Genomic DNA, 72,089 nt, shown 5'->3' with positions numbered 1-72,089 from the left:
TATATAGTTGTTTCTGGTTTCCATGCTATTTAAGTATCTATACCCTTTTAACGCGTGATCTAGTTTCTTTTTCATCGCTTTACACTTCCCGTTGTACCACCCTGTCTTTACTGGTCTGTCCCCCTTCCCCCCTCCCTTTACCATATTTCTTCCTGCGCGTTCGAAGATATGATATCCCAGCTGGACCGCTTCGTCTATATTGGATTCGTCTAAGGCTGCGCACATGCGTTCACGCATCATTTTTGTTATGTCATCCCCCATAAAACCCACGTATCGTTCCTCCCCCTCCTTTGTCCATATGTATTTACGTATATTTTTCCCCGGCTCTGTCTTGAGTTTCGTATTACTGTTATTGAAAACTGCCTTCCCGTTTATTTTGTACTGGAGGGAGAATTCGAGAGGCATATGATGGGATTGCGTTTTGGCATGCACACGAAAATCCCTGATTTCTTTCAGCATATCGAGTGAGCATATGGTATAGTCAATTGTGCTGCTTCCCCCCTCCCCCACGTATGTAAAGTGTCCTGGTTGATCATCGAAAAATTTGCCGTTTAATATCTGCATCTTGTGTATCGCACAGAGATCCAACAGCGCCCTCCCCCCAGCGTTTAAAGTTTTGTCCCTGCTTTCGCTCCTATGTCCCAAATACATTCTGTCATCCGTCATTTGGTCCCCATCGATCTCTCGGTAAGTTTCCCATGGAACTTCCTCCCCCCCTATGCGAGCATTCAGGTCGCCCGTGACTACGATGCTGATTCCCGGGTGATCCTCCCCCAAACGCAACAGACAGGTTCCAAAGTTATCGAAAAACTGTTCTGAGTAGAATTTTGATCCCGGTGGTTGCCTGTATACTGCTATTAGCATGAAGTTCAAAGACCCCCCCGAAAATTGAATCCCCAGCATCCCCTCATGATTAATATCTAGTGGTTTTATGAACTTTTTCCATTTTTGTTTAAATATGATTGCTATCCCACCCGGATGCCTGCCCCTATTAGCCCTCCTACACGTGACTTTCGAGAACCCCTCCCCCAGTGACTCTGGGACACTATTAGACCTTCCCCAAGTTTCAATATAACACTGAATGTCAAATTGCTGAACAAATTCCATAAAACTCTCATCACGCACCCTCTTCTCCAGACCCTCGATATTCCAGGTTAGGATACGCAATCTGGGGTCGTTGAGCGAGCGTTCCACATTTTGGACAAAAGAGAAAGTTCCCTCACCTGCATCTTGGAAGTGTCCAGAATCATCCTTGTCTCCCTCCGGCGGTTGCACTGATTTCGGCTGCAGCTCCGAAGGCCTCTCTTCTCTCTCGCTCTGGTCACCCCCTCCTGCCGCCTGCAAGTGCGATTCACGCCCTGGGCGCCGAAATCTCCGTAGCTGCAACTCTGATGTCCCCTGAGCCTCCCCCTCCTTGTCTCCGTGTGGCTCCACGCGTCAATCGGTGTCCCTTCTGGAACGCAGCCTCGGGTCTCTCCTTCCGCGGTCGACTGATTCCTGCCCCAGGGGGGGAAGTTCGAAACACACATTGTCCACCAGCTTAGCTACACTCGCCTTCGGCATGGCGCCGTCCATGGTCTTCTTTCCAGACGTGAAATCTCCGTTGTTATTTCTTGGTCCAGTGGTGGAATGTGCTGCCGTGTTGCCAAATCTCCCATCTTCCTTCTCGGATCTGCGGGTCTCGCATCCGTCCCGACGTTGTCCCACGCAGACGATGTCCGAGCATTCGTCGTTAGTCATATATACTTTGCCGTCTACGATTAACTTGTTGTAGGCCAGGAAAGCTCGATGCCCCTCCTTCCTGGCATCCCTCATGTGGTCGGTCAGGAGCTGCCTCTGCCGCGCGATATAGGGAGAGTAATCTTCCCTCACGTATATCTCCGTTCCCTTGAGCTTTCCTCTGTTGGCTAGTATGTGCTATGGGGTTATTCATATGCCTGTTAAGGGGTCCTGTTGGCGTTCAGACCTACCGGATCAGCCAGTGTTGTCACATCGGATTGGCAGAAAATAGATAAATCCCGCCTGAAATAGGAATACCATTTCTGTGAAGCAACAAGAGGTAGACTGCAAAGCCAAGGCTGGATTGAACTACAACTAAGACCAGTTAGGTACTAGACGAAAATATAGTTCCTTGGTGTTATTCGTGATTTGGACAAACCTTGCTCCAAAATACTAAGTTGGCAACAGTAGTACGTACAGCTGGGCTTCCCTTCCACAAAGGAGCAGAGTTCTGTCGTCTGCTCAGTGCTCACCACACAAACGTCAAACTGACCCGAGAAAAGTGTGGTTCTTCTTCTTCCCCTTCGCACCTCATTGCAAAGAAACGGAGACAGATGAAGAATTGACAAGGATCTACCACTATTTACTGGATTTTCGTGGTAACTGTCTCATGAGTGGTAATTCTTTCTAAGAGTGTTTGTGGCTAAATCACTGTGCTGATTGCAAAACAAGAACGAAATGAACAAATATCTAGCTCGAATACATGTTTTCTTTACCGGGGTGGGGGGGGGGGTGATAACGTCTAGCAGGCATAATTGTCGTACTGATAGCCAGTAACACTTTTGAAAAAGTCACGCCACGCCACTGTATTGTGGCCATAACACCGATGAACAGCCCACCTGAAAATATCTTGCCCACCCTTGACCACGTTCACCAATTCTATTCCTTCTCTACATGGTTCTGGACTCAATCTCGTCACATCGACAAGACTTGTCTCGCCTCGACACCAACGTTGTAGTGGAGGTAATAGCAAATTTGTTACAACAGGCCTATATTCAAGTCTGAGCGAAGTTATCAAGTCTTCTTCTGCGGGCAGTGGGTGCGAGTGGGTGTTCCTACTCGGACCAAGTTTCCACGAAAAATGTGAAACATTATTTAAAGTGAGATCCATCAGTTCTGCGTGCATTCACAGAATAGGAAGTTAGCCCCTGAGGTTCAGAGGGGGCGCCACGCCACAGTTTCTTACGACGTTCCAATTCAGCAACTAATCTGACATTTCCTGAATTAATGCATTGTTTTGACACACTTTAAAATATCGAAAATTACTAAAATCACATTCTAAACACAAAAAAATACATAAAAACCGTATTCAAATACTACAATCAATAACAGTTAACATGCACTATTCGTTTAATTACAGAATTATATCACGATATAACAATAATTAAAAATACATATCAATTATAACGAAGTGAACATATTATTTCATGGGGCCTCCCGATGGCGTAGTAGTAACATCGTCATATTGTAATCAAGGGGTCCGGTTCAATACCCGATGGAGGCACATAGTGGTTCCAGTCCCACTTTAAACTGTAGGTCCAGCCCAATTAGCCTTACTGTGCATAAAGTGGACTTAAACCACAAAATCAATCAATCAATATTATTTCATATATAGCAATAAATTCAACATAGCATCAAAATTCAATGGAAATTTAGCAAAACAGAATTATAATAATGTTACTGGATATGACTGAAAATTGCCACTTCGATATAATAATAGTTTAATATTGAACACACCCAGTTTTGCAACTAAATGAACCTTTCACCAGTGGCTCATCCGAAATAGAAAGAAATGATAATTTACAAACGTTTAGTAGCCTCCATAAATATTGGCTTAAACCTTCATCATGAACTGCTTGTTAATTAATTGTTTATTAATTGTGTGATTGTCCTCACTTTAAAATAATAAGTAAAATCTCTGATGTTTTTAGACCTCTGAAAAAATTTTCTTTAGAGGCCCGACGCATATTGTATGCCCAGGTCCCGCACCCATAAGACAGGTCCTGCTTCTAGCATATGAATAAGGAGGGCATCAGATGCACACAGAACAATCACCCCTCACCTGCGAAAGTGTACTCCACTGTCTACGGACTGTTAAAAAATATCGACTGTCACGCTTCGACTATAGATTGGGCCATTGGCGGATTTTCAGGAATGTGTATGGGGGCAAGTGTCTTTCCTACAAAGGAGGAGTGCTTAATTTATGCTTCGTATTGAAAGACCAGCGGGCTACATACTCTGGTGGGGTTGATGAGGAATTCGAGACGAGAACGAGACCGACCTCTGTAAAATCTAGACGAGATCGAGACTTAGTATCCGAGACTCCTGTCCCGCTCAAGACTTTGGTACGATTTTGAAAATTTTACGTAAACGAAATTTTATTTTACTACGCGGCACCTGGTTAGCATACATTTCATGATTAAAAAAATCCCGTCAAACAGTTAAGAACATTCAGAAAATTTGTTTGCCTTAATGACCCTTTATGCTGCCATGTACAGTCACACACTGTATGTGCTGTTTACTAGCGTTGGGCGATATATCGTCCAGACGTTATATCGATATATTGAAAAAATATCGTAGAGGCGGCATCAAGTAGACGATATATCGTCACGATATTTTGGCGATATATATCGTGTAGGCAATATATCGTCACGATATTTGGCCATATATATCGTGTTAGCGACATATCGTCACAATATTTGGCGATATATATCGTGTTGGTGATATATCGTTACAACTCACAAACGAAATCTTTGAGCAATCCTTCTCCACATGGTAAAAGAAAACAAAGTCATACATGCATTAATAGGGACTAGATTTACTACGCGTAGAGTGAACACCGGAAATTAAACACGGAACCTTTTAATTACAAAGCAATAACTTTAACTTTTTAACTGATGAGACTAAGAGAAAGTATTGTGTGTCAAATTTTTCGGAAGTTTGCCACAGTTTTCCCAGAGAAAATGAAATCTCAAGCTCATATTTTTCAGTAAATCATTGTTAATGCAGAACTACTTCTATTTCACAAAATCTACTAATGCAATTATGTTATGATCAAAGGGTTCTTGGTTCGTCTCCTGGTGGAGGTATGCATTGTACAGTGGTTCGACTACTTTGAAGGTCCAGTTTCTGTTAGAACAGGGGTTCTCAACCTTTTTGGGCCCCCCTTTGCGTCCTCAAATTAGTCCACGCCCCCAACTCTATAGGCGTAATGAATTATTGATGTACAAAACTGTGCTGTTAGTGTTAATAAATCTAACAAAGAATATTTTACAATGCTTTTATTATTACAGATATTAAAAAAATACTAATACTTGTTTTGTTGATAGAACATTTTCATTAATTAATAAAAGTGCTTAATAGGCCTACATTACAAAGCATTCTGCCCTCACTGCAGTTTCAAGCTACATCATTTGGCTTTATTTCTTAAGAACACAATTAATGAGTGACAGGGAGAACTATTTGCAGAAGTTTCTTTTCTGAGACCTAAACAAGGGGTTTGTGTTTGCCACAACTTTTTTTTTATGGGGGGGGGGGCGGTAATTCATGCATACATTTTTCATTGCTCACCACGCCTCCCCCGAAATTCTCCAACGCCTCCTCAAGGGGGCGCGCCCACCAGGTTGAGAACCCCTGTGTTAGATGATCTGACCATGAACGAACCGTTGTAATTATTCTGATGTGAACACACACACACACACACACACACACACACACACACACACAGAGAGAGAGAGAGAGAGAGAGACTTTTTTTTAATATCTAGTCAAATATACACATCATATTTCTGATGTTGCGTCCTATAAATTTGCAGCAAAATATTCTGTAGTGGCGGTGATTGGGTTCCAAAACCGGAGGGGCAAAGACAGTATATTTCCCTTTGTAGATAAGATTTGGCATAGTGCGGGGACAAAAGTGGCGAAAAGTTGGGGGCAACTGCCCCCCTTAATCACCGCCACTGTAGTACCCGTACCAAGAAAAAATCTAGATCCGCCTATGAATTGGGCTATTCGATTGCGAGGAGCTTCTGTTTTTCATCTTACATTGTCATTGTTCTTTTAGAGGAGTTGCACACAAGCTAAATGTGTTGAAAAGAATAGCAGAAGACATATTGTCACTGCGCCCCACATTAGGGCAATGCAGTTCGCTCTGAAAAGAATCGTACAGCACGGAAGCAGTCTCGCTTCCTCGGCTTGCGGTTTAAATTTAGCCAGTCCAATATGTTCCCAGCGAAGCTCTATTACCCCGTCTCCCACCCCAGGCGGGCGAGCTACTTACACACCAATCTCAGCTCGGCCAATGAGATTCCGCGCGCCAGAGCGGGGCCCGACCAATCACAGCTAATATAATTTGGCTCGTCGCCGAGTTGATCAAGGCGAATAGCGATAAAGCAGGGCTGCCGGGTAATAGCGAGGGACGTATGTAACGACTGGGGGAAATCCTATTATTGTGGATGATAGTAGGAAGGCTCTGCTGATAAGAACCCGTTGCAGAATGTCTGTTTAAAAGGCAATTTATTGCGGCAATCCATTTCATAAGCCCCATTAAACGTGGACAGGGGGAAACTGCAACAACATCGTTTCCGGGAGACTCAATAAAGAAGCGGAACCAACTCTGGAACTTTTCCCGGTTTTATGGTACCGGGAGAATGGGGCAGGGAGATATTTATTCCTATTCTTGCCTTGATACGATATAATTCTTGTCATGCGAAACGAACGCCCGGCGGAATAATGTTATATTTCACCGCTCGTGATTCTGTTCTGTCTGTAGCTTGCGAGATAACCAACAGATGTCGCCCAATTCCCGGAGAATAACAATAACGAATCGCATTAATATAAACAAGGACGAGCTTCGTTTTTTTTTTTTTGGTCTTCTTCTTCTCTTTCTTTTCGTCTTGCTGATAATATTCGCAAGTTGTTATTTCTGATTTCTCTTGGAAAAAAATTGACTGCCTTTTCGAGGTTTCTTCCGAGAAACAAATGATATACGTTATGCGACATTGTGATTCAAGCGAATGAATGGTTCCTCCTCTTCTCTTCTTGCTTTCATTTTCGTTAAAAATATCTGTTGGTTTTGAGATTTTTTTCTTCCCAAGCAAATAGACGGACATAAGAAAGTCACAGAACTGAAAATGCATCATAATTAATGTTGATGCACTTTTGATTCATTAATTAACACAGTTTAATGCAGTGCAAATTAATGGGGGAATGACAGGATTTCCCCTCCAAAAGAAAAATGTATACCCGGCAAAGGATAATTATTTTTATCTATTCCAAGGATGTTTTCATCCTCTTCAAAGAAAATGGAATTAACAGCATAGTACAGTATACCATTTCATAACTGTAACAAATATTATTTATATGTACAGAATAACAGTGGTTTAATATCTTATTTATTAAGTAAATTGTCATAGTGGCGTAATTGGAGCCTAACATCATCATCAATCAAACAAAATCATTCGTGTCCATTAATGCTCCAGTCATGAAAAATTCCCCTGCCAAAAAGCCCTTTGGATTATAGACGGGCACTATTCTGAAACTGACTATAACCTTCCCGAGCCGAGGCAAAAGCAGGCTAATCTTCATTCAAGTTTTGATGGAATAGTGCTGAAAACTTATAAGTATTAAAGTGTTCACAAGAAACTTGTATGTAGATTAGATGAACATTTAAGTTTGAACTTGACAATAGAAATTTGGTCAAGTTTTCGGTGTTGTTAGTTCGATATCTCTTTTTGTGTGAGTTTGGGTTATCTTAAAATGTACTCTCACCAAAAAACGCATACATTTTACTTTACAAACACTTACACTATAATGATGGCTCGCCTGGAGCATGATCACTCATTTCGCTGCCTTCTCTAATAGATTCCCCCCCCCCCCGCCGTTCTCTTACTTCTCCCAGGTATTTCCCCACTTGCTGCCCCGCTTCCTTTATCTTTATTCTGTCGTCTACCACTTCTATCACCTCCCTCCCTGTTAAGTTTTTCATACATTTGTCCCTTAAATGTTATCATAAGATCTAATGATCTAGGTTAGAACCAATTTTCTAAGGTATCTCAAGGTAATACATTAGTTTACTGAATGGGAACACGTATAAATTTGTATACGCAAAAAAAAAAAAAAAAACTACCTCCCGAAATAAAATCATGAATTCGCCATTAAGTGGGCATCCCCCTCCCAAAAGCTTAAGGCGAGGAGATACAGTTACGCACCATGTGTGCATTTATTTGAATATCGTCGGAATGGGCAATGCCACTGAAGAAATACGTAGGGGGTACAAGAGAGTATGCATTTCTCCACATGTGGCAGGTCGAAGGGTTTTTCAAAGTTGATTATTAAGCTAGATACAACCTGTAAAAAATATGACGAATAAGAATTTTCGGAATCCCGTGCATTCCTTATGGGGAATGAACCTCAACATCAAGTTATGGCTAATCAAATTAGAGTGCCGACTTTTCTGCTGGGCAATCACTTCTTCAAACTGCCCTCTTCCCGTTGATATCATTTTCTATTCCATCGGAAGTTTGATATTCCCAAGATAACAAATAAAAAAATACTCCCATATGCCCAAAGCATTTCTCCTTGCATCCTGGCAGTGTTGCCAAACCTGGTGCGCATAAAAGAGCTAAATTTCACCTTAAATGGAGTTAAAACGGACTTTCAAGGAGCTAGATTTACGAAGTGCTTCCTATAGAGTAATGTTTGTTGTCGAAGGGGTGGGGCGCTGCTATAACCGTTAACTCTAAAGTGATGACAATTTATTCTTAGTTTTCACCATCTAGATCCGGCGGCATCACCCATCTCACGGTCGTACGAAATCGAAAATAAAGGATTCCCTGATAACAATATTATGCCAATTTCACGTCAACACGGCGCTATAGAAAAAAAGTAGCTGGGGATATAAGAGGGGATGTGGCGACGCAGCCAATATAACAATATCACGTCACGTGAAAAATGTATAATCGTGGCAAACGTTGGTCTATGTGGGCCGGAACCAGTGATGTTATCATAGTGAGGCACGAGGGCGGGCGCCCCAGTTCAAACGAGTGCACGAAAGAGCCAGATCTGGCTCCAAGAGAGCTAAGTTGGCAACACTGACTCGGAGGGAAAAGCCAGGCGGAGACTGTCTCGCATGCCCTTAATTCGTACAGTGGTTTAACGTCTAATTTTGGTTTCTTTGAAGTGGTCGTGGTCTGATCTCAAATTATGCATTTTAGTGCATCACACGAAACTGCAGCTCATAAAAGTACCCTCTTTGACGTATTTCTCTATGCATTTTGATGCTTTTTAATGTGCTACTGGAGTCAACATATTTGTACCAATTGACACATTTTGTTTTCTGTTATGCAGATAAAACGAATGAAGACAATTTGTTAAAATGAATCTATACGTACCTGTAACTCCTGGTAGTATTTTTCCAAACATTGAAAACAATTTGAACGACTTTTTTATTGTGTATGTGCATTAATTTAGTGAACAATTACTGCTCTCAATATTATTTGTGTACATACACACACGAACAACAAAAAACATAGCGGTCTTCAAGAGGAGAAGGGGGTGTTATCGAGTCCAACCCCCTTCTATTGTACATATTGTACGAGATCTATATAACTAAATAAACAAGATCACATACAAATGAACAGTGTAATGAGATTGAAATGTTTTTGAAAATATTATACTTTTTTCCCTCCAAGTCATTTATCCACATCCTTTCAACACCTGACTCCCATTTTGCTACGAAACTTCCAGATAATATTGCGCAAAGCCATTTTGTTACTAAATGTATATTCTAAAGCCAGAAACTCTAAATTCGGGATAAACAATTCTAACTTCTTCTCTTGTGGTAGAGTCAGTGGCGTGGCAAGGAAAAAAATCTCGGTTCTGACATAATTTTCACACGTATATGCAATATGTGTGGTGTGTGTGTGTGTGTGGGGGGGGGTTGGTGTTTGAATTGCTTGGGTTCTCTATCTCGTTCACTTTTTGTGATTTGGAAGTGATGGGACATCGTTATTGAAAATACATACCTCACAAATAATTATGAAAATATATCACTAAAAGAACAACAGTAAAGAAAGGATTTCAAGTATTTCATGTTTATTTATATATATAAAAAATAGCTGCCGCCTATATACGAGTATAAAATGTAATATATAATAAACTACTTACCTTGAATTTTATGGTCGCCAGGGGCGTAGATTGTAGGCTATCTAGTTTGTCTGCGACGCCCGAGGCTTACAATAAGAAGAAAAGTCGATTAGAAAATGTGCATTAAATTGTTCATTTCAAAAAGATGACGATGGTGCTTCACGAGTAGGCAAGCAGATTTTTATAGGATTTAGCAACCTTACTTTTTAGGAGTTGGCAATCTTGCACGCTTTCTTTGATGAACTCAAGAGGCGAGGTAACCCACGGAAGAGGGCACAGTGTTGAGAACTCATTGTCCCCAGCATGGAACTTTTTAAGGAATGGCGCACTTTGGAATCAAAAATTTGCAGGAAAGGGGAAAACGGTGGCATATTACAGGAACAATACCGTCTGGGCTAAGAACATCAGTGGATCTAATGAACACTTTTACAGAGTGTAGAATGAGGGTGTTGACAACCAGACGGTGAGGTGAAATTTTTGTTTCCAATTTGCTGAAAGACACTGGCTCAGCTTGTAGACATTAGTATGAGATATGGCTGTTTCCGCATAAAACCAATGCATGACTGTGACATCTCATAGAATTTATTCGTTTATTATAAAATGTATCGGTATTGAAAGTTTGACTTTTACGGCACATTATCAGTCTTGATTTCTTTCTAATAGCTGTAACGCTCAGAATCACCACAGTTTGAAAATCATTGATGTTCCCGCAGTCAACTGCAAGACAGTCTTGAGATGTTACGATCTTCAGCACGAATATTTTTACCGCTCGATTGTTTGGATCTGATTGGCCTAAATCTGGCAGTTCACCAATCAGAGCAGGATAAATAGGAAAGGACACGACAAATTCCGAAGAAAGTAGAAGCTCTTTATTTGAAGATACTGCAGTGTTTACGGAACTGGCTAATCTCTGGAAGTTGCTAGACCACGGATGAAAGTTCCTAGGTAACAGGGGCCGGCCGCCGTGGCGGAGTGGTTAGCACATCGCACTACGACGCCAGAGATTCCGACCTGGACGTTTGTGAGTGTCCATTCATCAATTTCATCATGTCATCATTCATCCACATCTTCGCAAATTAGACAAAAGTGGCACAAAAAGCAAAGTTAAATAAAGCGAAACCTAGGTAACAGGGGTTGGTGATTTTTCCTACAATATTCCTGTCAACAGAGGTATTTTTTGCCCTGACAGGGATACGTTTGCCCCCTTCAACTAATTAGCATATGTGAAGCAATTGAATCTTCTTTGTGAAGCGAGTATTATTTTGTTTCTAACAACAACAACACCAAAACTGCAAACTAGGATCATGGGATTATTATCAAGAAATAACTCACTATTTTATTTAAGAGCATATAATTGTATGCATGAAGTGCACCATATGGAAAGCTTTTCATTGTGTCATGGACACATTAAAAATCAATTGTCCAGAAAACAAAGTTGGTAAATTGTTCTTGTCAATTCATACATAAAGATACAATTATTATTTTAATTTAAATGTTGGTTACATAAACGAAGTTTTTCTAGAACAAAAGCATGGGCAAGATATGTAGTAACAATTCGTTAAAAATAAAAGATTCAGAAAAGACAGTGAAAGTTCAGGAAAATTGTTGGCAAATATTGTTTTCTAAAAAAGAAACAAATAAAACTCTTTTAATGTTTTAAACATGTTATAAATGTTATAAACAAAACCAGGACTTTAAGCATGAACAAAAACACGTTTAAAACAAATAAAACGTTTCTAAGCAGAATGGTTGATAAGGAATGTCTTAATCGCTCAAGGAAGTATACTGTGTTCTAGCTATAAAGTAAGTACTTGACAAACGTCTTTATTATATTACTTACAAATCTCGAGGCTGTTCGAGAAGGTTCAATTATTCCACTGTTGCCAGACCCCACATTGATGAATATCCAACACAACTGTTATTAACCTTCTCGTTCAAGGAAAAGTTCAAAAGTTAGGGAGAAGCTTAGGCGTTGTGTGACCTCTCATATAAAGCTCTAATTTTTGGAATTTTGAAAACTATGAAACCATTTATCTGTTGATGTAGCTAAATGAAAGAAAATGATATAAACTGGTTGCTGTATTACATATATACTTTTTTTTTCATTTAAGCGCATATTACTTCGTTATTCTGTTCGAATACCAACTAAGTGAACTTTATTTCTGTTAGTAACAATAAAAATAATAAGCTTTCTGGGTTTTTTTAAGTAACATTGCAAATTTTCAGGAGGGTCGACGGACCGTTCAATCCCACCCCCCTCGAGACCCATGCATGCGTGCTATTTGCGAGTGGTCCATCAATTTCATGCAAATCATTCACCTTCATCATCACAATTAACCAACATGGAAGAAAAACAACTTCAAATAGGAATAACACAAATACAAAATAACGTTTACATGATGGGATGGGGAGAGGGGTGCAAGGGGGACCTTTTGAGGAGACACCAAAAAGTCAACCTCATATAGGTAACTGTAGTCGTGTAGGCTAACGAGGCTCTGGCGTCTGGAGCTACGGCCAGTATAATTCTCTGTAGGATTGTATGTTGTCCATAGGCGTGCGCACGCGGCGAGGGCAATTGCCCCACCTAATCATGGACGTCCGCAGATTTTTTTCCACAGGGGACAAGCAAGGTAATTTTCCATGGGGCATATTACCCCGATAATAGTGTTGCCCCCTCAAAATACACTACTTGAATTTGAAGCTATCGCATTAGTAAATTACTGTGACTGAAATCAAATTAAACGTGTGAAATATATACTTTTTAGGTTGACATTCGATTTCTAAGGGGGAGGTATGGCCATCCTTACCCCACCCCCTTCCAGACGTCCATGTTTCTACATTATTATACTTTCACCTAGAAATTGAGTGTAGAGTAATCTTATCGCTGTTATTAAACGATATTATAATATACTCTTAAAGAAAATTAAGAATTTTCAAGCCGATTAAAGTTTAAAGCAACAACGGGGGGAAGGGGTAAAGTAAAGTAAGGAAGACAAGTAGAATCTAAGCTAAGAGTAGCAGAACAAAAGGATACTCAAGATGGAATTAGTTTTCACGTTTTTCTTGCATTATTTCTTCCAGGCGGTCAAGAGCACCTGCAGGGGGATAATTGTCCCCCTCGATATCAAAATCTTATACAAATAAAAATACATTTCGTAAAATTTTCGTGCTCGCTTCGCTCGCAGTCTCTGCTTTTCTTGCAGTCTTGTCAAGTTCAGAGCCGTAGGTAGGGGGCGGAGGAGGTTGCCCCTGGGTGCCGAAAGATTTAAATGAAAGAAATTGAAAAAAGAATGCCATGGCGCCCCATGATATTTGTTGTGCCATGTTAAATCAAAATTATTTTCAGTTTGCAAAAATTTGGATCTAACTTTTCCCCCCCTCGCTTCCTTCGCAATTTTATTGTTTTCTATAGTGCATTGTAAATTACCAAAGAGGGAAGTTTACTTCAGACTCTTGCTACTAAACAGTTTTGTGTTAAATGCATGAACACAATTGATTGGAGGAAAATGAGCGCGGCACATTTCAGGGACAATTTATTTATTCGTTACGGTGCGCCTATGTTGCTGCATATACAGAAATGAGACTAATAACAGTGAGATAAAGTGAGGTTTTTTTTTCGACTGAACTTTTATCAAGGATTTTGCCCCCTAATCAGAGGGTCTGCGCACGCCTATGGTGGTATCCTGTGTTTTGTCCATACATTGAGTGCTCCTTTACAGCATCGGCTTTTAACTTGGGTAAGGAGGTTTAAGTCCTCAAGAGACGTACGAGGTGTGGCTAGAAAAAAACCGGACTGTTGCTACAAAATCTTTTATTGGTTAGTTTGTACAATACGAACATTATTCCTTTCAAAGTACTCCCCTGCACTATTGATACGCCGCTCCATACGAATCTTTCATTTCTGGAAGCAGTGCTGGAAATCATTTTCTGAAACCATGTTCATGACCTCCGTCGCTTTTGTTTTCACAGATTCTACGGTCGTAAATCTGGTTCCTTTCAGTGCTGATTTGACCTTTGGGAATTAAAAAAAGTCGCATGGAGTGATATTCGGCGAATATGTTCTAACACTGGGATCCCATGCTTGGCCAAAAAAGCCTTGACTGAGAATGCCGTGTGGACAGAAGCATTGCCCTGATGAAGAATCCATGACTTGCTTTTCCACAAATCAGGTCGTCGTGTTCTTACTCGCTCACGAAGGGTCGTCAGCACCGTAATTTAATAATGTTGGTTATTTTGCAATAGCTCGAATACTCAAGGACGATCTTTTCGAATCAATTCACCGACATTTGCAATGTTTGATTCCTTTGTGCAAGGCCTTCCAGGACGCGAGTCGTCCGCGATCACTTCTCGTCCCTCTTTAAATCTTTGAAACCAGTCAAACACTTGCGTGCGTGATAAACACTTATCTCCGTATACTTCTTTCAACAAACCATAAGTTTCTGTTGCAGATTTTCCGAGTTTCATAAGAAACTTCAAATTGATATGCTGTTCCACTTTCACACTTAGCATTTTTCCGACGGAGCAAAGATGTACGGTTCACTTCGTCCACAAGCTACAGCTGAACTGAGCGCCGCGCACCCTGGAAAATCACACAGTCGATAGGTAGGATATCACGTTATACACTCATGCACCGCTTGACCTTGACGCGCTTGTCGTTTGTCGACAGCAACATCAATCCAGTTTCTAGCCACACCTCGTATATTGATTCTAGTTACGGTAATGGGCTGGGTCTCGTGTAATGTGATGGGTGCAAATGACCCCCAAAATATTTCAATCAATGAACATGATGGGGTGGTAAGCAGCGCTTGAAGTGCAAATTCTTAGCTGCGGGAATGCTTGATTGAGCCTTGGGGCTGGTGCTGGTGCTCCTGTGGTTTAACATGGTGACGGCGAGACAGCTGGAAGGGATACTTTGCAAAACATCATCCCCCCATCCCCTCTCACTTCGAACACTGGTGGTAAAAAGTAATAGCTAAGTGTCTGAAGATTTTCTAGTGGCTACTGTATTAAGCTCATCTGTTGCTAATTATGTGTAGGATATCATCGACGTTAATTTGTTCCGCGTCTGCTTCCTTCGTGGTCAATTTTCTTAACACATTTTATCTGCTTCCCATGACGTCATTTCCGGGTTATTTCGGTACTTCATATTCTTGGCATTGCCTTCACCACAAAAGTGACATTGGAAAATTGACTATCATATTTAGTTTCTAAGAATCCAAGCAACATGATAAATATCTTCGCATAAGGACCAAGAATATGAACACACACACATTATGTATAGATTTTCACACAAAAGGCAGGAAAGCAATTCTTTGTTAGGGCTACTTAGGTTTTTTAAATCTATGTACGTTATTATTCTTGGGCAATATTTCGGTACCTTCACGAAAGAGAAAGAACATCATGTCTGGACGATATACCAGGAGCACTAAGCTGTCCGTGAGTTAATACACGTTTTTCATTATTTGTTAAAATAACGTCAAGCCATGATTTCTTATTTCCACTATGGTAAATAGAATTAATTGTCAAAATGTTCAAATTTATGGCTGTCATAAGGTCACGAAATTCATTTAAATGTGGTCTATCAGCGAGCAAATTGTAATTGGTATCCCACATAAGCAAAACATTATCATATTGTGAAATTAAATTAATGATATTGTCATCAAAATTCTTAAAATTACAAACGAATGGTCGATAGTTATATCGTTGCTAATAACATATTTTGTCCGTTCATGCATACTATGTCTAAAATTACAGTGCATTCGTTTTGGCTCTGGGCCGAGATAGCGCGTGACATGGCGCAGATGCCGACATTTTCGTCCCGTAACGTCTTGCTTATTTACGCACATATCTTCAGCACGTAGACAATTATATTTATATTGCATAACGAGTACTAACCTGTGTTATAAAAGTTGTTCAAAGTTGTTCACGCGCTATCTTGGCCCAGTGCCAAAACAACTCACTTTATATATTCAGTTTGTGCCATAAATTGCGAAGGAAGGCATTGATAAGGTTTTGACCTTCAGATCGTTGATAACATAATATGATTATTCCGCCACCACGTTTTCCCACTTTATCATTTCTATATAATTTTAAATTTGGTAAATTATTCACCTTAGTCGATATTGAGTCAACCAAGCTTCACATAAAGAAATCACGTGTATATGAACTCCAAGAAAGTGTCGTACTCGTATAAAGCCTGAATCACACGGAACTGGATTTCCAGTAGGAATGTCCTAGTTGGCGCTGGACTGGCTACCCATTTGCTAGTTTTCGCCTCACACCATACTTGTTACCGCGTACTTGTCGATCGACTTTTGTTCCCATAAGACATTGCGCAGAGCAGACAATGTGTACTGTAAAGATGGACGAGCAATTTGAAGAATGTTGTACGAGAATTACTGCCTTGTGCTTTTATTAAGAATTAAAAAAGAAAATTGGCTCGAAAAAATTATAGTAATCATTGCGTACCGAACAAGCTTTTTAATTAACTCGGGTATGCATATTCAATATTCCCCAAAACCTCCATTTGGAATGAATGAACCAGAAACAAATGCTCGGTGGACCTTTGGCAGCCGAATGGGCGATTTTTTTCAAATTTTCCTCTCCATTCGAAAACCTCCTGGATATTTCAAAATATGAAAAATTAGAATTCCTTCTAGAGCACTGACGTGAATTTTCGTGTAGTTTTCTTTCACTGTTATGGTTATCTAGATATTATCAAAAGTTTAATAACTTTCGTAATCGCGAAACTTTTGATAATATCTAGACAACAGTAAAAGCAAGCTACATGAAAATTCACGACAATGCTCTAGAAGGAATTCTAAGCGTATATAATTTTTCATATTTTGGAATATCACAGCGGTTTTTCGAATAGAGAGGAAAATTATTAAAAATTCATCCATTCGGCTGCCAAAGGTCCAGTTGAGCCTTAACTACCAAGTGACCAAGTACAATATTATATTTTATGAAGTAACGTGCGTTAGAAAACGTGGAAAAACTGAACATGCAATTTTCTTAATGATAGGGGCTCAGCTGTTACCACCTGTAGAGATATAGCCTTGTATTGTATTACATTTGTTAGAGTTGAAGATTTTGTACTAATATTGATTTTCAATATCGTCACAATGACAAGGAAAACAAATACTCATAGAGTTTAATGTTAAAATTTCATCTTCATATATCTAACCAGTTTCTTTGAAAAAGGAACATGAAGTTATGACCATTACGTTTAAACTGTCCAGATAGGCAATTGAAACTCTCCTTAAGACAACCCAAAAAAAATTAACCTTCGCAAGCTATGATTATGTCGCAAGTTATAATTGTTGGTTGAGATTTTGTCCGAGGGTTAGTGTTTATTTTATTTCTTTCCTTCTTTTCAGTACATTCCAGTATCTCTCCAGGTTATTTTTTCATGTGATCCTTTGTTGTCTCGTCACATCCTGAGTGCCTTGACTTAGAATTGAGATGCTTTTGGAAGTATATTCCTGAGGTAATTGTTTTTTTTTAATTAGTTGGTTTACCATTATTCGCAATTTATGCAAATGACCGAGCGCGTTCAATGTTCAACTTGTGATCTCGCTAAAGGTTCGAACTTCTACTTTCTTACTGGGCATCCGTATTCCATTGTGTAAATCTTTTCGTCTAAATTATTTATCCTCAGCATTGCGTTTAACCTGAAGAGGATGCCAGTACATATACGAGTAATATACTTGTAAATTTATATTTTTGGTGCGAGTTGTGTTTTAAATCAACTTTATGCACACACAAGCTAATCGGGACTAGACCTAAAGTTCAAAGTGGATCCGAGCCACTATATCATCGGGGAGGCATTTAAATTTATATTTTTGTTAGATGTTAGATTCTTGTTATTGGTATATAAATTTTGTGCAAGACAGGCCCGTAGCTAGTATTGATTTCCAGGAGGGACTTTGTAGGCCAAGCCAATCTTCGAAAGTTTAACAGTATTAAATTAAGGTAAATTATGTGGGTGTGTGTGGGGGGAGGTCCTCAAGTTAATGTAAATTTAAAATTTAGAAATATCATGCAAATACTAGTTTTTTTCTGTATATTGTAATAAAACATCTCTTGAAGTGTCAATTGGCTGCTACTGACATCATACCTTACTACAAACTCCATACTACTTTTGATGATACAGATATATCATGCAAGAAAAAAAAAACAATATTCAATCATAGTGTCTACAGTACATTCCACCCCTGCCCGAAGTAATAAAACTCCCCTTCGTTCCAAAAAATTGGGAGCTGTTGACCTTTGACCCAGATGGGGAAGGGACAGCGAAGGTACAGATAAAAAAGAACTTTGTCAAGTCTAGAGAATCTTCTACCTAGACTTCGGCTCATAAACAAGATGAATGAATGTAATAGCTGCTGTCTGCATTTTCACTTTTCACTGCAAACAAATTATACAAAAAATAGTTTTACCTAATGTCAAAGGGGCTGACGGCAGTGCCAGGGGGAGGGTTGAGCCTCCCCTGGCGCAAGGGTGTTCTTTGTGAGTGTCTCTTCCTCATATCATCACTCATTCTCATCTTCGCGATTAGCCAATGCTGCATTATGTTTAATTATCACAAATTCAAGGTTAAGGAACATAAAAACGACAGTTATATACCAACATATGTATTTTCTTTTCTATGAACAAATCTGGTTCACAATTTTCTCCAGTTAGCTTAAATTTCGCACAATTTGTTGGAAGAACGGATCGGGCCAGTGAATAGCACACATTAGACAACTTAAAGTTGGGTGCAAAATTTAAACCAACCGTGAAAACACAGGGAAAATAAGTCAACTTAACAAATCCAGTTATCATGGGTACAAGTACATTTTGATTCATGTTAAGCCCAACACAAAGGCAAATGGTATTACTGGTATTCTATTTACAACTATGGCATTCGAACAATAGCATCTATACATACACTTTTCTCCTCACACATTCACGTTTTTCTCTATTTACAACGACTTACACTCGGGCGTAATTATATTCACAATTAATACAAAATATCAACAAAAAACAATAATTGTCTTTTCTTATGCATCAGTCACTGTATTTGTTTGGCACACTTTGCAAGTATAAGTAGCAACCTTACACATTTAAGAGTAGTTTTTAAATTGGCGTTACTTCAATGTAAACATGAGTAGACAAACTTTTACTACATGAAAATAACAATGGAGTATTCTTGAACAAAATGAGTTAAATAAATATTAGACAAATCATACTGCATATCGCACCCCTATTCTCTATTCAAATAAATTGTACATTAACTTGATAATTATTACATACTATTTCACACTCTTTTCAACTCCAGGCTTTAGAAATTAACTAAAATATCTGAACATATTTCCTCTTAACCGTTTTCCTGTATGAAGTACTTTTATATAGCAGTAACAAGTGCATCTATATCTCAGACTGAAGATTGACTATAATATATCTTACTTAAATGAAGCCAATTCCATGAACACAATTTCAAGATCAATCGGGCATAAAGGACATTCTCTACAAAAGAGAACAAAAAAATGAAATGTTATTTTTGTTCTTAACTCAAGTACAAGTTGTATAGAAGACATTATTTGTGGCATTTCTTGAGTCGTTAAACAATACAAATTTGGGAGGTATAAATGAAAAACCTAAAACAAAGATGTCGCGATAAAGTTGGGTAATTTTAGTGCAGAAATTCTACGATTTTCTTTACACTGAACGAAAGATTTGATTCAAACGAAAAGTTTGGATCTACTGCACTTTACATTTTTCTTGTTTTGTTTTACGATAATGAGTATTATCGATTTATTTTGTTTAATTTACAGGTATGATGATTGTCAGTATTCAATCGGGAGTTTAACAAATATTAAAAAGAAGAAAGTATCGTAATGTAACACATATTTCTATTGAAAGTGAATCTTGTAATTCTGTTCATTAGATTGGTTCAAGTTACTACTATCTTTTAGCCAGTTTTTTTACCACAAATCTTCCCACGGTCATAAGGAGTGAATGTTTTGATTTATTGTCATGAATGTGAAAAAAATCTATTAAAACTTCTGCTAAAAGGTGATACAAAATACATACTGGAAATGGATAAAAATGTAACATCGAATGACAATGAAGCGCCATATGCATTTCCTAAATGAAGTTTGATGTACAATTAACTATCAGATATCTCATGGTCTCCTCTCAAGTGTTTTGTACAGGTTTTCTCATGTTGCATTATTATCACTAAAGCTAACCATTTCGTTGCTCAACGGCTACGTTGATGTTGAGATGACATTTTACTTGGCAGTTCCAAATTGAATCAAAAGTTGTATCACTGCGTTTGGCACTGCGTGGTCTTTGATTTCTCCTGATTTTTTCCTTTGGCAAATTAAAGAACGTTGTGTGTTTTCCTTCATCTTTTCACGGACGAGGGTTAGCACTACAATTGCACGAGCGTAGTTGAGTTTGTTTCGCGCGAGCTGCCTTAGCTCGCTTGCAAGTTGAAGGTTCCAACCGGACAATCTTGTCTTTTGAACGAACGGAGCTACTTACTTCCTGCCGAAATGCACTCTGGGACTTCGCTTCCGGCCGACAGACATTTTGGAACTTTGGGAGCTTGCGAGATGAGGCTTTCCGAACGTGGGAGAATGCCCTCTTTGGGGAACGCTATCGAGTACCCGCTGAAATTGTTTGTGCACTCTCTTTGCGCCCTTTCCGACACGTCGTTCTGGTACGGTTTGAAGAGTCCCGTCGCCGCAGGCCGGGTAGCGTCGGGGCTCGGTTGCCGCGTCGCGACGAGGCTAGACGGTTGAGGATAGTAGAGACCGCAGCGCCAACTAGCGTCCGTCGACGTAACCGGGCACGCGGTGAAATGCCCGCTGAGCGCCGTGCTCGGTGACGTCGGAGCGACCGTCGTGCTGGCGGCGTCGGACAGCGACACTCCCTTCAGCGCCAGAGGGTCCGTAGCGGCCGGCGGGTGAAGGTACGGAGGGGCGAGGAAGCTTGGCTGAGGCCGCAGAGGGTACGGTGAGTATCTGTTGTTGAGGCTGAGGGCGTGGTAGTAGCTGGTGGCTGCAGGTAGCGAGTACGGGTGGTAGGCGCTGGTTGCTGCGGCCTGCAGGATGGTTGCGGCGACTGCAGGATCGGCGTAGAATGCGTAGGGCCAGCTCATCGTCAGTCTGTTCCTTTTGTCCTTCATTCGCCTGTTCTGAAACCACACCTGCAAGAAGAAGAATAAATATTGAGTACTTTGTATTTAGAAAACGCCAGAAGTTTGAATTAAACCGTTTATTTGAGTTTTATTTATAAGACCTCTTAGAGCACAGCAAGGCTAATCGGGACTGGACATAGAGCCTAAAGTGGGATCCGAACCACTGTGCAATGTGCCTCTACCGATAAACTCCGGACACCTTGATTACAAGACGAAGACATTACCACTATGTCATCGAGGAAGCAAGCTTGAATTAAAGGCTCATGAATAATTGAGTTCAGTCTCTGACATTTTGTGTCCCACCACATTCAGTTAATTCTGTCAAGAGATATTTCAGAAAACTTTACAGAGTTATAAGTACAAGAGCTTCATAGTAAAATTGTAGGTCTAATAGTATGAATATCTTTGATGAAGTAATTTCGAAGCTAGCTGTACATGAAGTTATGTGTTCACGTGACATTCTCGAAAGACGTATAAATTTTACAGAAAACATTATATTTTTCCCCATTACAAGGAAATTTCACAACGAGGTGTATTTTTGCTAGCGATGGTACAGAGACAGACATGGTATAGTCTCATATGCGGTCTCGTCTCGAACATCAGATACAGATCTCGTTCTCGCTCTCGTATTGAAAGATACATACAAAATATAAAACAGAACTATTTCAATACCTCAATAATATCCACCTGCCCCTTCCCCCTTCCTCTTCTGAACTCGTAGCGAGTCTAGATAGACATCAGACACGTACATTTGCTGTGCAACCCTAATATTAACACCTACCCACATTTCTTCTTTTGAATTGATTCATGGTTCCCTTTAATTTCTTAAAAGAGCTGAATACTATTGACGCAATTCTAAAAATTAGCAGATGTTATTTTTCTAGGACAAACCTGGTAAATAAAAGATACTGCAAGGAGAAGTACGTTATGAATGGTTCTGTTAGTTGCTTTTGAATTAGCACAAGGATAACGTGGATTCGCATTTAAGTTGTCGAACACGAAACAAATTCGCCTCGGCGGCGAATAAAAGAAGACTCGGTAATCTTGTTATTTATAATGCGTTTTATTTTCCATTTTCACGAGCACGTGATAAATTCTGAAATTTCTCTCGGCCTAAAATGCAGAGGCAAGATTAAAAGCGTGTTTGTTTAAGAAATTAGCGAGCTTAAAGCCCGACAAAAAAGTGCCTGAAGAGCCGCCTGGCGGACGCTTTGAGCGTTAATTAGCGATATACTGTCAGCGTGTGTGGCTAATGGAAGGCGCCTCCTTTCTTTTAGACTGAGAACAATGACAAAAGACACGTCATTTCGACATGTCTTTCAGTCGAAGCAACGTTTTATGCTCACTGAATGTTTATTATGCGCCCTTCGTTCCTAGAAGTATATGCTTACACTCAAGTGTGTCATCTACACAATAAGAGGCAGGTCATCCGCCTAGTATTATGTGCTGTGGAACTTTCTACCTTCCAAATTTAGCTTTAGTAAGTCAATTGTGACCATTTACAGAAATCATTACCAAGGTGGGTCTTTGGGATGTCGACATCTTCTACTTCAAAAGGAGACAAGACAGGAAGTGAAACTACATTAATTTGATCCCTCCATCTGTATTGTCCTGTGCATGTGCGCGATTTTTCCTAGACTTAACCGAAATAGGAACACCTGATCATAAAATATATGGATCTGGATACTATGGCCTGAAAACACAAGTATCTAATTTGGAACGTTTCGCCAGATGGCAGGGCCGTCGGTCAAATCATCATAACAGTTGTTTAATTCTAATTTTCAGTAATATATCCAAATGGAATTAGTTTTTGTATCGAATTATAAATGTGTTGTGGTTGTTTTTTTATATACTAAATAGCATGTTAAAAGAAAAATGTTAGTTCATTATTAATGAGAAAGTGATTCGTTGTCTTACGTCCCTAATGTAACAACACTCAACAGAGTAGTTTGGAACTATCCGGTAGGTGGCTCTATAGTCAAAATCGCCTGCGCTCAAAATAAATGCATTACATAGCAAGTTTTCCATCCACTTGATCAATGAGGTGATTGTGAAAGAAAGCTGCCAGGAACCGAACATGAACCGGAAGTTGGAGTTCAGAGGAATAACAACAGAGAACATAGCAAGCTTATGCACGAGCTTCAAATACACTTTACTTTATTAAAAGTTTACATTCGTAAACATGGACATATTAACCTTGCATCAAATTTGTTAACAGGTAAAATAACACGCTTTCATGCTGTAAAAATTACTACGCAGAAATGCTTTTGATAATGCTACGATAACTTAACGATATCTTAGTTTTAATGTGCGAATTTAAAATTGTTAACTGACAAATAGAAAACTGTAAAAATGTAGTAAAACACAAAAGATGTGAGTTTCTATTACGATTTCGTACGATTCATTTCTTATAAGATTCATAAAGGAATGAATTAAACATTTTTTCAGTGTTATTTTATGTCGGTATCTTGGCTGTAAAAAAAAAAATCTGCATTTGCTAACAATAATTTACAGCTTGATTCATCAACTTACATTTGTAAGAGGGAATACAAACAAAATGGCTTACGTAAGCATAGCTTTCACAACATTATTTACGCATGAAGGGAATTCTCATAATTTTGCTTAATTATTCTCGCTTCTAGGTTTTTTTTTTCCACGTTGTGTCGAGGTTCATCTGAAAATCTGTCATTAAAATTTGTTCTCGTACAAAAGTTGCAAACATTTGAAACGCGTTGTGATTTTTGTAATAAATTTCATGTTCGTGGCGCGCACTCGTTAATATCTGCACAGTTGCACAACTTCAAGCTTCAATCCAGTAGTAAACGTAACGTGCTGTAAAACTAAAGAGATCTGGGTTCAAATCCAGGTTTAGGCATCGATATTTGTGTTTGTCTTTCCTATCTATCTTTTCCTATTGCATCTTTGAAATTATTTGCAATTGTCCGTCTTATAACAAAGTTCATTTTATGAGCTTCGATTTGTAGGCTAGTATATATGAAAAAACGTTTTGTATTCTCGGCCTTTAGATTCTAAGAACGTGAATTTTCCCAAGATATAAATTCCTTACACATTTCAACAATACAGGCTTATTGCATATAATTTTAAATTTTCTTCTTCTCTGTCTTTCTTCTTACTTACATCTTCTATTTATCCTACTTATGCACAGGTTTAATATCCTATAGGTGTGGGAAATATATATATCATCCTTCGGTTGTTTCTTTGTTTATTTAATCCATACAAGTTTCGGTAAGTTCTATTCCCTTTCTTCTTTCTACTACCTATGTTTCCAAACTCTTCTTCATTATTATTTTAATAAATATGCCCTAAGGTATGGGTTTGCAGGTATCAGTAAACATGAAGTATCTATAGCTACAAAAATGGCCAGAAAAGCATTCCCGCGATTTCCTACATTTTAAAAAAAGAACCCTTGTATCATCCGAGCAGATGTACAGAACTTTTGTGTAAATTTCCAAAAGGTCGTCCCACTTCACACAGCGGCAATAAAACTCCGCATTCCTCCTTCTCCTTTTACAATTCCTTGCAGCATTCTGTGGACTGTCTCCCCACCACATAGGTGGCGCTGCCACACTCCTTCCATTAGCGACCGCCATTAAATGAATGCCCCAGCACATGATATCGTGACCTCATAGTTGGAGCGAAGTGTGTTACGGGATACTTTCCGAAAGGATGAACCGCAAGTTTCTGCTCCCAGTCGCCGCTTCAAAAGATCCCATTTGTGCTTTCATTTAATTGTGCACGTCTAGCAACTAGAGAGAGAGAGAGAGAGAGAGAGAGAGAGAGAGAGAGAGAGAATGGAGATTCTATTCACAACCCAACAATTAGCGTCATATGTGATTGACTTTCAACTCAGTGGTCTCTACACCTCAAGGAGGAGCAGAGTGCCATTTTGTCAGTGAGTGCGGGGCATTTCCGGTTAGGCAAATGAAGAAATAAAGTTCCGTTTCACACACACATGTAGTAGCAATAATAATGCAGGCATTAATAATAATAACAATTGCGCAGTGTTTCTTGAGTGCACGCTATTGCCATGATCGTATATATACAGAAAGAATGGTTTGATTTCAACGTACAGCACCCCAAGGATGATACAAATCTCATAACAATGTAATTGTACTTTTTATTTATTATGAATAATAACTTTTAAATTATAATCAACAAGGTTTTCTACGCACAATTTGGATGCAGATAGGTGATTCATGACATTAATTAGATTAACTATAAGAAGATAATTTTTGTATTTAAACTTTGTTTGATCACCTTGTAATCAAAGGTTCCTGAGTTTGATATCCCGTTTGGTCACATAGTGGTGGCTAGGATTACACTTTAATCTGTAGGCTCGGTTCTGATTACCCTATTTGTGCATAAAATAGACTAAAAGCTCAATAATATTATTTAAACCAAATTAATATATAATATTCTTTAAACCACATTATTTAAAATATTTTGTCTATCAAACAAAAAAAAGATAAACAAAAATTAATGAGAACATCACTGTGCATTGAAAAATGTTAACGTACTCAGAGTATAAATTGAAGTGCAACTTAAAAAAATACGTTTTCCTAAAAAAAAATTGTCAATTTTGTCTCCCTTCCCCAAAAGTCATGTGAACTCGACACTATTGCGTCTGCAGGCGATTTCATAAAAGAAAATGGATCAGATTTCATTTAGTTAATTCAAATGCATGAATTAATACAATCGTACATGTGATCGATCGCTTAATTTTAAACGTCAAGGAAGGGAACGATCTCTACTCATATTAATTGACGATTTGTTTTACATTTCTCGGTGGGGATAGCCCCTTCGTACCCCCTTAATTCGAGCGTGATGCAGTGCCCTTACATGTACTGAATGGCATACCTTAGCTCAAGTACGCTTCAGAGATGGATGGTCCCAGATGAGGAATTCCTAATTGATTTCTCGAGTGTCATTCATTGTACAAACATTCCTGTGGTGCCAGAAGGAAAATGTGGGAGTGGTATCCCCGCAAAAGATCCCTGAGCAGAGGTGGAAATAGTTTTGGGGAGCGCAGGAATTTCCTGAGGCAGTGTGGAATTGGTTATGATGCAGAAAAGAAATGAGCAAACATCGGCATTTAGGCTTTGGTAAGAACTCCGCCGCTGATTGCCATGCCGCCCCCCATAAACGACGACGCCGCCTTTGAGGTGGGCAAAGTGAGAATTACTCAGATAATCCAACGAGCACTTAGCGGCTCACAGTTGAAACTCGCACCTTCCGACATGGCTGCCAACCTGAGCGTTTCACCTCAACGCCTGCCAACATTCCAACTAATCAACTCTTTCAACAGTAGGCAGTGGCAAAATATGATTGTCCCTTCATGGCAAGGTCTCTTCGGCGGCGGAAGTCAATGAAGAAGAAAGAAGACTACCATTCACGAACAATGCAAGTAAGAAAAAAAAACAGGCTTGGAAAGTCCCAGAACATACAACTGAAATAATAGATCTTCAGAAAGAATAATAAAAAAAAAGTACGAGCATGTGCGCACGCTTCTTTTCACTATATATCAGATGAGCAATGTTGCCAACACGTACATCAAATATGCCTTCTAATGACCTTTTAAAAATTTTCTTCACATTTTTTCTTCCGAGAAAATAGTGCTAAAATTGCACTCTGAAAATTCTGTCTTTTTTTCGTATAAAACTAGTTTGTTGACCACTCTTGAATGACTGCTTTACAATGGCTTTGCATGATGATACATCCTAATCGAGAAATGTGCAAATCTAAACGAAACATCTAAATCTTTCGTATTTTTAACCTCATAGTCGTTCAATTTAACGGCGTAAACCTTACAAGAGAACAAACTGCCGATATAAACTAAATATTATATAAATATTCGAAAATTTATTTAAAATATTAGGAAGGAGAACTGAGGTCCAGACGAATGCACTTGAAAGCCGCTTATCAGCGCCGCCCGTGCATGTTTCGCGAAACTGTTATTCTCTGCGTGCCGAGGCAGCAGTCGAAATTCGATGCATGTGTTATTCTGTGTTTTCACGTGCGAATGACCGTGGGAGAGGCTGCTTCAATTCTGGCTTCCTCTACTTTTATTGCACAATTGTCGCAGGAATTATTATTCCCAGATCATAAACGAGCCATTGTGAGCGAGGAAGAGGACAAGCGAGATTTTTATCTGTGACAAGACCCGCGCCTCGGAACACAGGCTGCTTAAGCCAACGAGAGAATTATTAAGGAACGGTAACAAGATATTCATTCAGCTGACACTATTTGCAACTTCGTAGCGGGTTGCTCTTGTCCTTGCACTGATTTCATTCAAACGTTGTTTTCAACAACAGTGCTCGAAGTGAAAAATAACAGTATGTGAGTGCATGTGTATGCAAATACTCTAGTTTACATTATCTCTGCTGTATGTACGGTCACCAACAAAGGTATATGGAAGACTTGACAGAGGAACTGTGATTCTCATTAGTCCGTGAGTATAACGTCACACGTGTTGTTTGATGAACTATCAGTGTAGCACATCATGCTCATTCCAGGGCATCATTCACGATATTCTGTCGTTTTATCATGATCCAAAGTTAATATATGCCAGGGACCCCCATACAAATGTCAACCTCTCTTCCACATCCACGTAGTACACCCTGGGCTGCACTTTGAGGACTAAGGAGGCTCTTGTGTCTCGATTCGCAGCCAATATAATCATCTGTGGAACTGCTGTTGTGCCTGGCCAGTGGCCATGTTTGTGATTGTTCTTTCACCATCATCTTATCACCTTTCATCCTCATCTTCGCGATTAGCCAAGGCAGAAAAGCGAAGTAAAATAAAACAACCAATCAAATCAACAAACGTTCGTCCATACTAATCAAACATCGGGTTTTCCTATTTAGTACATGTAAGGTACATATGCACCTTGGCGGCAATTGCAAGTAATAACAATCTTGTTAATATTGAGCATTTCTAAACTTTATGCAACTAATAATAACCACTAATCTCCGCAAACGAACTAAAGAATGGGGAATTTGAAATAATTGTAATTATAATATTACGGAATCAGCTCGTAAAGTTTATTACATAAAACAACTAAAAAACTATAAGCTTTGGCTAAAATCTGATTTCCGGTTCTGAAAGCTCATGACAAGTTGTGTGTTTATCTACTACCTATTCTTCATGATTTGAGAATGGAAATCTGTCAAGAATGTATCATAACCGCATGTTTATGTTAAATTTGTAACAGTACGTAAGACATACTACTTCTTACAATGAAATAAGCTACATGCATTTGGAGTCCTTAAATTGCTCTTTTATTTGCGTACAATGTTGCATACCGTACCACTTAAATGTTATGATCTATTAGCGTTTGAAACTGTTAGCACTTTTCGAGGCAACTTGCCCATCGCTATCTTCGTTTACTTTGTTTTATGCAACGCAAGTGTCAAGAAGTAAAACAAAATCTCAATGAATCAATGAAAATACCAAATTTGCCTGATAATATTTGTGTACCCAAATGTACTTGTAGTAGTTTTCAAAGTAAAACAGTTTTTTAGGTATTTTCACGGTTTCAAAATCCGATTAGATTTTGTGCACATAAGACATACTAAAAACGAATAAGAATGCATGTTAAATTGAATCTACAATTCTGCAATTCGTGTTATGTCAATCTACAGCCGACCCCCGTGGCGGAGTTGTTATCACATTGCGTTACGACGCCAGGGATCCCGGGTTCATCATATCATCACTCATCCCCATCTTCGCAAATTAGCCAAAAGTGGCACAAAAAGCGAAGTAAAATAAAGCAAATCAATCAGGTTTTGATTAGACAAGAGCTAGAGCCACAGATGTAAAATGGCAGATGTAGACTCACCTTAATGGTTGCTTCCGGTAGCTTTAACTGTGCCGCCAACTCACATCGCCTGGGTCTCGACACGTAGCTCTCTTTGAAGAATTCGCTTTCAAGCCTGTTGAGCTGTTCCTTGGTGAACTGGGTTCGATATCTTCTCTGGTTCTGTTCCTGAGGGGTAGGGTTCGTGTTGCAATCTGCAAGAACAGATAAACAGCTAGGTTAGTCTACATTGCGGTTTCAGTTTTAAGCATGCAACCATGTTCTTGAAAAACGCAAATAATTAAAGATCGACAAGAAGTAATGCTTTATACGATTTCTTTGCTAGGGTTGCACATTAATACTGACGGAATATCACCCACATTTTGACGGAAGTACGGCTGATGTTAGGATTTGTGACCTCTTTTGAACCTGACTGACCAAACTGTTTAGTTTTCAGCTGGGAGTCTCATCACGTCACATTCTTGGTATTGTTTTGATATCGAAACTCCTGTATCTTATAAAGTTGCGTCGTTTATGGGCTAAGAAAACCATGAATCCAACTAAGATAAAGCTACACCTTTTGAAACGTGACCTTAAAACATCTAATTTATTGATTAATACAAGATTGGATTAAAAGTTATGAATTCTTGAGCAGGAGTGGCCTCCGTCAAGAACCCTCTATAAGCAGCTCTATTGGTAACACAATGATTAACTATGCAATACAATCTAATTCGTATATTGCCGACTGTACAATATCGCTGCAGATTTTAAAATTCGGCTAGCAACAGTGAAAAAATTTATGACACGTTCATCATTCTGATTTAATGATAGGCGTGATGCTGAAAACACACAAATAAAAACATATACTGTACCCATTTTTATATTATAAAAGTTAATGGAAAATTACACAAGGTAACTCGAAATATTAAAAAATATATATATTTCTTTAAAACTAAATTTGAAACTTGATGTGCCAGGAGAAAATTTTCAGGTGCCCTGTATTTTTCTACCCTTGGTTTTCTCCCCTTTGGAATAATAGCGGCGTTCATGATCAATGATGACAAAATCAAAGTGATACAACGCGGCTCATAAGCCCGGTATTTCGAGCAGACAACTTTGTGAGTAGGCCAATCAACGCGCATCTCGTCTCGAAATAACACAAATATATTTAAAAAACACCTTAAAATGTTAAGTTTTTACATAGTCGCGTTTGGTAATGTTTCACTAAGTCTCATCGTGAAGAAATTTTGATTTGGCGAATGACGTGACTCAGTGAAGGCCTTAGTCTCGGTTTTAAAACAATCCGGCCATCTTCATCTTGCTACTGTCCCTATTAAATCTATCGCAGTCAGTGAAAACACTATTTAAAGAAACTGATGTGTTTATGTTCAATATGTGCATCGCTGCGTTAAGAAAAGAGCAAACTTAACTTTTTCTTAAACGCAGGGAACTGAAGGGCAATCCTCAAGCATGAAGGTACCACCTCACACTTTTAAGATAAGCATCGAGCCTAAAGGATCGCTCCCACGCCTAATGGAATTTCTTGCTGGCCGCGTTCAAAAAAGCTGCGACGAAGGCGTGGCGCTTATAATTGCAAGAACAAAAGGTCGTTTCCATCGCGTGCGTTCACTAAACACTTCCCTCGCTCACAGATCCATTCCAGTCTTAATTACCGATAGGCGAGGCATCCCACAGACAGTTATTTCTCGTCCGGCTCCTAAACGCTTCTAAATCTAGCTCGAATTATCGTCCTGGATAGACTTTGGTTTGTGAATTTGTCCATTAGTGCAACGGCGTCCGGAAGAAAGACAAGGGGCATGTGTGTCGTAAGTATAGAAGTGTGCAAGGGCACTGGCCGTGTCAGACAAGCATGTCGCTATTCTTGACGCAGACTTGTGGTTCCATTGGTCAATCTGCAGCCACAAAATTATAAGCAATGTGAGCGCGCTAGTCGGTTAAATCCGGTCTGGTAGTACTGTTAGATGTATGAGATAGTTTTGCAAATTGTCCATGACTATTTTCAATTAAATATAGCCTATGTTCTATTGCAATCCTACGTGTTTTTAAGGAATATCTTTTTACGTATGCTGGTGGAGATGTTGTCGTTGGTTATGCACAATTTACTTCATATGTACTTATGCCTTACACTCAACTACAAATGGTTGAGATTCTTGAAATGTACGGACAACGAAGTTAGTAACAAGGTGTGTTTTATACAGCGTATATTGATACACTTGTAGGTTTAATTGTATCTTCTGCAAATATGCTGTATAAAGAAACGTACTAAGTGATATGAGTGTACATATTTCCCCATTTGTGCACGTAAATGTCCAAAACATTCGTGTAATGAGTCAGTCAGTTTAAAAAAAAAGTTAAATTAAAATGACACACTTATTGTTGGGAAGATTGATTAATTGACTAGTTTATTTTACTTCGCGTTTTGTGCCTCTTGGCTAATTTGCGAAGATGGGGATGAGTGATGAAAATGATGAATGGACATTCACAAACAACCAAGCCCGAGAGGGATTCGAACCCGGGACCCTTGGTGTCGCAGCGCGATGTGCTAACCACTTTTTTTTTTCTTTTTTTTAAAAGGAAATACCCCCTATACGGAGGTATCCCCCACCATTCACTCTTTTCTCACTTTTACACTTTTCAATTGTTACATTTTTCTTTGTTTCTAATCAACTGGACGAACACAAATACCCATGCCTTACCCGGGACTCGAACCCAGAACCCCTGGCGTTGTAGCGCGCTCTGCTAACCACTCCGCCACGGAGGTCAACACCACTCGGCCACAGCGTCTGGCTTATTGTTGGGAAGAGAATGGAAGAAAAAAAGTTGTTTATCTATCACCCTTGTACTGTAGGATAAGTAATTAAACGTTTTGTGTAAAAGCTTATACAAATCTTATTTTAATTTGAAAATCCTTGTGTTATTTTACGTTGCATATTCGCCATTTTGGCTAATCGCGACGATGTTGAGAAGATGATGAAATTGATGAAGGAACATAGACAAAGCAAAACCCATGCTCATGCCTGAAGTCGAACCCGGAACTTCAATAACCAGTTCAGCCAGAGTCTCAATGAATAAGAAAACTAATAACAATCACAGTAATTAATAAAAAATACATCCAACAGGAACAATAATGTACCCGTGTTTTAGATCCATTGCCACGAGAAAGGAACTCTTCGTGGCTAGGACTTGTGGCTGAGGCCTTGAAGGGTCCCACTGAAGGCGCGTGGAAACAGTTCTCCTCTGTTACGGTTAGTTGATATCATGTGTTTCCCTCATCATGCGCGCTCACTGCTCAAACAGAAGCCGCTTGTATCGCTTTCACATTAGGTTGCGTCACTCGGCTGGCGAGAGTGGCCACAGCGGAAGTGGATTCATCGCCTAATCAGCGTTCGTTATGGATTCCTGGAAGCGGTGATTTGGTCCTTTCAAGGGAACCGGTTCGTGGAAACGATTCAAAGTAACAGTCTACCCAGTTCATACGATTCGATTCAGAGAGAAAAAGGGTGGAAACGGTATGAAAATCTGATATAAAGAAATTTTTCCTGTTCGCTTAGAAAAAAAAAAAAACAGTTATCAGATCTATATCAGGGTGTCTACCAGTAAAGAAAGTCAAGAAATTACGCTTGTGGTCTTGGATTTGATAAAACTGAATATTTGGAAATCTCAAATTGCATTGAGTTGTGGTAATTTTTGATTTATTTTGATTTTTGATTTTACTTCGCTTTTTGTGCCACAGTTTGGCTAATTTGCGAAGATGGGGATGAGTGATGATGTGATGAAATTGATGAATGAACACTCACAAACATCCATGCCCAGGCCAGGATTCGAACCCGGGAACCCTGGCGTCGTAGCCGGATGTGCTAACCAGTCCGCCACGGGGTCTACAAAAGTTGTGGTTAAGATTTGTCATCCTCTGTATGATTTTTTTAATGATGATTTGATTATGTTTAGTATTAATTAAAAATCTCACTTCTTAATACAAGTAAGACGCACACATACGCAATAGTCCACACACTTTAAAGGATTAAAGCATGTGTCGCCCCTGTCAACACATGATTTTTCAAGCAAAAAACTATTCAATCTGTATTATGTTAATCTATGTTGGAACCTTTTCTTTAAAAATGTGTTATTGTTAATGGGTAATGAATTGTTTAACTTAAATGTTGAAACTATAGAAATATTAAACAACTATGTAATAACCATGGTAAATTGTAAACAACAATATGATATAAAAGAGCTAGACTTTTGTGAGTCTGCGGGACATTCTCCTGGTTGCCGAAAGGTTGATGGTTCAGGGGACGTTGGGGAATATCTTGCTTCAATCTTCGGATTGGCTGGAGTACTTGTACACCATTTGGCGGATATTCACAAACCCAACTCTGAATAAGGTGTTCTCCTGCATCATCAAAAGACCAGGGTTATAAACTTCGGTATAACTAATAGGTTTAGGCCTACAAGTTATACCGGGTGAATTGTCTGTTTGAAAAAGTGTTTGTATAACATCGGAAGTTAAATAAATCTTCGAGTAAAAGATCTTAAGGATCTTTCATTTCAACCTTGCATAGGTGATAATTAAAAATAAATCCTGCACCACAGACCACGCAAGGGCTTGGTCCTACTAACCCTTAGAAGCCATTGAGAAGTCCGATAAAAGGGTTGTAACCGGACTAACATAAAGCCCTAAAGGCAGAAGGTGCGTGTCAGTGATTTTTGGCGACCGTGACCAGGACCATCGAAGCAACCACCTGTGGATCTTCGTGGCCCAGCAGAAGAAGAAGAAGGCCGTTCCAGAAACAGAAGAAGAAGCCTGTTCCAGAAACTGAAGCAGAAGCCTGTTCCTGAAACAGAAGAAGCAAAGATGATAGGTTCCCAGAGACCTTTGACCAGGCAGCAAAAGGAGAGGCTCGTTTGCTGTACGAATGAAGAAAAGAAGGAGGAAACCTTATTACCATGCTCCGGCTGCAACAGATACGTTCATGAATGTTGCGCACATAAAACCCCAGGATCTGACGTAGCAGCGGAGGTAGACGTTAAGTGTAGACAGTGTGTGGAAAAACAAGTTACGCCAACCCCAACAGGTGATAGTTGGAGGGAAATGATGATCTCCTTTATGACTGATTTTAAGAAAGAAAAAGAAGCAGAAAAAAGAGCAGAGATTAAAAGAAAAGGAAGAAGAAAAAGAGCAAAGATTAAAAGAAAAAGAAGCAGAAAAAGAGCAGAGATTAAAAGACAAAAAAGAAGATGATCAGAAATTCTCACGTTGGATCGAGAAGCTAGAAGAACGTGAAGCTGAACAGGGGATGCGAAGACAGATGGAGAAAGAAGCAGAGAAAGAGCAAAGATTAAAAGAAAAGGAAGAAGAAAAAGAGCAAAGATTAAAGGACAAGGAAGAAAATAACCAAAAGTTTGCACGTTTGGTTGAAACCTTGGGTGAAAGAGATGCTGAACAGAAAGCAGAACGGGAAATGAGTGACCAAAAGTTCGCACGTTTGGTTGAAACCTTGGGTGAAAGAGATGCTGAACAGAAAGCAGAAAGAGAAAGAGAACGAGAAATGAGTGACCAAAAGTTCGCACGTTTGATTGAAACCTTGGGTGAAAGAGATGCTGAACAGAAAGCAGAAAGAGAAAGGGAACGAGAAATGAGTAAGAAAATGTTTGAAGATTTTAAAATTAATTTAGGAAAAGAAATATCCGAAGCGATAGCTGAAATCAGAAAAGAGAGAGACGAAAAATATGAAGAACTGGTGGAAAGAAGGAGAGAAGATCGGCAGATAGATGATGACCGTTTTAAACAGCTACAAGAAAGTCTGAACCAAGAAATAAAGAATCGAGAGGACAAGAATAATGAAAACTGCAGTTTACTAACCGAGCTGAAGGAAAGTCAGAGGGAAATATCCGTAAATTTGGAAAGTGAAATAAAAAAAACGAATGAGGTCCAAACGCAACAAGTGGAAATTATAAAAACGATAAACTCAAAGTTGGAGACCTTACAGCTAGGCAAAGAGAATAGGAATGAAGAGATGGAAACTCTGCCAAAGAAGATATGTGTAAGAACCTCTTGCTCCTCTCATTCTTCCAGTTCCGAATCTCCCGAACATTCTGAACCATGCCAAAGAAAGAAACGAAAAAGGAGTGGCGGAATAAGACGAACTAGAGACTGCTCTACGGAAAAAATGGTAGAAGATAATTCCTACTTAAACCATTCATCCAATCGGATTCTCCGAATGTCTGACGTCAATTCCCTCACCAAGTTTAATGGAGAAATCAATTCAGTATCTGCTGAAAGGTACCTGGAGGAGATAAATACTTATATGGATTTAATGAAAATGCCCATGATGTATCGACTAAAGGTCCTTCCTTCGCTAATGGTGGGTAAAGCCAAGGCTTGGTTTATGGCAAACGAAAAGAGATGGAAAACTTTTGAACATTTCCGCTCTGCATTTAGGAAGCAATACGCATCACCTGAAGCAAAACAAAGGGAAATGAATACCCTGAGGAATAAACATTATAGCAAAGGTGCAGGGTTATCATTGGAAGAATATTGCTGGGAGGTATATGCAGCATACTGCAATCTGACGGAAACCATCAACCAATCAGAAGTGCTGAACTTAATCATTGGCCAGTTACCTTCACGAGTGCGACAACTGGTACTAACTCGAGATCCCGCCAACATAGACCAACTCACGAATTTCCTGGGAAAGTTCGAAGCGTCTGAACAAATGGAAGGATGGAAAGCCGATCACCAACGAACTGATGAACGGAGAAATCCTCAACCTCGAGTCAGGAATCTAGAGCTATCCCGGAGGAATAGAGGAGAAGAAGATAAGAGGCCCACACCGATCAACCAGAGGTTTAATGGAAATCTAAGATTCCAAAGGAAGGATTCCTATAGAAGGACATTCTGGAATAAGAACCAGAATCAAGGGAACTGGAACCAGTCTCGAAAGAAAGAATGTGGAATACAGACTGACGAAATTCCAGAAGACTGTGCTTTGAACCCTAGAGCACCTGTATGGGAAATTCCCTCCGCTATTAAAGCTCCTTCTTGGGATATTCCCTCTACCAGTCGAGCAAATTTAAACCAGAGGTCGTTGTAGATGAAGCTCTCCCCTCTACAACGCGACACAATCTTGATGTTTGTGAGAGCGAAGAAGACAAACTAATTACTAATGAAAATTTAGATGTTTTATATTTAGATATAAATTCTTATCCAAATTCAGAAGAAGAGAAATTGTTTAATGTTTTCGAAGTAACTGGGAATTGCAGCAAGAAGCCAGAAATTCTAATAGAAGTTTTAGGATTAAACATAAGATGTACTTTGGATACAGGAAGCGAGTGCACCGTCATGAATTATAATGTTTGGGAAAAGCTCCGAGAGAGATTACCAGGCTTGAAATTGCAAAGATGTCCAGGAATAAGGTTAAAAGATTTTGTTGGACATGAGAGGTCCCGAATTGTGGGATACCGAACCATTCTTTTTGAGATTGCAGGGCACACTTTTGAGGACCAAGTCTATGTGGTAAAGAATTTAGAAGCCGATTTGTTATTCGGATATCCTTTCTTCAAAAGATACAAAGTCAATTTAGATGCAGGTGCGAACAAATTATATCTAACGGTAAAGGGACAAGTCGTGGAAGAAACTTTGATTCCAGATAGTCAAGGAAATAGTGTTGAAGCAATAAATGATAAGACTTCGTATGTAAAACTATTAGTGACGGAAAAGGAATCTCAGTTAGACAAGTGGTCCGCATCCGAGGAAGATATGAAGAAGAAAGCATTTGCTCCAGAATTGTTAGATCAAAGGGAGAAAGAGAAGCTATTTCGAATATTAACTGAGTATCGCCCTATATTCTCCGACAAACCAGGACTTGCAAAAAACCATACCTGTGAAATTTTGTTAAGCACCAACCAACCAGTGTTTTCATTACCTTATCCCGTTCCGATGTCGAAACGTGAAAAATTAGAAGAAGAGTTAAATAAATGGAATGAATGGGGAGTAATTCGAAATTGTAACTCTCCTTACATGAATCCAATGCTAGTGGTGGACAAACCCGACGGATCAGTAAGACCCTGCATTGACTTCAGGAAATTAAATAAAACAATTATAGTTCCTAAAAGTACGGTGCCGCGACTTCAAGAAGCTCTACAAAAGTTTCAGGGTAAAAAATATTTTTCGTGCTTTGACCTGGCTTCAGGTTACCTTCAAGTTCCTATTAAACCAGAGCACCAGAAGTTCACCGCCTTCTCCTACAAAGGCCGAGCGTGGTGTTTTACCAGGATGCCATTCGGATTATCGAACGCTGTAGCCATTTTTATGCACACGATGCATAGCCTTTTCGAGCCTTGGACAGAAGATTTTCTCACTGTCTATATAGACGACCTTCTCATTTTTGACGAAACTCTAGAAGAACATTTTCGGCACATAAAATTCGTATTAGAAAAGTTGCAGAGTGAAGGATTCACTATAAAGTTAAAAAAATGTGACTTTATCAAACCAGAGATAAAATACTTAGGCCATCTTGTGTCAGGAAAGTGCATCAGAGTAGATCCCAAAAGGGATGAAGCCATCTTAAAATTTCCACGTCCAAAAACGAGGAAACACCTGCAACAATTTTTGGGTTTAGTTAACTGGCGACGTAGGTTTGTAAGAGACCTAGCATCAAAAACTGCCGTTCTAGAAGAACTACTAGAAAAGGGTAGCCAATGGGAATGGGACAACCTAAAAGAAAGAGCTTTTCAGTCACTAAAGCATGAGTTAGTAAAACTTCCTGCATTAGCTCAACCAGACTTCCAACAGCCATTCCAGCTGATGTGCGATGCCTCTGGCATTGGTCTAGGTTCAATATTGTTCCAAGAACAAACTAAACAAAAGGGAAATTTAGAAGAAATTAGTATAATTCAATATGCCAGCAGAAAGTTAAAACCAGCTGAGAAAAATTACACAACCCAAGAGATAGAATGCCTAGCCATTATATTTGGGATTGAACATTTTAAAGTATACCTTTACGGCACAAAGTTTAGGATCTATTCTGCCCACAAAAATCTGGTATGGCTGGAGAACAGTAGAAACTGGAATGCTCGATTAACACGGTGGGCTTTAAAATTGCAGCAATATGAATATGAGATAATCTACATCCAGGGGCGGAACAATGGGATAGCAGATGTTCTTAGCCGATATCCTGTTCCTGAAGATCAGCCTACCGAACTAACTCGAGAGAGCCAGACTTATAATGTATGGAATCTTATAAAACCTTTGGAGGAACTAGAACTAGACAAATGGAAAAGGGAACAACAGGAAGATCCATTTTGTAAACTTAAGCTGGAAGAAGTCCGAAGTGATGATGGAAACTCAACCAAGTATAACTTACATTACGACTTACTGTTCTTCCAAGGAAAAAGTGGACGAAAGTTTAAAAGATTAGTAGTGCCTGCACAGCTAAAAGGAGAAGTCCTAAGGTCCGAACATGATGATACTGGACATTTTGGTTTCAACAAAACTTACAAGAAAATAAGAGACAGGTTCTTTTGGGAAAACATGAAAACGGAAATAGCCCAGTATATACGAGAATGCTTAACTTGTTCTAAAAACAAACCTGATAAAAAAGGCCTATCCAAACAAAAATTAACCACCACAAATCGAAAGCCTCATGAAGTATTATCCATTGATTTGATCGGAAAACTACCAAAATCGTCTTACTATTACTATCTGCTCACTATGATAGATGTCGGAAGTAGGTTCATGATGGCATATCCACTACGTACAGCTAGCACCAGGGAGATAATAAGTAAATTAGAAAGCGGATACTTACTTCATTGTCCTAAGCCGGAGTATATACTGTCAGATCGAGGAAGTCAATTCACCTCGAAGAAATGGTATGAGTTTGCAAAAAAACACTCACTTGTAGCAGTTCACACCACTCCTTATCACCCTGCGGGCAACATTGTGGAAAGAACGAATCAGGAGATAGTTAGGTTAATTAGGACCTTTTGTCATAATTCACATCAGGATTGGCACAAATTTATATCGAAAATCTGTTGGATATTGAATTGCTCTGTGTGAGGAGAAACTGGGTATGCTCCCTTAGAGCTTTTCTACAATAAACCGGTGCAAATTAGTATTTTGAAACAAATAAATTGGCCACAAAACGATGGTTTTCAAGATCTACCGTGGAAGGATAAACTTTTCCATGCTCAGTCTAATAATCTTCGAAGAAAGGAACAAAGACTACAAAAGAGCAATCTTAGGGCCTACGAGCTACTTAAAGGGGACTTGGTGCTAAAAAAGTCACACAAGCTAAGTTCCGCTAAAGATAATGTCATTTCCAAATTTTTCGAATGTTTTACTGGACCATTTATAGTAAAAGAGATCAGAAACAATGCCGCGGAATTGCTAAACCCATGGACTCAAGAAGATTCTGGAAAGGAAAATTTCCAAAATTTAAAAAAGATAAATTGCACTCCTGAGAGAAAATCGGAATTACTGAAATTATGGAAACCATAGTGGTCATTATACCTACCTGTATTCACAATCTTGGAAAAGATTCAAGACTAATTTGACAGTTGTTTACGTTGAGATGTTTAAAAAAACAAAAATTAAATAACGTTAGCTTGTATTTCTTTTTGTTTTTCTTTTTGGGGAACGCTATGTGTCGCCCCTGTCAACACATGATTTTTCAAGCAAAAAACTATTCAATCTGTATTATGTTAATCTATGTTGGAATCTTTTCTTTAAAAATGTGTTATTGTTAATGGGTAATGAATTGTTTAACTTAAATGTTGAAACTATAGAAATATTAAACAACTATGTAATAACCATGGTAAATTGTAAACAACAATATGATATAAAAGAGCTAGACTTTTGTGAGTCTGCGGGACATTCTCCTGGTTGCCGAAAGGTTGATGGTTCAGGGGACGTTGGGGAATATCTTGCTTCAATCTTCGGATTGGCTGGAGTACTTGTACACCATTTGGCGGATATTCACAAACCCAACTCTGAATAAGGTGTTCTCCTGCATCATCAAAAGACCAGGGTTATAAACTTCGGTATAACTAATAGGTTTAGGCCTACAAGTTATACCGGGTGAATTGTCTGTTTGAAAAAGTGTTTGTATAACATCGGAAGTTAAATAAATCTTCGAGTAAAAGATCTTAAGGATCTTTCATTTCAACCTTGCATAGGTGATAATTAAAAATAAATCCTGCACCACAGACCACGCAAGGGCTTGGTCCTACTAACCCTTAGAAGCCATTGAGAAGTCCGATAAAAGGGTTGTAACCGGACTAACATAAAGCCCTAAAGGCAGAAGGTGCGTGTCAAGCAAGTAATAAGCACCTATTTGATATTCCTCAAATACTTTATAAATTCAATCTTCTAGGTATGATGTTTCGTTATAAACCTCTCTCAATTACGGCACTGATGTTAATCGCAGGTTTCTTTAATTGCTTCACTTCATGCACGTTCATCAAGGCTGATCTGGCAATACCACTGGTATAGTGGAACCACAAGCAAAAAAACCTGCGCAGACCCGCGACTCCTGTGCACCGTACTCCCGCGAGGAGGGGAGGGGCAGAGTGGAGCATGCTTCTTTTTGGTCCGAGCTGAACGGAGCGGCGGTATTTGAGGATCTGTGTCTAAATGGAAGTTCTAAAGGCACAAAGTCTGGTCCTTACGAGTACCTTCAACAGGCTCATCTAAACGCACGAGACCAGCCGGGGGTCGCTGTCGAGTACCACATTCTGGAGTCAAGTACACAAATGAGAGCAGAAGCGGCGTCTGCCCCTCTTAGACTGGGGAAGAAGCACTTTGTTAAATTAGCCAAAAACATCGGCGGGGGAAAACTCGGCAGAATACTCGCCTATCGCGATATAAAGCTTCCCTTGAGGACGGGCGATAAGGTTGAGTGGCCGGCCTCTTAAGGCGGGATATTCGACTTAATGGCTTGCACCAGTGCATTAGCGAAAACTCCGTGTACGTGACGTCACTCGTCAGCGGTGGCTATATGCTGATGATGCAGGAAATGGCCAGCGACGAAAGCAAATCTGTGCAGGTTGTGGAAGGTCAGAGGAAATGCAATATTGCCGTCTGGTAATCGGTTCCTGATTGTGTACTCCATGCCTATGTTCTGTGATGCAATAAACCTGTGACGTACCAATATGTTTGGCACAACAACTATCCGATCTTCAGGGGAGCCATGGATCCAACCTGCACACAAGCGTCCCTGTCAACAACGGAAAATCTTTATCATTTTCAGGGATAACTATATAAGAGGCATATTTGTAACATAAAAAATCAATTACATTTTCAAAGGCAAACTTGTTCCTGAAGCATGTATCACTTCATGCTTTCAACGATTGTGATTATTTTTAAGATAGCTCAAGGAAATTTTAGTACTTGTGCTATTGTTCGCATCCAGGCATAGTGAGTGTCACTTCGTCGATTTCATCTAATCATCACTCCTGCTCGCCGTCACAATTTGTGAAAAGTGGAACATAAAATAATTGTTTGATTGACTGTTTTGATTTATTTTACTTCTCTTTTCTGTCATTTTTGGCTAATCGCTAAGATGAGGATGAAGGGGTGTTCAGAAAGATCGTCCAATTTTCTATTTACACCTGAATTCAGCAACGTTTGAAACCTTCTAACTTTAATTCAAACATACTGATTATTATCATCACTGATTACCCGGCATTACCCGGGTATATACGTATTTATCCCAATATTCCAGTAGGCAGGAAAATAATGAATTCTAACTATAGTGTAAAATGTAACTAATTTTATTTACAGGTATTTAAAAGTATAAGTACAGTATACAAATTATAAAGTAAAGTCTTTAGAAATTTACTATAATATTAATTTAACTCAAAACTTGATTATAAACAACATTTTTAGTTTCACCTCCAGGAGCAAGTATAAATAAATTGAACGGCATTGGGAGTGTCACTATTCATCTTAGCGACCGCAAAAGCTATGGATTCCACACTAATATCGGCCGGTTTCGATTATTCTTACATGTCACCCCTTTCTCACACCCACCCCTAGGGGTGCCAGGGGTGTCTTACCCCCACAGTATTTCTTTCCAGATTGTAAGTCAGATGTGTACCAAGTTTGGTTGAAATTGCTCCAGGCGTTCGAGAGTTATGCCGGGGCTTATTATTCGAAAAAAAAACAACACTGCACTATAAAAAAAATAGATGTAGATATCTCTTCAGTTAGATGTGAAATACCAAAGGAAAATATTAACTAACCATCGCTGTGCTCAATGTGACTTCAGTCTGACCGAAAGCGAAATGATATTGCCGGTCTGTTAGGATAGATGTCTGTGCTCTGGACACCAAAATTCTATTTCCTGATATGGAATGTTGCTAGATGCAGGGAAAAATCGAGAACCGGTTATACAGCAGAGAAAATCGGCTTGGGGCGGTAACTGAATGATTTCCGAGTGAACCAAATAACACAATTACAAGGAGGCAATAAATTAATAAACTCACTAAAGCGTGATTCAAGTTTTGTAAACACGCAACAGCAAAATAAACCAATTTGCAGCACCATTAGCGATAAAGGAATAGAAATTCCGCTGTTAGTACTATACATTTATTTCTGTCTTCTTATTTTAAAATGAAGTTTTCATCTATATCCCAAGGCCCTGTGATACATTTAGGTAATTTTGTAGAAAGTATTGTGACAGAGGAAAGTGGTGATTCAGTTTAAAAAGGAAAATAATTGAAAACCTGCTGGTTAACCATAACTAATGGTTATCAAAAAGTTTTGTTCGTAGGTTTATTTCATAAACGTCACTTATTTGTACCATTAGGTTAACTGTGACGAGATGATGAAAGAACGATGGGAGGAATTAGTAAAGTCATTGTCCCGGTATTTGCATGGTGGAATTGAGGAAAAACCTCAGTCAAAATGGCCGACCTCGAAATTTGAGTCTGCGACTTCCTGAATGTGAAGATCACGATAGGTAACACGGATAGACACACAATTATTCAATGAAGAAGCATTTTAAGCCCTAAGAACACACCATTGCGAGCGAAGCGAGCAAGAAACCTTTTACATCCATTTAGTTGCAGGCTTTCAAGAATATTAATTTAATAAGATGTCAATACTTTCTTAGTCTTTTCCAGCTTCTCCTTTGGCACGTTCGGGGTCGAAAACGTGTGGATACCATATCTCCAAAATTTAATGTTCGAACTCTCTCTAAAATTTTATTAAGAGCTTTCTATCTCCCCCTATAAATTTAATAATCAATTTTAGACTAGTAGATATTGTCTCCTCCAAAAAATTAATTCTCAGTCTCCACATCAGAATTTCCGCGACAGTTTAAGGCAATTGTAATACACAAGAATTGGATGTCCCCTCAATTTAATGCTCAATCCACCTTTAACTAAAATTCCCGCCATAATCTAAGACCTAGAGTTGGATACTGTCCCCCCTAAAATTATAATTCAGAACCCACATGTCAATTAAGGCCTAATATGTAAAAGTTGGATATCTCCCCCCCCCCCCACTTTCGATAATACCCTTAAACACTTTCTATTCTTGATCTTTGGATTAAATATGGTGCATTTAAGGTGTAAAATCTTTACATATATTTTGGAAAAAGATGATGTTGAATTTTATATTATTTGAAGGAAAAAATCCTCCCCAAAAAATTTTTGATGGCGCAACCTGCGACAAATAGCGCTCGAGGACTGTTGTCAATTCTTCACCCTTGCTTATTGTGAGGGAACGTGATAAACGTGAAGAAGATTAACACCATAGTTCTTGATCAGCTTGCCTTTCCTATATTGTAATATATGGTGTGGTTTACTGAATTTTGGAGAGTGAAATACAAGAGATTTCGGCACTTTCCAAGATGTTTCCTTGGCAACATTGAGCTCCTTCGCCAACTGTTCTATTGCCGGTCTGGGAATATAGATGTCTGTGAACAGCCTGCAAAATCACGTTCACTAGCCACTAGAAAACTAAGTTATTTACGTCATCAGTATCGATGACCACTTGCATATAGGACTGTCAACTGTCATTTCCGTCTGTGTTTTCGGAGTTTTGTTACAATATTTGAATACTTTAAAGAAAGTTGAGAGGCGTTTCGGCTACACATACTTTAAGGAAGCAGGTTTTAATTTAATGTTTTTATTAATATTCATCAATATGCCTCAGTATTAGAACTTAATTATAAGGCTGGAAAGGGAAAATTGTTCATCTGACATGTCGAATCTTTGTGAAAAGGAAGTCATGGAACCGTAAATTACACTTAGGCCATGCAAAATTTAATGTTTCAAAAATAAAAAAGGTCTGCAATTTTTAATAAATATAGCCTCAATAGTACATATTGTTCACGGACCTCCCCGATGGTTTAGTGGTAACATCATCGGCTTGTAATCAAGAGGTGCCGGGTTCGATACCAGGTGGAAGCACATATTCCCTGACCCAGTTATCTCTGGAACAGGCGAACGAAAGCAAGTCTCTGCGCAAGTAGTGACGCGAGACGGCTCCAACAATGAACACGTGAGAGGAACGAAACTGTAGTTAGTAGCCTTCCCAACAGTGTGTACCGCTTCGCTCTGCCCACTCGATTTCTCACCTTCTCTGCCGTTATGAGCGGCCTTGCTCTAGAGATAACTGAGACAGGGTATAGTGGTTCGGACCCCACTTTAAACTGTAGGTCCAGACTCGATTAGCCTATCTGTACATATGGTGAACATAAAACAAAAAACTCAAACACACTTCGTTCGAAGACTCTTTCTCTATAAACACTATAATGCTGACGTCATGTTGCAATCCCTTACCTCGCACTAATGACGTAGCATGTAATCAAAGATTTTTTGCGGAGGCCTTGTACTATATAAGGTGTTAATTTAGCGCAGCGTGCAGGACACATGTCCACAAATGTCACATTGTCGGCAAGGAAATTCAAGCATTTACTTCGGTTTTATTACAACAATATCGCTTTCTCTTATGGAGTGTTGTGATCATAAATATGTATTGTGCGTAAATTTGTGAGAAACAGGAAAACATACTGCGTTCTTACGCATAAACAGCGTGTTGTGGTTTTATTTTAAAAGCGTTGTTTGATTACAGAAAAGCGAGTGTTTATGAAATAAAACTCATGAGGCAATAACCGAGTTTGCTCACACTAAACACACTTCCCTCCCATGCAATTAAAACTGTCTTGGAGTCGCTCATTTTGTCGGGGTCTGCAGTTTGACATTGCTGGAACTCGAATCGAGCACAATAAGACTATGAGATTATCAGAAGGTTTGGGAGGTCACAATCCTAGTGGTCTTTAGTTCTATGCAAGAAAGTGCCGCTTGGCTAGTGCCCATATTCGAAGCCTGAGAATTTATGAAGTGATCAAAGCTTCAAGTACATATTCGTTGTTGTCGTTAACATTTAAATACACATGCATCCCTATGCTACGATGAGGAAAATTCACCCCTTCATTGGGTGACAAAATTCACCTCTTGGGGACGCTTATTTGTGACAAGCCAAACTCACCCTAAAAGGTGAGTTTCCTCACCTGTTTTACAATGCAGGGTGAAAATTAAAGGCGATGCTGGGAATTTCCAACAATAGATAGAAAGTTTCATCCGTCATGGATGTCCCTTCATCAAATTCATCCAACACCATTCATCTTTATTGTCGCAATTAGCCTACAGAGGAAGAAAAGCGACGTAAAATATGACAGGAAGCTCTATAAATAAAATTTCATTATTTTTATGTAGCCTATTTATTTAGTTTCTGCCGATGTAAGGGAAATAGGCCAGAAATAGGATACAAATCAGCTTCGCATGACAAGTAACAAAAATGAAGACTGGACCTTGAAAACATTTTCTTCTATTACTCGCAACTTCCTTCCCCCGGCTACAAAATTAGCGCAGGCAATTTGTAACAGTACTTTGATATCGTTTTCATTCCCTACCTGCTGCATAAAATGTTTTGTAGGAAGTTGTTACGTACTCACTGCATGAACATACAAATGTGAGTTTTCTCTTCATAATAAACAGATCCTGTGAACGGGGACATGCATATTATGTGAGCGAAATTATAATGCGAGAAGACAAGCTTGTTTGCAACTGAGCTTGATCCCCCCCACCCCTCTTCACCGCAACCGTTTCGAAAAATCACCCTGCACAACAGTGCGTGGCGAAGCTTTTTCGTACGTGATACGGGGCTTTGTGTGGTGACTGTAACGATTTCAGTATTAATGCACCCAAATGACTTTTAATTGTCCTTATCATTGCTGCTAAATGCATTTGTTTTAATAATTACCTATTGTCTGGTATAATTGTCCTTTTGTTCATTGTTTACATCCTGCCTACTGCGAGGTACAAATGCGGAAAGGAAGAAGACCAAAAAAAAAAGGGTTATCCTGAATTGGAGGGAAGTTACACTCTCCTAGAAACTTTTTGCACGGCAAGAAAATCCTCGAGGACGTTTTCACCTCTCTTTTTCTTCATTCTCTTGTTCTTACAGCATGTACTCAGGGGTGCCCACAGGGAGGATTCATGACGTGCCTGCGTCATTTTAATTTTGGGGGGGGACAAAATTTTATAGTTTAGCTACAAATTCTATATATCTTCACACAAAACATGGGGGGATCGTCTCGTTTGATTGACTTGTTATTGATTTTTAGTTATGGTTATTGTCCTCCTCCGTAGTCGAGCGGGTTAAGGCGTTCACTCGTCTTGAGATCGTTCGCTGCGGGACGGCGTAGGTTCGAATCCGGCTCTGGTCGGAATTCATTCGGCCTACGTATAGGGCCGGTGGCAACCCACCATCGTGAGGAAATTGGGAAGCTCCGAGTGAGTGAGCGTAATCCGGTCGAGAAGACCTACTATAACGGCTGGGGATACGTCGGGCTGACCTCCCGACTATTCCAATACTGGTTGAAGATCTCCACGCTTAGAGGTGACGAAGGAAAGCGTGGGAGGGAGATCGGCAGTCGGTAGGTATGCCTAGGCCCTTCATGGGCTGTTGCGCAGCGGATTATTATTATTATAGTTATGGTTATTAGATGTTCAGCATCTACTTCATGATTTAACAACTTCCACAAACATGAAAGTGAGCTATTTCTATTTCTTTCATTTCAACTGCAATGAAAGGTTTGGAATGTCATGGACCTTTCGATCGTTGACATCTCTGCCAGTGGTGATCTATTTGCGGTACTTTCAGCTCGAAACTTCCGAAATGCGGGCTTCAGTTTTAGTATGAGACGATCTCAGGCACGATTTGTTTTGCTTCTATGTGTACCTGTGCTACGACTGACTAGATAATTGTAAAATAATGTCAGTTTTCGTTGTCTAAAGCTTACGTAATTCGAAAATTTATTTTTAAAAAATGAAATCAAATTATCAACATTCAAACAAAAATCAATGACTGTGTGTTCATCCAAATTATATTTGTGTGTATGTGTGTTGGGGAAGGGGTTATGATGAACAATTCTTTTGGGGGAATTTTGATGAACGACTTTGGGGAGATGCGTCCACGGCCTTGGGGGGACGGTCGCCCATGTATGCACTTGTGCTGTTTTCTTCACGAATGTCTGAGATAACCAGTAGATGTGACGTGAATTGAAGACAGACTGCTAACTAGTGCAGGTAGACGAAATCAAATTCGCGAAGTTAAAAAATGATCATAAACCATATTGAAATTTAATTGCAGACTATACCCATTCACTGAAATTAAATGGCATTATTGCTCCCTGTATTAAATGAACATATATGTCGAAACCATTCAATTTCTTATGATGTTAATAGAAACGTTTCACAAATACGGATATCACATGTCCATGGCTTGGTTGATACTTTATTATAAGAATAATGTTCTTCAAATTAACTTGATTTCTGAACCAAGAAAATGTATGTAAATTCTATATGTATATATTTCTATGTTACAATTTATATATCGTGGTGCTGATCACATCACCTCAAAAAATGATTGAGATGTGCAATGTGTGGGATCTTACATTCACATCCTGCGCCTTCCTGGCACGGTAAAAAAGGTAAAGTGCTCCCCTGTGCTATGCACCACACCATGAAGGCGTATAGGGGTATATGGGGATGTGGGGTTAGGGCCCCACACTTTCTAGATCACGGCCGAAGGTGGGGGCGCAATACAATATATTTCACTTCGTTTAATCCTACTTACCATGGTTGACTGACTTGGTCGATGCTCTAACCATTAACAAAACGAAATAATACGTACGCGCGTGTGTGTGTGTGTGTGTGTGTGTGTACCCTATATAATAGTTTATAACCGACCTTCGTGCGAAGTAAAATAAACCAAATCAGTAATATTCTAAAATTTCTATAATAATAATAGTTTATTGTTACTTAGTGCTGTGCACAGCAATGGCCCGATACAGCGCCACGTAAAATTTGCATATACATTCATGTATATTAGTCTCGCTTTTACAAGATGTGATTGTATCTTTAAAAATAAATCTTGAGCTGAATTCATTAGAGCACACTGACCACCAGTTTGGTAAGGAACAACCTTACGCTATTTCAAAAAGAAAATCAAAATATGACTATAGAACGTTATACACCACCATAATGCTATAAGGTCCGGTCTATGGAAGAGTCCACAAGGTGTAAGAAATGAAACGTCATAACGGCGTAGATGTGAAACTGCGTGTAATTTCCCCAGCAATTCTTCGTGTCGCTTATGTTTCCAACCTTCCCCCATCAATTTGTCAAGCACGAGAATCGAGTGACAAACGCTTTTCGCGTGGCGGCTACGGAAATACTTAAGAAGCACTTGCACGGTTCGCTAATTCGCGGCAACGTTTTAAACATATCTTCCTCCATGGAAGGCATTGTTAGCCGTAATGAATTCAGCACGTAATTACAGCTTTTGTAACAGAGGGGAACTTCACGCTGCATGCACAGGGACTCGAGTCGCAGAATGCATTTTTTTCATTTTGGGTCAACCTCATCCCCTCTACAAGGAGAAAGAGAAAAGTGTCGTGAAGCGCATATTAATATGTTGTTTAAGGTAATATTATACACTGCGACTTCACAAAGCCCGTCGTTATTGTGATTTGCGTGTGTACGGATAAGATTTTCATACACACGAAATCGTATGTAGCTGCCATAACTGTACCTGGTAACACTGCAAAAGGGTTCTGATAAACCACAGACATTTACTAACAGACCGTGATAAACCACAGACATCTACTAACAGACCGGTAAATAATATCCCGTAGTACTATACAGAAAGATTCTGCTAACCACAGATATCTAGTAACAGACCGGAAAGTAAGATCTCGCAACATTGCAGATAGGTTCTGATGATCAGATATCTGCTAATAGACCGGTAAATAATATACCAGTTTCAAAGTGGGAGACTTACTTAAACTTATAAGTTTAATATAATTGACTATTTCCGGGGTCGTATCTGGTAAGAAAAGTGGAGAATTCAGTCCCTTTTATGATTAGAATAAATAAAAGAAGACGGCTTCTGTGGACAGGCCAGGTAGCACGCATGGAAGAGGATAGAAAAATGTACAGGGTTCTTCTGTGGGAACCCTAGTGGTAAAGACCTGTGGGAAGGCCAAAACAAAGCTGAAATGACAATATTAGGACGGACCTGGTAAATATGGACAATAAGTATAGTGCAAGATAAAAAATAAATGAGAAGCATAGTCCACAAACCTAATGAAATACTTTACTCATTCAACAAACAACATCATGAAATCAATAGCGGTAACAATATATTGCTGAAAATTGAACCTCCTCCGCTTTACACAACAGTAAACGTACTTCCTGAATCACAATATGACAGACATGGAAATTTAAGGCTTTCGAAACTCATTACTAGAGATATTTCATTAAAACGTTCGCAGGATTGGAATCAAAATGTCGTTATTTGTTTATTACGGATAATTACTGTCTCTCGAGACAAAGGTATCAAAGCGTGGCGCTGGTGATAATGTCGAAACACTTCGCGGAAGTAAAAACATAATATTTACAGAACAAAACAAGCACTAAAACTGTCAGCTGCATGTTAAGACAGACGTTTTGATCATTGCTTCCTTATTGACCTCGATTTACGTGGAAGGAGATTAAACTAATAATGACAGCGTAAACGGCTTATGTTGAAATCTGAGAACCCTCGCTTACAGCCGTGTGCAACTCTGATATTATGAAGTGTGCACAATGCAAGCAAATATTTAGATACCATAAATTTTAACATCATGTTTTACCACGTTAAATATAAGGTACTCCACAAATACTCGTTTATGCAGAGTGTGGGTTTTATGAAAATGTCGCCATGTTTTAACAAGTTTCGTTCATTTGTGACTAAAGCATAAGTTTGATTAGTTCAGTCGGACACAGCATCAGCTATAGCGTGTTAGTTTCTATTATATTCAGTGTTACTTTCGGAAAATCATTCTCGTTTGAAATATAGCACAGATAGAATTCTGAAAAAAGAGAGAGATGTGTAGAATTTCTTCTCGAACAAGGGCGTGCCGAGAAAGTTTGGGTTTCCAACACCTCCGAAACAATAATACTAATAAAGCATGAAAGATTAGTAACATTTAAATCGACAATATATGTCATAATATATGTATATATCCCGATTGAAACTTATCAAGTATACATGTGGGTTGCATAGCTTTCGTGTCGCAGTACTAATTTTCTATTGCATGTATAGTGCAACTGTAAAATTAATCCACATGATTAATAATCGGATCCCACTATAAACTGTAGGTCCAGTCCCGATTAGCCTTACTGTGCACCAAGTGGACTTAAAACACCAAATCAAACCAAACCAAACCAAAGCCAATTAATTATTAAAGGTGGAGTGTAAGAAGTGACGTTTTCAGATTCAACCCCATACGTATGTATACGCAGAACAAAAAAAATCTTCTGTGGGGTTTGTATTCCTATTCGGTTATTGTATGTCGATTTTCTACCTTTTGGGTTAATCGCGACGATGAGGACGAATGATGGAACGTACGTAATGATACACCCATGCCTTGTCCAGGTTCGGACCTGGGACATGATGAGGCTTCGTAGCCCTAATCACTCCACCATGGGGTGTAAGGGATGACCCATTCTGAAGGCACGCAAATGTGAACTTCACTTCCACGTATGTAGCAGGAAAACTACATATATATATATATATATATGTATATATATATATAGCACCTGGCGTCGCTGTGGTGCTTGTGCTGTATGCTGTCCATATATGTTCGTTATCTATTTCATCTTATCATCATTCATCCTCATCGTGTAGATCAGCCAAAAGTGGCAGAAAAGTGACGGGAGAGTAAAACAAAAACAAATCGACATTGTTGACGATTGCGATATCCTAAGAGCAAGTCCAATTATAAGGCTTCATCCAGAACAACAAGGAATCTACCCCATATTTTGAAGCAAACTCCAGCTCTTTCGCGTCAACCCACGGACCTGCTGCACGCTGACCGCAACATATAATAGAGTGACCAGCGTTGTGGTGTGACATGTGTCCCAGAAGCTGAAATATGACCTCACACCGACACCAGCCAAAAGAATCTGAAGCAGCTGCGGTGGGCAGGAGTCGAAACAGAGCTTTTTACCTCTCGGACTCCCCGCGGAGAAGAAGGTGTGTGTCACGGGCCATTCTGAGGTACGTGTGAGGTCCACCAGACAAATTACGGATAAATGTCCATTCAGGACAGCTGACCACTGTCCGAAGAAGAGCGCGCGGGTGCCATAACGACTGCTGAATCGCTCGCCCGCCCATCTGCCCTTTTGGTCCGGTCTTTTGTCGCAAGTGGAGCGTCCGACGGGCGCCACGGCACGTCTACATTTGCTGCCATCATCTCTGTGTGAGCTGGGAACACACGGGCACAATGTCTCTTGTCTCCAGTGGAGACGAAAAAGGCCAACAAACCCCCGCGGGGGGTCCCGTTGCCGTTTTCGTCCGAGGTGAAATTCTCGTCGAAATGGCAAGTGCCACAGAAGCAGTGTTGTCAGGTCAAGGTTTTAGAAAATTACATTTTTTTAAGAAAACTGGCATAGTCTGGAATGATTTTGTAACATTGGGAGTCGAAATTGATTACGAATGACGTATTTGTAAAATTTGAACATTGATTTGTTTTTCTTTTGTTTACATTAATATGTGTGATTTAGCATTTTTGTGCTTTTGAGTTTTCATTGATGTCATCTTTTAGAACAGCGGTTCTGGAACTTTTTTCGCATTGTACCCTTTAGTCGTAACTACACATTTATGTACCTCCACCATAGGTTCTCTCCGAATAGTGGGCTTTGGAAAATTGTTAGGCTGCCTGGTTGGTGGGGCGTTTTTCATGTTGGAGGCGTGTAGCTATTTGCAAGAGAGCAAAAAGGCATTCGGGCTGTATGTGGAAAGATGACAACAAATATTAGAATCCTACGTTTATTTATTTTATTGGGTGTTCCTACGTTGACGAACTTTACGATTAGTTACGAAAAGAAAAATGTGAAATACACGTGTGCTAAGAAGAACTAATTTCCAAATAATTTTTTTCAGAGCTATGGGAAAAAGTAAAGAACAAAAATAAGTTTGTAAACAAACTGTGAAGCTCTAAATGTAGTGTATTATACAGTAGATTTACCTGCAGCAAAAATGTCGTGTGGGTATTCTCGACTTTTTTCTTCCAAGCTGATCGTGTACCCCCTTCAAGCCGCTCATGTACCCCTAGGAGTACGCGTACCAGTTTGAGAACCACTCTTTTTATTGGGTTTCAAATTACATTGATTAGTTAGGGCGTATTACCTGAGTAACTAAAAACTAATGTGTTGATATGTTTGTCGCTTTTCTTTAGTTTTTCCAAATCGCAACAAATGATTAGTTGATATTGATCAAGGGAGATTCATAATGAACACCCCGGTCGAGGCTCGAACCCGCGAGAATGAAATTCGACCTCTTAACGCATTCACCCGACTGAAAAAGTTAATGAAAGTAATTACGAAGTGTATCAAAATCATGCACACCCACAAACTGACGATAGGAGTGGTTAGCACAGCGCGCTACGACACCAGGGGTTCCGGTACCCCTTTATCAATTTCATCATACCATCACTCTTCCTTAGCTTCGCGATTAGTCAAAAGAGGCAGAAAAATTAAGTAAAATAAACCAAATCAATCAATCAAGATTAAAACAGATTGTAGTGTGACTTTAATCGAAAAAGTATAATTTTCGCGGTATACAAAATATCAGAATATTAATGGAGCCCTCTTTGAACAGAAATTAGCAAGCAGACTGATAAGAAATGATCAAAGGAAAACCATACAGCTGCCAATCCTGCTTTGAAATGCCTTTGCTGTGATTTCAAAAGGCTCCGCCACCCCGAGAGGGCGCCAGCGATGTCCGACAAGCTGCGAGTAGTTCGTAGTACAACCATAATTACTTGCATTGCTTGTCGTGTTCAGAAACCCTGCTGGCAGCGCTCACATCTTTGAAGACCAAATATCGCTTGCGATAAATTGAGAACCAAAATCTTAAAGAATTTTGGCCGATTTAACTCAAATGCAATACCAGATCAGTCCTAGTGTGGTCAACATATTCACCACTGACTCTGTACCAAAGGTTTTATTACCAACTTGTAGAGAAAACGATGCCCTAATCTTTCTGTAATTTAGCCCTCTAAGCGTAACACAGGAAAAAAATCTTTACGTCGACCATCTTGAAACTCCTTGAAAGATTTTGCTGAAATGAAAGCCCTCCTAGATATTTTTGAAATTCCAATTTATAAGCTCTGAATGTACAGCGGTTATTGTTCACCCAGATAGTGGACGAAATATACATTGTAGGTAATTCCACGCCGAGAATTACTGAGGTGCGTACTGCGTTTATCTAATTGTATTGGTCATATCTGGGGATTTACAATTCAAGGATACTCACGACCTGATGGCATTAGTAGTGTTCGATACAATCTTTACGTTACCAAATAACTCGTAACACTTTCTCGTGATTTCCGCTGTTTAACCTCGTAGATAAACTGACGAGCCTATCCTTATCATTGTTGTAGTGGGATTTCAATTCTCGCGATTTTTATTTTAAAAAAACACCAAAACGTCACAAATATTGTTACAACACCATATTTTCACCGAACTCTCGTTATAAAAAATCATGAACGGAAACTGATTTTGTACTTCTGTAACACTATTAACACACCATGAAATGCAATATAAATTGTGTTCTTTCGAAGGACAGGTACATTAGTGTACGTAAGGTCTATATAATACGCCTGGCTTTATATTAATACACATACATACAGCACGCTCTTCTATTTTGGGGGAAGTTTTTCTCAAATGTCTGTCCGGTTATACTCCCACGAATCCCCACACGACACAACTCATTAATTTTTTATGCCGAAAGTTCCTTCTTTTTAGGCTTTCGAAGGTTGTATTTATTTTCACCGGGTAATTTTCGTCCAACCTACCCAAAAGATGTTTGCATTTTTCATATCTAGTTTCTCTGATGCAACGCTACAGTGTTTCTTACAAAGGAAGAATGTGCTTGAGAAATCAGTCACACAATCACTACAATTTATCTCAACAATTTCTGTATGAAATAATTTATTGGGAAATGAACGCCAGCATTTTTTTTAACGAAGATGTAAAATGTTATCCACGCCAAGTAAATTAAGCAAAAATTATGTTGTTAACCTTGATTCTTTCAATAACGCATATAATAGTTACTATTAATTAGCAATACATTTTCATCCTTTTAAGAGATGATATCATTTCCCCATAACATTTATTCATATTTAATATTAACACAAGTCGTCTTCCTCTTGCGGGCCTGGGCAAACAAAGCCAGTTCTGCGAGTACAAAAATTCATCATTCCATCGGCGATATGTTCTTCCTAAATTTATTTTTTCCCTTTTTTTGTGTGTGTTTCAGTCAATGACAACACATACGAATTCATTCGCAGAAAATATTTATCAAAATTTTAAATATTTGTTTTTATTGGCTAGGAAAATAGTCATATATTAAAACATTATTAGGGATCACAAAATGGGAAAAATCTACAAGAACGCAAAGTTTCTCGTATTCCCCTTTCGCTCAAGAAATCCTTGAACAAAAGACTTAGCTGATGGAGTGTTTTCGTAAATTCATATATTTACAGATCGTACAAATGTTAATTTATTACAATTCTGGTACGATTAAAAACACTCAAATTTTATGTAGATCCGAAAATGACAATATTATTGCAAAATGGAAGAACATTTCATAAAATGCAAAAGTTCAGAAGAGCCAACATTAGAACACTGAAAGTTTGGGATGGAAGAAACCAATTTATATTATTATATTTATTTTCATCTGGTTATTGTTAATTATTTGCATTTATATCTCTCTAAAACCAATTTCTAGAGCTTTATATTATTTTAATGTTTTCTTCTGGTTATTATTAATTACTTTCATTTACACTGTAGGGAGAAATAAATGTATTACTTGGGTAAGAACATCAAGATACATCATTGGATGGAATTCCCTCCAAAAGAAATTTAATATCCACACTGATAACCGTAACGGAAATTAAAAATGCCAAGTGGATAGCATATAGACCACGCAGAAGACCAACGGGAACAATAAAACAGAAGAAAATTTCCATTAAAAATTAAGTTCATCAAATTAATACTTAAGTGGCAGGCAATAGGGAAAGTTAGAATGGAAAGTAATGTAAGAAAAACGAACGTAAAAAACATGTAAACTTGTGCCTTTGCTGAACGACGCTACTACGTATACGTGACAATGTTATTCTTTCAAAATGTTTTTTGAATAGCAATTCATCTTTGATCATCTTAACAATTTAAACAAAACGCTAAGCCCTAAGCAAAGAAGAAAAGAACTTTTAATTTAAAAGTGCATCATGCTACATATAGAATTACATGCGTTTCATTATGTTCACCTACAGTAATGGGAAATAGAAATGTATGTATGCAATTGCTGTATATTAGAAGTCCTTCCACTCAGTTAATCATATAAGACATGCATGTTTCTTTGTACACATCTTTCAACTTATCATGAATTTTGTTCGTCGCCTAAGAAAATCGACGCAAAATAATTTGTGAAATTTAAACAAGAAAATCTGATTTTAAAACCCCGTTGTTGTGCTGTAGTGATTGATACATTAGTAATTTTCGGAAATATTGAAATATAACACAAAATGCTGAAGACGCATTATGATTTTATCGCAGGATCTTTAAAAGTAGTGAGCTGTTTAATCCAAATGTGTTACACGTAAAATTTTCAGTTTCTTTTCTTTTTTTTAATTTAAATATATTTTCGAATTCGTAAATTTACTGATGATTTTTTTTTCTTTTTGCTAAGGCTGACGACATAAGATAAAGAGCCCTTTGACAAGTGTGCCAGTTTTTATGGTTCTTGCTCCGCACACTTGAAGCTATCCGGGATTTAAGATATTTTTAAAATCATTGAACTCAAAATCACATATCCCTTCTGTGAATATCTCAAGAAATTTCCTTGCACGTACAGTGGATTTAAGTGCGCAAAAAATAATTATAATCTACAATCAAAATTATTGATATTCAGAGCGGGAGAAACTTCCATATAATTGTTGAACGTTTTATACAGTAGCTACCCATCACATTTTAGTGTATGTAGAAATAATTTCGGTGTTAAATATAGATCTGTAACTAACAAAACACACTTTATATGTATGTACAAATTACACACGGTTAGGTGAATTCACGAATTTCTATTGGATCAGATACAGAAAATAATTGTTGAACGTTTTATACAGTAGCTACCCATCACATGTTAGTGTATGTAGAAATAATTTCGGTGTTAAATATAGATCTGTGACTAACAAAACACACTTTATATGTATGTACAGATTACACACGGTTAGGTGAATTCACGAATTTCTATTGGATCAGATACAGAAAATTATTTCAGGACAAAATTTTTAATAGAAAATGAATCGTTCACACATTCAAATGAAGGTTAGTTAGCCTTCTACATGAATAAATAAATTTGTGTGTGATTTTAAAATCATAACAATTTCTTTATAATCTATAATGATATTTATATATCATTAAATTATTTCATTTAATGACAATGAATGAATGTATAATACGTAAATGAATATAAGTATAATCTTAGTCAGGACCTGTGATTTCCAATGAGACCCTTTGACACCTAGCAACAATACAGTGATTCCACGACGTCGTAATTGTTTAAAGCTATTGAAACAAACAATTAACGTATAATAAATTGTCCGAATTGTCATTATTAAAAATAAAATAAGCAAGATTTGTTCGAAATATATTCGGAAAGGCATAATCGTGAACCAGGAAAACAGAAATATTTAGCGCATGAATAAGCGGGGAAAGAGTAACCGCTGAAAGGAATAGCCGCAAAGCAATGCTCAGAAAGAGAATACATGCGAAAGATACATCATCAAATATGAATAAACGAGAAAATATTAAGAACAGAAAAAAATTCTGCAGAAACTAAATATACGCGAGGAAGAATTAAATGCCTAAAGAATTGTGTGTGAAAGCAATACTCGACACAACGGAACAAGCTAGAATCGGAAGTCGGCGGGAGTAAGACGAGACGCGCGACTCAGATTGTCATCATCATTGCTATTTTGGCATTCAGAGAGATGAAGAGATAATATATATCTTTTCCAGGTTTTCATTTCGCCGGGTCTGCTGGAACAGACATTTAACTTTAGTTCCAGTGTCGTACTAACAATTCCTTCTAGGGAAGAAAATGTAATTTTTGCTGGCTCACAATGTTACATTCTGTATTGGCTTAAATGTTATAAAACTGTATTCACAAACATCTTAGAGTTTACTGCATTTTAATCGAAAATCTGCTATTATTTCCGTGACGATATATCAAAGGGGGCGGGATAGGCGATCATACTCCGTAATAGACAAGATAGAGTCGCGAAGTGAATTAATTTTTACCCTAAATATTTTAATGTAATTTCCATGCGAAATTTGACACTTGCCTAAGTGTGACTGCTGTACCCTCACCCTCTTAATATTCCTCCTCGTTTCTAAAAGTTCCTTGCAGGGTAATTCGCATTTTCTATGTTCACTGAATATTTTTGTTTTTAGATTTGGATGTAAGGACAATTGAGATATACACAGACTTAAAGAAAAATTTATAAGATTAAGTTTAGTTAATTTTTTTTTCAGCTTCACGACCCCGAACTCACGGTGTCGGTTCTCAGTGACCGGACTGAGGAAAATTGAGAATATAGAGAAATTTCAGAATTAGCTCATTTCGACATATTTGAAGTGGTACGATATGCTTAATAATATTGCACAAGATATTGTTGCATCAGAACAACGGCCCTAACACCTGTAATATTTCAGAGTAAAAAAATAAAAAAGCAATTGAGTTCATTTGTAATCAGAAATATGTATTGGATGAATTGTAACATATTTAGCAATGATTTGAAATGTTCATTTTACACACGACATGCAGCGTGATCTGGATACGTCACTACTTATAGTAATCCTTAATTAATATGCAATTCAGATGGATTTAGAGGGACGGGGGGGGGGGGAGTATTTCCGAGATATCATGGACGTCCGGAAGGGGGCAGAGGGGCACAACCACATTGGGAAGAAGTCAGATCAAACTTGCATATTCCATATGTGTATCTAATATTTATTTCAGTGGGAATATATATTAAATTCTTGTAAAGTAATGGTAATTGAGGGGCTCGGGAGTAAAACTTGACAACCTCGCTCCATTCAAACTTGAGGAAACACTGCACAGCCTGCTGTTGCCCACACATTAGTAAACATCTATTCAATTGCAAAAACATACAGGAAAAATCTGGTATAATAGGAGTACACAAGCCACAATGCAATTGACGAACTTTCACTTCTGTTTTTCTCGGATTCATACATTTGTATGGGTTATCAAAAGTTTTACTCCCGAACCGCTCAATTACAAAAATGATATAGGCCAGAATTTTAAATTCAAGCAGTTTTTTTTTCTTTGAGGGGAGTTCCAATTTTCTATAATTTGACTCCTCTTATGCAAGTTGTGGGGCACACACACTGATTTTTTTTAATAGTTGTAAAAATGTTATTTGTTTAGTCAAAATCACTGCACCATTCCACATGGCGTTTTACACTTCTGGTGAAACAATATATTTTTAATTATACATTTAGTACCCTGTTTCCCCCCCCCCCCACTTCAGTTCCAGCACTGGGGGGCACAGAGTATCCTGTTCAAAATTTGAACGCGCCCCTTTTGTTTACAAACACTAGAAGCACGTGCATATTTCACCACACGAAACAAAAACAAACATGCCCTTACCTCTCATGTCCTGCTTATCCTTCAGTTTCGACTCGTCCCTGACGGGAGAAGGAGTTCCCGGCGGGGTCTGATACATGTCCTTGGCCCCCGGGGGAGACAGGGTGGGCGACGCCTGGTAACTCTCCTTCGGCACGGGCGAGGGGAGCTTCTGCCCCTTGTCGTCGCAGGAGGGGGGCGGGATGTTCCCCTGCGCCGGCGACACACGGAAAGACTGCATGCTGACACGACAGCGGCTGCTCCACAAGTGACGAACCGTTCTCGGAAAGACGGATCAAAGATACGAGCGGCCCGGCGGATCGACGCGATTGGCCGCAGGGGGCGGGGCTATCGGTTACTCCAGACACGCCCACCGGCCCCGAGCCCCAGTGCGGCGTCGCCATTTTAAGGCTCCTGGGGCGCGGGGGGGATGGGGACGCGTCACGTGATCGTTGTTTGTTGCGGGAGGCGCTAAGCGGCGGCATCCTTTTGCCGTTTAATGATTGAGGGCCTCTGACGTCACGAACGGTAGCGCCCGTGCCATTATGCGCAAATGAAAAGAGTACAAAGTTCACCTTCAACACCTGTTAGCACCGCTACGTGAATGAAATGGGAAGCAGCAGGGGCCCGAGCCCCGGGGGGCGGGGGAGAGGGGGTGATGCACGAGAGGCAGTTCTTCATACGTCTTGGATCTTCCAGCCTTCGCTGGGATCTTGAGATTGGAAAATGCGAGGTGGAAACACGAAAGAAGACCTGGAAAGTGTCAAAGAAATCTGAATTCATAAGACGCATATTCCGGTAATCTATAAATCAAAACATTTCAACGTTTCTGCCTTGGATTTTTCTTTATATTGAAGAATACACTTTTCAAGACTCCTTAGATAAACGATTCTTCAAAACGAATGAGAGAATATCTCATTAAATTACTATGAAATGTAAATAGGTGTCATGGCTTCCCGTATAGAATACTATAATGAAATAATGGGTAGGGTTCATCTTACAACAGTCCAAGGATGGCATAAATTTCATAGTTACACGCTAATTGTTACTATTGGTTTATTATTAATACTTACTTTAAAATTATAAGCAATAACAGTTTGGATGCAAATGTTTTAACCTGAGAGAATTGGGTGTTAATCTTTAATACACTATGTGTAGGTCTCCGATGTTAATACATTTCATATTATGTTCAACCAATCTAGTGTTTTGACCAATTTTAATATTTTTTATTTGTTTACACAATTAGTGCAAATTGTTTAGGGAAGGGTTTGGACCCTTTAAATCCTCCCCCTAAATATTGCCATGAGAGTTATATTTGAAAGGGGGATGAGATGAATTCCCTCTTTGATATCTCCACTCCCTTTGGTTGTTAATATTTGGCTCTTGGAGGGAAATTATATAGCCTGATGCTTCAGCTCCCACCGGAAATGTTTCAAATACCACACTGAATAGCTATAAGTAGATCTATATAGGGTTTAAACCAATTATTTTTACAGCAGCCCTCCGAGTATTTTAGGGCAGGATTTAATGGGCCCATTGCTTTTGTAAATATTTTTCACTGAGAGAATAATTCTTACATGACATTCATCAATTGCAGTCATGGGCTTTTTTCCATAAAGTGATACGAGTTTTTCATGACAATGATGGATTTAGGACGAAATTGGTGATTAAAGTGTTATGAAAAATACCGATATCCTCATATCCAAACGAACCAAAAATATTAGAGTAACATAAAAATAGAATTCTTTAGTAATTCTCAGCCGACAAGCGACACGTGTTGCTTGGAAGCCAACCAACCCTCAGTAATCAATGCAACCTCCCGAATCGAAGCGACATGACAAGCTGCAGGTATGGTTTTCTCAATGTCGTGCATCGTGTCGCCACGGTGTGTTGTTCGCGCATCTGCGGCGAATGCTTGCTTATGGACTGAAAGGACTAGTGTCGCTTCAGTCTGAAAGCTCCCTTGCAGGCAATCAAAGAAAAACAACGTTTATCACAAGTATATTTTTTTTTTACGATATTAATCAGTACACATAATTGCAAAATTATAACTATAGATCAGAGGTCTCCAACTCCCAGAACCATTGAGCTTTGAAAATAAATGGCGAGCTATCGGGGGGAGGGTGATTTCTATGATTATTTCTTGGTTTATAAAAGCTTCAAGATGTATAATCAAATTATTCATTTTGATTTCCCTGCAGAGGACTTTTCTTATGCGGAGACTAAGACAAGTAAATAGTTTTCTCACAAAGCACAGTAAAATCACAAAAGTTACTTCACCTTGTTTCTTACAATGTTAATAAGAAGGATGACACTTTCATGCACATTATATGTAACTAATCAAGGGGTCCCGGGCCTACAGTTTAAACTAGGATCCGAACGGACGAACCACCTGGTATCGTACCCCACACCCCTTGGTTTCAATGCTATCAAAAGAGATCACTTCAGTGGATTGAAATCGGAGACGTTTATTGCGAAGTGTAACGCTGCATATATTTTGAGATCCATTTTTGTCTTGCATTTTTTTAATGTCTTGTAAGCACAGGAAAAGGAAACGGCTTCGGTTGTTGTTAGTTTTAGGTGTCTCTAGACAAAAAAATGCTCATTAATGATTGTAGGCCTACTATTTCTGTATTTAACTTCCTAGGAGCTACTGAAAATGACCTCGGGAGCTACCGGTAGCTCGCGATCGAACGTTTATGCTATACATCATGCTAAGTATGAAACAAACTGATAGCGTGAATGCACTTAACGTTAAAAAAAATCTATATTTGCCACATTTCAGTTCTTGCAGGTACCTTCAGAAATAAGTGGGACAGGAACCGTGCACTGAAATGTACGTCCACCGGAAACTGAATTTAATCCTACCGTTCTTGATTACAACATGGGGAGTCCTTCAGAGATAAACTTCGTGAAATTGCTCGTAAATTTACGTTGATGGAGACAAAGCAAAGAAAGTAATATTTTTGCGACGTTTGTGGCAGTTTCGCCTTAAAAAGTTAATTATTCCCCTTTTTAGGTCAAGTAGTGTAGATCCACAGACATCATATGTGTATCTGTGATCTGCCTGTATTTCACAAAAAATGCCAACGCTATCGCCCTGAAATCGCCCATATCCTGAAACAGCGGCGTTATGTGGGCTGCGTAACTCCACGGCGTTAAGCGCACTTCATTAGCAATCCTTCCATAGCAAGTGCATCCATCGCCGTAGAGTTAGGCAACCCACATAACGCCGTGAGTGAAGCCGGTATTTCAGGATATCAGTTTCTCATTTTTTTTTAATTTCGGATGATTGTACATTACGCAGAAGTTCGGATACCATTGTAAAGTGCAGGGTCAGTTCCGACTGTAGTGGAACCACAAGCAAAGAAACCTGCGCAGACCCGCGACTCCTGTGCACCGTACTCCCGCGAGGAGGGGAGGGGGAGAGTGGACCATGCTTCCTTATGGCCTGAGCTGAACGGAAGAAGGGAAAGCTGCGCGGGGACTTTTCGTCCAAGGTTTTTTCCCTTGTGGTCGCTCTATACCATAGCTGAGTATGGAGTGGACCTGAACGGACTTTGCAAACTTTTTCACATATACATAAAAACTGGTGGCGAAGTATAATACCAGATGCCAACAGAACAGTTTATTTTTTTTTTATCCTTTTAATTTTACTTGTAATATTCATTCGCCTATGGCTAATATTGAATTGATTGATTGAACTATTGTTTCAAGCCCACTTATGCACAGAAAATCAAATCGGGACTCGACCTATAGTTTAATGTGGTATCCGAACCACTGTGCCGTGTACCTTCACCGGGTATCGAACCCGGGAGCCCTTGATTACAAAGCGACGACGTTATAACTACGCTACCGAGAATGCCCCCTATGATTAATATTGTTGTGGACAATTGACCAATATAATATCACATTAACATTTATATTCTAAGACATGTAGTGAAATATTTTATTGTAACGGTAATTTTGTCAATAATAAAATTAATAAAGCATTTTTACAATGGCGTATTTTGAGTTGAAGATGTTGGCTATCTCACCAGTTTCTCGGTTAAGAAAAATGTTGTTCCGCTGCAGGCAGTTCTTGCCAGAGTTTGGGGATAAATGCTTTTCCTCATCAGGGGTTGAACACTCCTCGCCGTAAACGTGAAGCTTGCAGCTTTCTCCAAGCGAATCGAAAGACGGGGTTCTGTTTGCTTCCTCCATGACAAGGCGAGTCCCCACTTCTCTGCATTAACGTGCTGCATCATCTCCTATACAGTACAGACTTGACTCTGGAACTAACATTTGTGTGGACCACAGAAATATTTTTGGTGGACAGGTTTCAGTTGACGAGTACATTGAGATATGGCATGTTAATGATTTCTTTGCTAATAAAGTTGTTGTTCTATGCATATTCCCGTTAATATTTGAACCTACCTTTTAACATAAAACTACATCATATTCTGAACATTGTGTATGGGTTATCCGAATATATGTACAGTAAAATTGAAAAATGTTCCATGTTTACTAGCTCAACCATATTAAAATTCAGGAGCGTATAGCACAGAGACTACAATACAGAAGAGAATCGGTTACAAAATATGCATAAAATTGTTAATTTCAATAAGATGATAGTGCTTCAGGAATTGGCAACCTGGTTGGGCTTTTTCGAGAATTTGCAAAGGAGCACCAGTCCTTCCCCTTCGCCACGGAAAGCTACACTCTTCGCAGTTCCTCGAAAGCTTTATGTTCACAGAATAGAAATTTTCCAGAAAAGAAAGATTTTAGAACCACTAAATTACAGAGAAGGCAAAACTGGAGAAACATTCAAATGTGCATCACAGAAAACATGTTGAAAATTTTCATATTCCCTGTTGTTCACATATCAATAATCCTAGCATTTTTTTTAGTACAATTAAAGTGAAGCCGGCTAAAGTAGAGTGGAGTCGGCGTTTCAACCGGCGCGGGAACCGCCTTCATGGCAGTGACACTCTGTTGCCGCGTTTACCTACGAAGGAACTCGCGGTCAAACAACCAATTAGGCCTACTGCTTGGGCAAGAATCGGCCCAAGCAGCCAGCAGCCAGCTCCCCGAAGCAGCCAGCAGGGAATCAGGATTGTGTCAAAATAACCGTTCTCCGCTGTGAATGGAGGCTGGTTCTAACAGCGACTATAGTTGACCGACAGCTTGGAGTTGTCGATTCAGGGTCCGGGTTCGAATCCTGTATTGAGTGTTCCTTTACGAGTATCAATTGCATCGTATGTTCATTCATAGCCTGAACGTTACGATGTGGCGCAACGGCCGTTTGGAAGCAAATGCCTTTCGAGTAACTTTTCGTTGGTCAGCGCATCGAGTCCCACCTCTCCGTTATCTGGCTTTTGGTTGCTTCATTTACTTTATTTCGCTTTTCTACCACTTTTGGCTAATCGCGAAGATGAAGATGACTGGTGATAAGATGAAATGGATGACAAACACAAATAGAGAACGCACAACAAGAGCCTCCAGGCGCCAGAGCCTGGTTAGTCTGCAAAATGCAGCCCAGCATGTACTAGGTTGACATATGGATGTCTTCAGGACGGGTTACCCCTTAACCCCTGACTTTTGAGACCGGCGTCCGCCACTATTGCTTCCAAGATGCTCCCGGGTTGTCCTCACGATGCTGAACCAACACACATTTTGAAGCTCCCACCAGGAATCGAACCTGAGACAGCTTGCGCGAAAATCGAGAGCGTTATCCATATCAATACAATTAGCCTAAATACACGAAAAAGCCAAGTAAAGGCCGTATCACACGGAGCTGGATTTACAGTAGGAATGATCGATGGGGCTGGACTGGCTATCTGGCTGGAAATGCTACCGCGTTCTAATTGCAACTGGTTTCTCTGCTGTGGTAACAATCAGAGCGAAAGTTTGGTCATGTAAAGATAATAATCTGTGACTTTCGAAAGAAATGGGATTTTGCCTGTGGTTTTCGGGTGTTGGTTGTTTTAATTCGCTACTCGACGAACAAAAAAAAAAGGAACAAATGCGGTGCATACACGACAGATGTGATTAGTCGATAATAAAAATCTTCATTATTATTATTATATTTATTAAATGTTTGACATATTTTGTTGAAGCAAATATTTTTTTTATGAATGACTCTTCCAAATCTCATGTATGAATGCACATACAGAGTACATTAATTAAAAGCATTGACTGCCATATTTAATCTGGAGCCAATCTTTAGCACATGCTACTTTTAATTTTGGCAATTGTAAGGAAATCAACAGGAGTAGTTGTTTTCCTGTTCAAGTCGCTCGTCTCTGCTTTGTGGGAACAAAAGTCTGCCAACAAGTACAGTAACTCGTATTGTGTGAGGCGAAAACTAGCAGATGAGCAAGTTCCACACAATTAGTTCCAAGTCGAACTTGAAAATCCAGCAGGAAATATAGCCTCGTGTGATTCAGGCATAACAAACTAACTCTCTAGCCTTCTTAAACCCGAAGGTTTATGGCTGCAGCAACACAAGCTGTCCCTACCAGACATGATCAATCCAATCTTTTCCATCCTTACAGATTTCTTTTCGGTCCGCCCGACCATGTGGCCGAGTGGTTAGCACATCGCGCTGCGACGCCAAGAATCCCGGGTTCGAATCGTGTGGGGCTTGGTTGTTTGTGAATGTCCATTCATCAATTTCATCATTTCATCACTCATCCCCATCTTTGCAAATTAGCCAAGAGGCACAAAACGCGAAGTAAAATAAACTAAATCAAATCAAATCCTTTCGGTCCATCTCAACGTTATCCCTCCATCTTCGTCTTCCTACACGTCCCTTACCATCAGGTTTCCCAACAAGAATCGGTAGTAAAAATTAAAAAAATTAAAGGTGAAATTATGAAAGTGGATACGTGTAATTAAACTTACACAACGGCTTTAACGAAGGCGAAGGTGTAGACAAGTGGAGTTTGTAGTTAATTTCCTGACGATGTAACTCGACCAGTTTTATCTCAACGCCGCCCTCGCCAATTCCTCGCAACCGGATTAGAGACTGAGGTTACGCGGAAGGAAACCTGGTAGCGAAATCGTAATATGCGGCGTAAAACTATAATGAGACGCCCAGAATCTGCTGAGGAAAGACCAGTCCGCCCTCCTACGTCAGCCGGGCGCCATTTTCGCCCTCCGCTCGCCCGCTGAATGATGGGAGTTTCCCGCGATATCTGCAGCTCCTTAGTTCTCGCTCCACGAGAGCCGGATCCTTCCCGCTTCCTTTTTATTCCTTGATCATGGACGTTTCGCAATTACCCAAGGCGCGGTCGGTCTGCTCATGATGGCTGGGGCCTGCACGGTAATTGCGAGGTAATGGCTTCCCGCCCAATAAAAATGGAAATGAGATTAGCTGAGGTCTCCTGCCCTCGCTCTAATCGCCGTCGAATGGCTCCCCGGGGGGAAAGGCCTCCCCGAATTAATTCCCAAAACATTTAAAATTTAACCGGTTCCAAATTTCGCGAAGGAATCCCCGCACTGCTGGAGGGAGGGGAAGGAAGGGTTTTATCCCGTGAAAATTAAGTCTGTGACGGGAGCTACCCCCTCCCCCCCCCAACCCCAGGTTCCACGCAGGGTCGATTTGAAAAGGAACGCAGTCCGTGTGCACAGCTTTGTCGATCCGTGCCGAGTGGTGTTTATTTGTCAATCTAGGTATCGCTGCCCGAATGTAGATGACAATTTCAGTGGCGTACGTTCAATGTTACCGCCAGGGTACGAGTTTCGGGGGCGCAGTAAGAATGACAAAGAAATTAATTAGTTCACAGCATTGTTCCTTTCGGCGTTAAAATATTTTTATGCCCCTACAACTGCAAACAGAAAATGTTAATGACTAGAAAAGTAGAAAGGGATTACCAGATTAGAAGAAAACCTTCATTAGCTGAATAGTTCAAATCATTGATTGCATCACCGAAGGGTAGACAACAGACAGGCACGTATCTAGAAATATATTTCGGGGGGGCTCCGAACCAAGTGTCTAATAATAATAATAGCAATCTATATTAAAATAATTGTATTAAATTAATTAAATATATATATTAATTGATATTAAGGAAGTAGAGAAGAAAGGTGAAGAAGACACAATGAACTGGAATGGGGGACTGAAGATAAACAAAGAATGGAAGAAGGTGTTAGAAAGAGTGGAAAGGACAAGAGAGAAAGAGGAGAGAAGAAGGAAGAAGAATGAAGGAAAAAGAGCGTGAGATAAAGAGTCCAACCACATTCTAGATGGAAGAAAATATGTTTAGCCTTTTAGGTGATAGTACAGTTGAGAAGGGAAGGCCACGTGCTAGAATGTTCCAGAACAACTTTCTAATAGTCTGGAGGGGAGTAATGTTTGTGTATATATACACTGCTCGCCATTAAACTTGCAACACCCAGAAGGAAATGAGATAGAAACACGAAACTTGGCAAATATGTAGTTCATAATAAGATAAGAAAATGATTACAGTTAGAGCTCGGTGGTGTGACATGTGACACGTAGAATATGGTTGCATAACCCCAAGGAGCTAGTAGCGTGTACAGCCTCCACGGGCGGCAATAACTGCTGCAACACGGCGAGGCATGGACAGAATGAGTCTATCGATGTCTCCTTGCGGTATGGCGTCCCAAGCGGCTTCCAAACGGTGCCAAAGGTCTTCAACATTACGTGCCGGAAACCTGAGTTGGGCCAGCCGGCGACCCACCATGGACCAGACATGTTCAATTGGCGACATATCCGGCGAACGTGCTGGCCAAGGAAGCAGGGGCACGTGGTTAGCTTCCATAAATGCGAGGACATTCCTTGCAACATGGGGGCGTGCGTTATCCTGTTGAAATGTGGCATTATGCAGTGCATGGATTAATGGGACAGCAACAGGGGTGAGAACCTGTGTGATATACCGTTGGCTGTTCAATGTCCCTTGAATGCGTACGAGACGCGAACGAACGCCTATGGCGATGGCACCCCATACCATGATACCCAATGAAGGCCCTGTGTGATGATGCATGATGCAGGCGTCATGAAGCCTCGTGCCACGGTGTCGCCACACGCGTGTACGTCCATCATGATGTTGTATACAGAAGCGGGATTCATCAGAGAACACTACAGCATTCCACTCCGCCATCCATGCACGACGGTCTTGGCACCATCTCAGACGCAAACGCCTAAGCTCTAGCGTCAGAGGAATCCGCAACAGTGGGCGCCGGGAAAAAATTCCCCGGTTCGCCAAACGACGAAGCACGGTTCGTGGGGACACTGGACGTTGTAAAACATCCCGTACTTCATGCGCAATCCTCGTTGACGTGGCGTTCTGTCTGTAAGGGCCATGCGTATCAGACGTCTGTCCTCTCGTTCCGTCGTCCGACGCGGACGTTGTGAACCTCTACGTCGCTCTACAGTGCCTTCCTGGACCCACTGGTTCCATACCCGGATCACTGTGGATGCATTCCGTCCTACACGGGCACCGATCTCACGGTAGGATAATCCGCATTCACGGTATGCAACAATTCGGCCGCGATCGAACTGGGAAACCTGCTGGAATCGCTGCCGTATTCGACGACGTGGCATTGCTGACCGATTTTAACACACTACACTCACGACCATGCACTTTCACTGCTCTTCTGCACCTATCTGATCTGCTACAGGTACCACTTACCAGATGGCGTGGCAGGCGCACATGACGCATGACGGCCTTGAACACCTAATCATTTCCTTCTGCACCTCTCCTCTACACACTGTGCACATTTCGTCCGATTCCGATTACTCCTTCTGGGTGTTGCATTTTTAATGGCGAGCAGTTTATATATATCGTCCTGTTTTGTACCTTGTTACATTTGTGCAGAATCTGAAGAAGACAATGCTAGAAGGTTGAAACGTTACGTTTAGTTTATGTTTTATAATAAAATAAATTTCTGCCTTGGTCAGCATATTGAGTTTTTCGTATCATGGAAACAAGGCTTAATGGTGTTATAATTGATATTGTATTTTTATTACATGAGTAGGTGAAAACACGATATAGGAATAGATATAACAGCATGTATTCATTATCTAGCTTACATGTAGTTTAGATCGCCAAAATTAAGGAAATTAATGACAAATACATAAAGAATTGAATATTTTTTCATTAGCAAAAAAAATGTTAGATCCAGTTGACGAAAAGTAAAGTTCATGCTTAATATTTTATGCATATTACTATAAGTAGTAATGTGCATAAATCTTCTTTGGTACTGTCATTGAAAGTTATGATCCCAATGTAATCCTTGCCTTTCAATAAGTTCGGCGGAAACAACCATCGAAAAAACAACGAATGTTAATTAAGTGTATCTTCACTATTTAATTTTAGTATTTCGTAAATCTTTATGGGGGTCCGGACCCCCTCCCCCCTTAAATACGTCCTTGACGGCATAGAAATCATGTACTGGCAACGCTGACTTTCACCAGTCCCCGACCCTATTTACAATTTCTATCAAACAGAAAAGAAAAGTGAAAAATCTTCTTGGACAAAGTGACAGGAGATGTTGGCTTTCACAACCCATTGTGAAGTAAAGATTTTCTATCGTGCATGAGATATTCTAGTAAACCAAGTAAACAATAAGAATACGAAACAAATCAAAGGAATCAAATAATTTTCTTCCATCAAAAAACGCAGAGGACTGTTAATGGGCATTTAACAATATCGTAATTTTTGTAGTAACAGTATATTTTCATATATAATTATAATATATATTTTTTTACAGTTTGTCTGTTGTCTTAACGTTTCGCACCAGATTTTACATTGATTCAAATTACGTGTATACCTAATATAAATGTAAGCGTGAATTAATATTTTAGATTTTTTTTTATTTTTTAAATCGAGTAGGAGCCACAACTGAAAGTTGCGGAAGGGCCCGGAGCGTTAGTTACGCTAGAGGAAAAGGTCTAAATATGGGCCCCCCCCTTTTTATATTGTCATTTTCGGAGGAAAAAATTAATATATTAAGCACCTGCGTTTAAAATGCATATCTATGAAATATATACTTAAATGTAATAGGATGCTAAAGTATAGAAGGTCTCCATTTTTTTTAAAAAAAAGCAATTTCCAAAAAGTGTTAAAATGATGTATGTCAAAATTGTGGTCTAAATATGGGCTACTAGTGGCAATATCACAAAAAGCAATTAAAATTTTAAAAAACAGTCATTTATCGCTAAAACATTATCAAATTCATATTTATGAATAATCTGTTGTTTTGAAAATCACGCGGAATGGGAATAATCGAAATTAAGAAAAACATCGAAATATTTGTTGAAAATGTGGTCTCAACATTAGACATCAGTCCATATTTAGACCATCACGCAATTTTTCTTCTTCAATTTATTTTCGCTCTCTGTGGTACATATTTCACAAACAAATTGTGGCATTATAAAAGCCCACATTTGTTTTATGTACCGCTAATATCATAACCTATACAATGCAGATGAGAATTCAGAAAACGCTGAGTTAAAACATACCCGCAAAATGTTTTCGGAGGTCGCAATTCTATAACAGCGTCCAAAGCCGAAACTAACCACCACTTTTTGGCGAATTGGCGCCGCAACCTTTGTCCTTGACAGATAACCAGTTCCAATAGCCTCTGCCAGGCTGCAGCACCAGGGAGCGCTGATAACTCCAAAGCCCATATTTAAACCTTCGCTCATATTTAAACCTTCTCCTCTACTGGTTACCGCGTTTGCCGCTGGTAAACCTACTTTTTTCTTATATTTTTAATGCATTTAGCTTTAATATTAGGGTAGGCTACCTGCTCATTATATATGCAAACTATGCAGAATTTAAGTAAATTATTTTAAGAACTTAAGGACTATTAGCCCTTAGATCTGCAGAGGCACCGGCAATAAAGGTGGGACACCTATATCCTGAAATACTGCCTTCCCTGCAATGTGTGTTGCCTAACTCTGCGGCGATGGCAGAACATCCTATTGAAAAGTTGCTATTGAAGTTGGCTCATTGCCGTAAACGTATATCTTACAAAATATAGAGCATAACCTATCTTTCTCCTAGCCTTCGACTCCTCGTCGTTTATTACGAGTTCACAACCACTATCACCTACTTTCCTAGCCTTTACTAGACTTTCACTTTTATCACTAATTTACTAGCCATGTTCTTAGACCCTCACACCGAGGTCAAGCGGTCTACACACAGAAAACTAAATGCATCATATCGATTGACGCACTAAAGTGTGTTTTGTAGCTTCTTCAAAGAACCAGATTCACATTTGATGCATTTGGGTGAGGATTTATTTCAGTTGAGATGCACTTTAATGTATCAGTTGATGCACCTTGATGCACCTTCCTGCATCTTTTTGGATGATGCACTTAAACGTTTGGTCTGAGCTAATGACTTTATGAAAGATGCATTCTGGTGCATCAAAACACATCTGCTGGTGCATTAAAGTGCATCTCGACTGAAAGAAATCCTCACTTGAATCAAATGATGCACTTTGGTGTTTCTGTCACGAGATACAAAAATGCACCAAAATGCATCAAATGTGAATCTGATTCTTTGAAGAAGCTACAAAACACACTTTAGTGCATCAATCGATGCATTCTGGTGAATCAATCGATATGATGAATTTAGTTCTCCGAGTGTAAGGCGTCAGGCTTTGAGCTCGGGCTATGTGACAGTCTCCTGAGGGAAGCGTAACAGCTTTTCTCGTGTGTATGGGAGCGGTGGCCACCCACCATCGTGAGGAAACTGGAGGAGCTACGGACGAGAAGCGTAACCCGGTCATGCAAAACCTATAACGACTGGAGGTTCGTCGTGCTGACCACACGTCACCCCGTAACTGGTTGGATGATCGCCCACTTCTGCTGACGGCAGTCAGTAGGTAGGTCTTGAAGGGCTGTGCCTC

General features: G+C 39.4%; 1 protein-coding gene across 1 annotated transcript; it reads right to left on the bottom strand.

Moving 5' to 3' along the window:
• Nucleotides 1-18,543: 18,543 nt before the first annotated feature.
• On the bottom strand, nucleotides 18,544-59,440 carry eve (homeobox protein even-skipped). Its single transcript, XM_083143380.1, has 3 exons — nucleotides 59,247-59,440; nucleotides 28,973-29,145; nucleotides 18,544-21,123 (listed from the first exon to the last, which is right to left on the bottom strand). The coding sequence occupies exons 1-3, from the start codon at nucleotides 59,320-59,322 to the stop codon at nucleotides 20,449-20,451; spliced, it is 924 nt and encodes a 307-aa protein (XP_082999506.1). The 5' UTR covers nucleotides 59,323-59,440; the 3' UTR covers nucleotides 18,544-20,448.
• Nucleotides 59,441-72,089: the final 12,649 nt, after the last annotated feature.

The sequence above is a fragment of the Lepisma saccharinum genome, chromosome 21 (genome assembly GCF_977018435.1).
Source record: "Lepisma saccharinum chromosome 21, izLepSacc3.1, whole genome shotgun sequence".
NCBI classification, from domain to species: domain Eukaryota; kingdom Metazoa; phylum Arthropoda; class Insecta; order Zygentoma; family Lepismatidae; genus Lepisma; species Lepisma saccharinum.
This window is presented reverse-complemented; position numbering and strand designations above follow the sequence as displayed.

Coding starts and splice junctions, on each gene's coding strand:
- eve (XM_083143380.1), bottom strand. CDS start 59,322: ATGTATCAGACCCCGCCGGGAACTCCTTCTCCCGTCAGGGACGAGTCG. Junction 29,146..59,246: donor GGATAAGCAGGACATGAGAG/GTAAGGGCATGT, acceptor CTGTTCTTGCAG/ATTGCAACACGAACCCTACC. Junction 21,124..28,972: donor TACCGGAAGCAACCATTAAG/GTGAGTCTACAT, acceptor TTCTTCTTGCAG/GTGTGGTTTCAGAACAGGCG.